This window comes from Phragmites australis, chromosome 1 (genome assembly GCF_958298935.1).
Source record: "Phragmites australis chromosome 1, lpPhrAust1.1, whole genome shotgun sequence".
Taxonomy (NCBI): Eukaryota; Viridiplantae; Streptophyta; class Magnoliopsida; order Poales; family Poaceae; genus Phragmites; species Phragmites australis.
The window spans coordinates 32,721,043-32,793,131 of NC_084921.1; the positions used below are offsets into that span (position 1 = coordinate 32,721,043).

The 72,089-nt window shown below is 42.2% G+C and overlaps 3 protein-coding genes across 4 annotated transcripts; 2 read left to right on the plus strand and 1 right to left on the minus strand.

The window, feature by feature from the left end:
- The first annotated feature begins 30,415 nt into the window (after positions 1 to 30,415).
- On the plus strand, positions 30,416 to 33,495 carry LOC133888755 (uncharacterized). The gene is made up of 9 exons (XM_062329107.1): positions 30,416 to 30,550; positions 30,685 to 30,787; positions 31,659 to 31,695; positions 31,929 to 31,998; positions 32,175 to 32,279; positions 32,563 to 32,713; positions 32,810 to 32,892; positions 32,992 to 33,085; positions 33,179 to 33,495. Exons 1-9 carry the CDS (start codon positions 30,526 to 30,528, stop codon positions 33,264 to 33,266), a joined length of 756 nt encoding a protein of 251 aa, XP_062185091.1. The 5' UTR covers positions 30,416 to 30,525; the 3' UTR covers positions 33,267 to 33,495.
- Positions 33,496 to 38,774: 5,279 nt separating this feature from the next.
- LOC133915699 (uncharacterized) lies at positions 38,775 to 41,147 on the minus strand. The gene is made up of 2 exons (XM_062358965.1): positions 40,995 to 41,147; positions 38,775 to 40,298 (listed from the first exon to the last, which is right to left on the minus strand). The coding sequence occupies exon 2, from the start codon at positions 40,178 to 40,180 to the stop codon at positions 39,185 to 39,187; it is 996 nt and encodes a 331-aa protein (XP_062214949.1). The 5' UTR covers positions 40,181 to 40,298; positions 40,995 to 41,147; the 3' UTR covers positions 38,775 to 39,184.
- A 25,207-nt stretch (positions 41,148 to 66,354) lies between these two features.
- On the plus strand, positions 66,355 to 68,356 carry LOC133915708 (protein disulfide-isomerase LQY1, chloroplastic). 2 transcript variants are annotated; one of them, XM_062358984.1, is made up of 4 exons: positions 66,355 to 66,595; positions 66,694 to 66,842; positions 66,928 to 66,981; positions 68,142 to 68,356. In XM_062358984.1, the coding sequence occupies exons 1-3, from the start codon at positions 66,434 to 66,436 to the stop codon at positions 66,968 to 66,970; spliced, it is 354 nt and encodes a 117-aa protein (XP_062214968.1). In that variant the 5' UTR covers positions 66,355 to 66,433; the 3' UTR covers positions 66,971 to 66,981; positions 68,142 to 68,356. The 2 variants fall into 2 exon arrangements, with proteins under 2 accessions (XP_062214968.1, XP_062214959.1); XM_062358975.1 differs by lacking the exon at positions 68,142 to 68,356 and having other exon boundaries at positions 66,356 to 66,595; positions 66,928 to 67,324.
- The last annotated feature ends 3,733 nt before the right edge of the window (positions 68,357 to 72,089 follow it).

Below are 72,089 nucleotides of genomic sequence, written 5' to 3' on the forward strand. Positions count from 1 at the left end.
AAACAAAACTTGTAACGGCGTGTTTCTGCGGCTTAAACTCATGGAATGCTGAGCATTAAAAAAACTCACAGAATGGTGACAAAATTTGGCAGCAAAGGAGCACATAAAATTTGGCAGCCAAGGTTGGAATAAAATCCGATATTTTAAACTTTATAATATGTGTGTTCATGTGAAAAGCTGGTTTTTGAAGCTAACAATATTTTATTTTTAGCTTTCGATGAGGTATTGTTTTCCCCTTCACATACAAGAACATTTATCAGACAGCTCAGAGGAAGCCAGCTAAACCGAAACTTTTGTTCTGGATTATTCAAAGCTGAACAGAGTATAACACTTTAATTTCCTTTTCCTTCGTAAAACACTTTGAAATGCCTCAAAATGCAAACACTGAATAAAAAGGACGAAATCAAATACATGAAAAGAGACAACAAAATTTAGAAGAGAAGGAAAGCACGGAAGCTGGTTTTACTCGAGAATTTTCAGGTGAGATATTGTAATTACAACCTGCAGGAAAATTTGGAGTCCTCCAGATGGCATTATTCTTTCTTGAGACAATGGTGGCCTCAAATACCTCTCTTTATTTTTGCATCATTCTTTGTTGCAATTTGGTCGTTGACCTGTGTTGATTAGGCCTTGATGTGGACTCAATTCATACAGTAGCTCATCTTTCCGTTTTTTATTCGGTGGGAGATGATGAACAAGGGTACCGTACCTAACGGTGTGTGCAATCAGAAGCATCCTTGAACCATACTACAATCAACAGTATCCTCTGTCGTCTGTGAGAAAGGAAGGAGTTATTATATGACAGTGAATAATAGATATGTATTATATTTGAGTATTTTAGTTTTTTTTTAATTTTTGGGATATATCTTTATTCTTATGAAGGGGATTCTAAAAGAAAGAAAATCATCCGTAAATACCTAAGGCATTACATAATCAGAAAAATTTATCTTAAAATAGTAAAGAGTACAGAGGACGTATAACAACTCATATATATATATATATATATATATATATATATATATATATATATATATATATAGGACACCTATTCTATACTCCTAGGAGTATGTACTCCCACATGCAATATACCACCTAAACAAACACTTTATACTCTTTTATCATTTTTAGTATACTCTAATACTAATTCTAAGATACTCCAATATGAGTTGTATGAAAAAAAATTCAATGTTAGCCTTTCATTTTTGCTATATACTCTTTTTTATACATAAAAGAAGTATATACGCAAATTAAGATAAAAATCATGGAATTTCATAAAAATTTTCGTGGGATTTGTATTGTAGTATCTTATAATTACTAATGAAGTATATTTAAAGTGATAAAGAAGTATAACTCATGTGTAAAAGTGGTATATGAGAGGTGGGAGTACATACACCCAGGAGTACATACTAGTTTTCCTATATATATATATATATATATATATATATATATATATATATATATATATATATATATATATATAGGGCGCTGCTATTCTTAGCGCTGCGCTAAGAATAGTTATTTAGCGCCCCGGCCTACCCGCGTCCCGATCGTAGTAGGGCTCCCGAGATCACTCTGACACCATACAAATATTGTCCGCAACCGTAAAATTGATGCCAGCAACCGTAAAAATAAGGTGTTAGTCTAGATTCAACACCTCCAACCGTAAAACACAAAAGCCCGCAACCGTAAAAACCCAGTGTTGTCCAGATTCATAACCGTTAAATTAACAACCTTTTTTCTGCTTAACAAATCTGGGTTGTACATGGATTTTGTTGTTGGCTCAGGCACACCTGTAACCATAAAAACGTATCCATGTGACCATAAAATAATTAGAGTAAAAAATTCAGTGTTGGTCCAGATTTATAACAAATAAAACACATCCATGTAACCATAAAATAATTATGGTAAAAATACATAGTTGTAATCATAAAAATGCATCCATACAACCATGAAATAATTATGGTAAAAACCAGTGTTGGTCCAGATTCATAACCATAAAAACGCATCCATGCGACCATGAAATAATTATGATAAAAACCAAGTGTTGGTCCAGAATCATAACAATAAAAACGCACCCATGTAACTATAAAATAATTGTGGTAAAAATACATTGTTGTAACCATAAAAACGCATCCATGCAACCATGCGTTTTCTGTTTATGACTGAGGCACAGCTATAACCATAAAAATACATCCATGTAACCATAAAAGAATTAGTGTCTTCTCGATTTTATGGTGGTGAGTCATTGGCCGTTAAAAATAATCAATTAAAATCGTAAAAGTGTAAGAATAATATGGTATGGTGGTTACAATAACTAGATGCATTACGGTTGCAATAACTAATGCATTACGGTTGCGGACCGGGCTGGTGAGCAACGTGTCTGATGGAGGGGAGGTTACATATGTACAGTCGTAATGAATAAGAATTTACTTATAGGAGATGATGCGATTAATGGTAACATCCGATCGTAAAATAAGAAACAGATATATAGTTAAAATAACAATTGAATTACGGTTGCGAGTTGGGTTCCTGGTTGGTAGGCAGGGTGGTTCGGGCCTGGTCAGGGTCGGAGGGGTGGTGTGACCGGGGTGTTGAATAACTATTTTTAGCGCAGGGAGTAGAATAGAGAATATATATATATATATACACACACACACACACGAGCCAAAGGGGCATGCAGAGGTGGAACCAAAAAAACAAGTCATTACGAAGTATCACAAGTGATTAGTCAACAGAAACCAAGGAAGCAGTCGTTGACTAGGTTTGGATCCATCTAAGCTAGCTACATCCCTTGTAACAAGTTCAGATCAATACAATATAAACATGACGTATGGCTATTATCCTCAGTATAAGGCCCGAGCCTGTCTAAAAACTCATGTGTGTTCCTCTTATGATTCGTCTACTTAAAGCATTCTCCAATTCTTCAACAAGTTCGTTAGATCAGTGATTCACCAATCATTGATAGATGGTGCTGTCCCTAGGGATTATGAAAAAAAGGTGTTGAAGAGTTTACACACAACATGCCATTGATATCGCCCAAAACTACCCTAAAAACCAATTTTTCAGATGAGGGGTTCTACAACATCTTTACCTCTATTCCCAACTGTCGGTGACATAGGAACCAGGGGTCCCCGAGTCCCGAGGCCAGATCAGCAGAGTGCCACGTGGCGCCCTCCCTCAGGGATTGCCTCCCCGAGGTTCGAGAAGACCAAGTGCCGGGAAGAGAATGCTCGGGGCTGCCAACAGTGGCCCCCGAGCACTCAAGTCTCCCGACGACTAGAAAAGCCAAGTACCGGGAAGGGGGTGCTCGGGGTTGCGAACAGTGGCCCCCGAGCACCCGAGTCCCCCGAGGATCCAAGGGAAGTCAGTTCCAGGAGAGAGTGCTCGGGGTCGCGAGCAGTGGCCCCCAAGCACTCGGTTCCCCGAGGACCCGAATAGCCAGTTCCGGGAGAGAGTGCTCGGGATCATGAACAGTGGCCCCCGAGCACTCGGTTCTCCGAGGACCAAGAGAGGGCATATCCGGGAGAGAGTGCTCGGGGTTATGAACAGTGGCCCTCGAGCACTCGGTTCCCCGAGGGCTTGAGAAGTCCCTTGCCGGTGGCCCCCGCAGGGGCCCAGCGGTGAGGTGTCAGCTGGTGGAAGGCCCGATGCTGCATTTAAGAGGGCGCGTGGCCTGTCGCCTCCAATTGCTCCCCCCACGATTCCTGTCAGTCCCTGCCACGTTCTGGCAGGGGGGCGTGGGGGCATTGAATGCATAGGTGCCATCACGGGACATCCGGTGCGCTTCAGGATAATATCACGAAGCCCAAGGCACCTCGCATGCCGCCCTGCTGTGTCAGGCGTACAAGACTGGGTGGGCACGTCGGGCTGCTCGGTCGCTGCCCAGTGGGCCCTCCCTGCGGCACCCGTTGAAGAATGGCATGATAACTTACAAGACCAGACCGGGCATGTTTTCAACCCTCCCTGTCACCTCGCGCAGCAGCCCATGATGGTTGCTTTCCATTTATGGTGCCTTGGAACTCGTGCCATCCCTTTCTGGGCATGCTACCGCCCCGGCGGGTATTTAAGCTGGGCGAGCACCCCGGAGGAGGGAGGACGGTAGCCGAGAAGTCAGCAGCCAAGACAACCAGAAGCACATAGGCTCAGATCACCAAAGAACAAGGAGCACGAAGCTCTAGACTAGACAAATATTCTTGTAACCCAGCAAACACTCCGAGAGTCATTCTCAGAGAATTTATAGCATACACATAGGAGTAGGGTGTTACGCTCAGTGCGGCCCGAACCTGTCTAAAAATCCCTCGAGTATTTACTACTTTATACATCCGATCATTCCATCCCACCTACCATCGCATTTACGCCTATTTATTTCACTCGCAAAACAGATTCAGAATCAGCCCCCTGGCCGAATCTCAAAGGGGGTCCCTCCGGATCCCTGCTTGAGGAGTTCACCCTCCGACACCAACGAATCGGTGTTCAATCGGGTGGATTTCGACGGTGAACTTTTTAGCGATGATTCAAATGATGAGGTAAGTCGATTCATTGATCAACAAGCCAATGATTGTGGCATCGGGTTCAAACTACTTAGCTACCAAGATAACTATGAATGTCCAATTCACAACAATTTGAGATCAATCCTCATAGTTTCTGACAACATGGATTGTCAACATGCCAACCTGGAGCAATCTGATGAAGCATTCATGATGAATCTAGACACCTCCTCTAGTGGAGATTACCCCTGAGAAGTTTTCACTATTAGAGACAGGGGTGATAATTTGGGTTATCATGAGGACTACCCTGCAAACACTCAGGGTCCTCTGGCTCCAGCGGCAGGTAATGGTCAGCCGTAGGCAGGCACACCACCTCCGGTCCTTATTAGGGCCCTAGTCATTAAGTCTCCCAATATCAACAAGGGTTGACCGCTTTAAATCCGTCGAAGCCAAAATCCAGCGCCACCATGACCTTATTCTAGTGCCTCTTCTAGACATAGAAGTACCGAAAGAGGTCGAGGGATGGATGGAAGCTAAGAAAATCCTCGCACAGATGCAGGAAGATGCTCAACATGATGATGGAATTGTGATTCAGATGGATGAGCTCTAGGCCATAGAAAGCCAGCACCTCGAGGAAGAAGCTGGCTGGAGGGAAGCCAAAATTGCAACGGAAGAAGTCAAGGAAGACCACCGAGCTGCGGGTGTCTGCGCTCGGGATCATCAGCCCTGCCACTGGCATGCAGGGGATCAGAATCCGGTGAGGAATCACCTCCTCACTCTCGACTTTCTCCAAAGCCTCCTCCATGATCTCTGACTCATGCCATTTCGGGATTGCGTTTGCCATCTCATCAGCGAAGAGCTCTCTTTCTCAATCCTCTTCTTGCCCATGGCGGTGAAGAGATTGAGGGAAGATGATTCTTTGGGGGGTTTTTGGAGCATGGGTGTAAGGAGAACGATGAGCATGATGGAAGAGTTGGCGGTGAAGCAGGTCTCCCTTTACCTTTATGTAGAGCGGAGGCTCCCAGAAATGCCAATTCGGCTAACGACATGACACAAATCGATGCCATGATCTCCCTTTTTCTCGTCATGTCGCATTTAATACCCAGCGCATGCGGGATAGTGGCGCCATACCTCAAGGAGTTCATCTCCTCACGCTGCCGCCGTAATCATGATGCTATGGTAGGAAAATATTCTCACCACTATCCAAAATCTTTGTTGCGACATTTCAATTTTAAAAATTCACTAGTAACAAGTATTTTTCCTTTCAAAAGGCTAGGCTTACAAAGAACCTACCAGGATGGAACACCTTCTCGAGAACTTGCTTGGGGACTTGAGTAAAGAATCAGAAAATCGGGTTAGATGCTTCACCCTAATCGGGGACCTGAGTCCTACTCGATGACATGGTCGGGTAAAAAGCTTATCTTTGCTGGGCATATACTTGACCCGTCGAAGCCTAATTTCACGTACTGATGAGGGGGTTTGACGATAAATAATGGATAGTTACCATATCTAGGTACCCAGAGGTTTCTGTAATTCTTGGGGCATATCTTTATCCCTGAGAAGGGGATCCCTGGAAGAAAGAAAACCGCTTGTAGATACCCAAGGCATCCTGTAACGGGAAGGTTTATCTCCGAGAATAGGAAGGAGAGTCCAAAGGACATACGGCACCTCCATATATATATGGAGCTGAGGGGCTTTGCGGAGGGAGGAGCCAAAAAAACAAGTCATTACGAAGGACCACAAGTGAGACAAGTCAACATAAGCCAATGAAGAAGTTACCGATTAGGTTTAGATCTATATAGGCTAGCTACACCCCTTTTGTAATAGATTCAAATCAATACAAGATAAACATGACGTAGGGCTATTATCCTCAGGGACACCCGAACCTGTCTAAAAACCCAAGTGTGTTCCCCTTATGATTCGTCTACTCGAAGTATCCCAAAATTCTTCAACAAGTTCGTTAGATCGGTGGTTCACTAATCGTCGATATTATATGAAAACGCATTCAAGTGCGATCATATATTATGTAATGTCGTTCTTCAAGGCCCACATAGATAATTCAAAGATTAACCTTGACACTTTACATATAAAAATTTCTTTAAAGTAGCGTGTTTCAAAGTTTTAATAGATCTTTACAGGGTCCAAATGTAGTTTTCTTATGTATCATATATTGCATTCAAATTCTAATTTACACATACATGATTGCTAAAATGGTATTTCCTTTACTGCCTATTTGAGCACAAGCTCTAGCTTTGCTGAGCTTTCTTTCGACCTGCAAGATCTCAATCTTCACTACGTGAAAAATAGACAAAGGAGACACAATTTAGTGATGGGTCCTTCTACGACCCATTACTTATGTAGCCTCAGGTCATGATTGGACCTTGACCTGTCACTGATAACAGATCATCAGTGATAAGTAATAATGTTACCCATCACTTATCACATTGGTGATGGGTCATAACTACACCTGTTATAAGTGACCGGGTCATAAGTGACGGGACTCTCTGCACCAGTTATAAGTGACAGGTCATATTACAAGTCGTCACTTATTACCTAATCATAAGTGACGGGTCTCCCTGCAGCAGTCAGAAGTGATGGGTCATATTACGACCCATCACTTATGACCTAGCATAGGTGATGGGTCTCCCTGAGACAGTCATAAGTGATAGGTTATATTGCAACCCATCACTGATGACTTAGCTCTATTATAAGAGCTGGCCAGCTATTGTGCACGCCTAATAGTTACATGACTCAATAGTACTACGTGCACAGTAGATCTGACGATTTTCTTTGGTTCCACTAGTGACTCTCTAATATCTTGTTGATTTGAAGTTTAAATTATTGCTGGGTATTTGAAGGTTTGAAACTCCCCCTTTCCTCCTCCTCTAACCTCTATTTGGTAGATTTTTTGTGCTTTGAGTTGTACAAGTGAGTTGTATTTATGTTAGATTTGATACTAGGTTTGCCTATATACCGCGAGATGCCACAAATCTAGTGTAATTGTATGGAATTTTTAATTGCATGCTTAATCATGCAATTAAAGTAATTGTTAATGAAGAATGAATGTTTTTACATTGTAAATGGCAGACAAAAGTTGAATGTACATTGAGACCTAAACTTGTCCGGAGTACCTGAGTGGGGTGAAGTATTTCATAAGTGTTACTTTGGCGGATATGAAAGATCATGGTAAAATGACAATGTATTGTCCATACCACGATTGCAAGAATGATAAGAAGTTTCTGAAACCCGACAATGTCTATGCACACTTGGTCATGCGTGGATTTAAAGAGAATTGTACATGTTGGAACAAACATGGTGAGGAAGACCTTAACGAAGGAGAGATGGATCGGAGCCTTCATGCCAACAGTGTAGATCAAAGATTTATACCCAATGATATGGATCATGATCTCAGGGACATGGACATATTATGTTTCAATGATAATGATCTCAAGAATTTTGTGGAGAATGTGGACCAGATGGTGCGGGATATCGAGCGGCATGACGAGTATAATAGTGGTGAGTTTGCTAAATTCCAAGAATTTATGCGAGATTCCAAAGTACCATTTTATCCTAACTGTAAGGAGAAGTACATGCGGCTATTTGGGACCTAAAGCTTCTACAGCTAAAGGCAACCTATGGTTAGACTGACAAGAGTTTTGAAGCATTACTAGATATGCTAAGGGACATGCTACCAGAGGGGAACTTGGTGCCCGAGGGCATCTACGATGCAAAGAAGATAATTTGTCCTTTAGGACTGGAAATAGAAAAAATACATGCAAGTAAGCATGATTGTATTTTGTTTTGTGGAGAGTATGCAGAGTTAGATCAATGTCCCGTTTGTGGAACACATCGATATAAGCATAGAAATGATGATGGTGATGGAGATGGAGGCAAGAAAAGTAAAGAGTCTCCTAGGAAGATTGTGTGGTAGTTTCCTGTAATTCTCTATCTGAAGCATTTATTTGCTAACAAAAAGTATGCACAATTGGTGTGTTGGCATTAGGAGGGTCGTAAGAGCAACATAATGATACGACACCTAGCGGATTCTACTCAGTGACGAACCATTGATTCAACATTTGGTTGTTTCGCTGAAGAATTGAGAAATATTAGATTTTCCATGAGCACAAATGACATGAATTCATTCGGTAACATGAGTACCTCACATAGCACCTGGCCTGTTGTATTGTCGATCTAGAACCTTCCACCCTGGCTTTGTAATAAGCGAAAATACATTATGTTGTCGATCTTAATATTAGGACCGAAATAATATGGCAATGATATCGATGTGTACCTTAGACCTTTAGTCAATAATCTTAAGAAACTCTGGTCCAAAGGCGAGGTTTGGGATCAGTACAAGTAAGAGTACTTTACCTTGAACGCCATGTTGTTCATCGCCATCAATGATCTACTAGCACTTCATAACTTGTCAGGTCAGAGTAAAAGAAAAGCTGAAGCTTACCCCCATTGCTTAGATGATACATGCAGTTTGAGGTTGAACAAGTCAAAGAAAATAGTGTACATGCAACATTGATGTTTCCTTCCCAGGAAGCAGCTGTACCAAACACATGGACAAGCAGTTTGATGACATAAGGGAGAAACATTACGTCCAAGGCATTTCAGTAGGAAACATGTCCACAATCAGGTTAAGAATATCAATATTGTTCTTGGCAAGAAAAAACGATTCTCCAAGGATGATGAACAAAAAATAATGTGGAACAAGAAATCAATATTATTCGAGCTAGAGTATTGGAAAAAATTATTTGTTCACCACTCTATCGACAACATGCATCTAAAGAAGAATATCTGCAAGAGTTTGATCAGCACATTGCTCCAAATGAAAGGAAAAGGAAAGGATCATGAGAACGCACGAGCTGACTTTGAAGACATGGGCTTAAGGGCGAAGCTCTATGCACACAATATGGACAAAGGAAAATACCTACCCCAGCAAAAATCACTCTCTCCAAGAAAGAGAAAAAAAGAATTCCGCGAGTTCTTGCACAATGTGAAAGTTTCCTCCAATTACTAGTCTAACATCACAAGACTTGTTTCGGTGAAAGAGATGAAAATGAATTTCGCCATGATGAAGTCCCATGATTGCCATGTGATGATGATGTCACTGCTTGCGGTAGCTATTAGGAATATCCTCCCAATTAAGGTTCGTGAGGCTATCTTGAGCATGTGCTTCTTCTTCAATGAAATTGAACAAAAGATGCTCGATCCAGACTCGCTGGTGGAGGTAAAAAAGACACTTTGAGACTTTATGTATTCTTTAGGTATATTTCCCATCATCCTTGTGAATGAGATACACTATCTTGACCCTGTGTTCCTGCATCACATGTTTCCATATGAGAGATATATGGGTATTCTTAAGTCATACACAAGGAATAGAGGCTTTCCTAAGGGATACATTGTGCAGGGTTACGTGACAGAGTAGGCATTAGAGTGGTTTGTTGATTACATTGACCTAAATAACCCAATTGGCGTGCCTAAGTCTCGCCATGAGGAGATGCTTGCAAGTGTAAGGGTTCTGGGGAAGATGACAATAACTCTTGATCTGAAGGCATACGATCAAGCTCATTTCCTCGTGCTAAACAACAAATGAGAGAAGTGTGCCCATATGTCGATGAGCACAAGCAGATGCTACTTGAAGAGAATCCAGGGCAGACCATAGCTTGAGTTGTGAGGTAACATATGCAATGGTTCACGACTTGGTTCCAAGATCGAATCAGACAATCGAGTACTCCTACAAGTGCTATGATAAAAAAACTAGCTTCAGACCCTATATACACAATTATGATATATCAAGGATATGATATAAACGGATACACATTTTACATGATTGCCCAAGATGAGAAGAGCATATACCAGAACAATGGTGTTCGTATAGATGCTTATGATAACAACATGCTAAGAGGCACATACTATAGTCAAATAGAGGAAATTTGGGAGCTAAACTACTTGGGATTCAAGGTAGCCCTATTTTGGTACCGTTGGGTACATGGGGGCAAAGGGCATCACTAATGACAAGTATGGATTAACTAGCGTTGATCTCAAATATGCTGGATACAAGTATGAACCCTTCATACTCACTAAAGATGTTCGCCATGTGGTTCTCACTAGGAAAAGACGCATCGTCGGAGTTGCAAATGTCGTTGATAAGGAGGAGTTCAATCAATTCTATGAAATCCCCCTTTTGCTACTACAATCGTGCCACACCTGTCACCGACTGAGAAAACTCTATGCCTGTGCTTCGACAATAACGAAGGGATCCATGTCAAGAAAGCACGAAAATGATGAATTTGAATTTTAGTGTCAAATTTGTATATTAATGTCAAATTTGAATTTATATATATTAAATTTGTAATATTAATGTCAAATTTGAATTTTAAGTTTCAAGTTAATTGAATTTGTAATATTAATGTCAGATTTGTAATATTAAGTGTTTGCTTATATATAACAAGTTATATGGTTTTGAATTTGAATTAAGTGTAAAATTCCACAAAACAATTTATGAATTTGAATCTGGAAGATTTCTGCCAAAGTGATAGGTGACATGTCATAAGTAAATGATGATGGGTGATACTCTTCACCCGTCACCTATTATAAATAAAAGGTGACAAGTGATACTATTCACATGTCACCTTTTATAAGTCATAGATGATGGGTTAAAAGTGAAGGGTGATACTTTTATCATAAGTGAAGGGTGATACTTTTAACCCATCACCTATTACTTATATGTATATATAGGCTCAGTCCCACCCTCCTTTGTGTCATTTTGCCTAAGTTCCAGCCCGCTCGCCTACAGCACCCGCTCGCGCTAGGGTTCACCACCGTGCCTCCTCGACACACTGCCATGCTTCCTCATTGTCCTCGATGTGCCGCCTGGCCTCTTTGTCCTGATGCACCACCCAGCCTTCTCCTTCCCCACCAGCTGCGCGCCCTAGTCTCCTTCAGCCTGGATCCGAGCTCCCCAACGTGCAGTGTGCTTTCTCCTTGTCCCCAACACGCTGTCTGGCCTCCTTGTCCCCGATGTGCCGCCCCGACCTCCTCTTTCCCCACCATCTGCTCACCTTCGTCTCCTCCTCCCCGGATCTGAGCTCCCTGATGCGCAGCCGTGTTTCCTCCTCATCCCCGACGTGCCACCCTATCCTCCTCCTTCCACATGAGGTGCATAGAGTTTCTGAGATAGCAGTAGAGTTGTTGTGCCTAGTATCGATCATCAACTCCTTTTAGCAGGTGACTATGTGAGTACTTTCCTCCTCTGTTATGAGCAGTAAGGTTGTATGTGATGTGATACTCGTTGATGAATAATGATATGAGATTGGGCACATTTTTCTAAGTACAATGGTTTAGGCCTATACTCTGTTATGTCTATGCAGCACTACCCATGATGATTTAAATCTAGAGATTTATTTACATGTTCTAAAACTAGATGAGAACTTAGAAATATGCACAGTCGATGATGTGTTCCATGGAAAAGTTAGGGAGAAGGACGTCTATTATCCCGGGGTCAACTGTTGAAAAGTATATGGGAGCAATTCTTTTCATAATTACAACCTGTTGCTCAATTACTGCTTTAAACATGATGTATGATATTTTTGCTTATGAAATGATGACACTTTCATACCAGATCATGTTTTCTCTATTCTGGATAGCACCAATGCATATTCATATTTGCTTGATGATGAGTTGATACACTGAGATTAGGCATGTTTATGAGTACAATAGTCTAAACATGTGATCTCTCTAGTTGTTTGATAAATCTGGTAGCCCCTGGAGATTTTTAGTTGGTGGTATTCTCTAGTCTGTCCTTGTATGCTGAGATTCATTTTATGTATTGTTAATACATAATTTGAATCATGTTGTTCTCTATGTATCTCTGTCTCGGCGGTAAACTAATAGTTCTGTTTAGAGTTTATGCTCTCTGAACTGGCACATCATTACTGTCCATGATATTGTTTGTTCTTGAGTGCCTTGTCCAGGTTCTAGTAGCTAGTTGAGAACTTTAAAAACTATCCAGTCAATGATGTACTCAATAGAACAATTAGGGGGCATGACCTTGATTGTCCTGGGGTCAATTGTTATTCATTTTCTGAGAGAAATTCTTTTTTACATCTACATGCTATTCAGTACTTTATTCTTACATGATGGATGATGGCTCTTTCTTTTGAACTGTTAGCATATTCTTGCAAGATCATGTTCAACCATTATATGTTGTTCTGCTCTTAAACTAGTAATATTTCATATAGAGGGTAAGGTTAGTTTGGTAATGAAATATGTCTTTAATATAGCATGTCTTTGATATACCATTGTCTGTCTTTGATAAACGTACCATGCACCATAATCTACATGATAGTTCAACTGGTAGATTTAATCACCACGATTATATTACACTTGATCAAAAGAAAATTCTTTGAATCTACACTGTTCTTAACCTTGATTCATTTTCTTTCCTCTAAGAAACCATAGGGCATATGATGACTGTCACCCCTAATAAACCATAAGCACAGAGGATGCTCACACTAGAGTTCTTATATAAATGTGTTTATCGATATAGATTTGGATACATTGCTGTTGTTTGTAGAGAGAAGACGACTGCCAAATCCTAGCTATGCTCCAGGATGCAATCAAGAAATAGGACAATCCTACAGGGTAACCTACACATAAGTGATCTGTAATCTCTTTACCCGTCACTTATGTTAAGTAATAAGTGACGAGAACTTATGTTTTCACATAAGTGACGGGTAAAGAAGTTACTCGTCACTTATATCTTAATATAAATGATGGGTAACCTATTAACCCATCACATATGTTAAGACATAAGTAATGTGTAACTAGGTTACCCGTCACTTATATCTTTCATCCCCAGCACATAGGAGACACACATTAGTGACTTGTCATGGTTACGACCCGTCAACTATGACCTCATTGGTAATAGGTGTAGCAGCATCTAGGCCCCTTGGTAACTGGTAAGTGTTTTAGTGATTAATGACAATCGTATCATTATAACTAACAATTTATTTTGAAAGGAATCAAAAGTTTAATATACAATGATATTTGAGTACTCTTGGTCTCTAAAGTTATAATCTAGTCGATCAAAGGTCATGTGCATCAAGATTAAAGATCTTCTAATTCTAAGTGTCACAAAGGAGATGAAGGACACTTAGAGTAGTATAGGTCTCCTTTCTTAATCTTTTGACCGTACTATAAAGAGAGGCTAAGAGTAGTAGCTTGACCTAGTTGAGTCTAGACGTGGTTTGATGCACACTTGTGAAATTCTAGCACTAGGTAGCTCATAAAAGTCCGTGGTTGAGACGTTGAGAAGATAGAGCTCAAGCAAAGGTTAAATTGGATGAGCTCAAAAAACTTGCCTCACCGGATGATCCAGTGGTTGTGTTTTTGGCCTCATCGTAGCATTATTTGCAGAAGTCAGAAAATCACTTTTATGTTCACCGGATGCTCCGATGATCAAGGCCAGGGTATCACTGGATAATTTTTTAGTTGACACATGTACAAATTTTTAGAAGTGTTACATCGGATGGTCCGGTGCCAGTGTGTTTAATGCATCGGACTAACTTTAGCAGAACAGAAGTTTTCGGGGAAAAATGAACTTGAACTCACTGGATTATCCGGTGATGGGAAGGTGTACTCACCAGACTAATTCTTGCAAAGAAGCTTTTCTGGTGACCAAAGAGATTTGTACTCACTGGATTATACAACGATTAAATGTTGATATCACCAGACTAATTTCTCCAGAGAGGGTTTCTTCTGGAAGAATGAAGTGGACTACTCATCGGATTGTCCAGTGATGGATTTGTATGAGCACCGAAGCTTTTTCAACAGAGAGGCTTGCAAAGTGAATTTTGGCTTTGGTTTAACTGACCGGATGGTCCAGTGTCAGTGTATTGAACACCGTATCTTATCACCGGACTAATTCTCAGCAGTAACGGCTAGTGACAGTTGGCACTTGGGTATAAAAAATTGTACTCGCCGGATTGTCCGGTGTGAGTAAGGATATACTCATCGGACCATCCGGTGATAACAAAAAACGTGGGTGGTTAGGCAATGACTATAATTTGGATCTTTAGCCTATAAATACCTCTCCACTTGATTTCATTTGACACACAAGCAACCCAGAGGAGTTCATACACTGTGTGTGTCATCAAGTAGCAAGAGAGAGCACTTAAGTTGATTTTCAAGTCCCTAATTGAAGATTAAGGATATCATTAGTGCTTGGAGAGTGGCAAGTGTGCATCTAGTTGTAGTCTAGACTTGATCCTGGTCAAGTGAAGCTATTGGCTTGTTACTCTTGGTGGTTGGCAACACCTAGTCGGTCTTTAGTGATTGGAGGTGTTTCGGTGAGCTCTTGGAGTTCTTGTGGGAGCCCCAAGAAGAGATATGTACTTGGTTTGATGCCTGTCAATCTGGAGATGGAGAAGTGGCAATCATGAGAGAGCACTTGAGTCTTGGTGACTCAAGGGGGAGCAATATCCTTGGTGAATGCTCCAACAAGGACTAGGGGGAGTGCCAACTCCTCAATTCCTCGGGAAAAGATCCGGTGTTCTCTTGTCCATCTCTTTACTATTTCACAATTTATTTTGAGTATTTATATTCTTGCTAGCTTTTTTCTTTGTATTTTCTTAGTGTCTTTGCTTGCTTATTTTGTTGTCTTCTCCTAGCATGTTCGTGTAGTCACATTTCTTTTCATCTAGGCTAAGGTTGCTATTTGTTCTAGATTTCGATAGAAGTTTTTAATTGCCCAATTCACCCCTCTCTTAGGCCATTCGATCATTTCAATAGATCCTTATCTATCACTTATGACTAGTCATCAATGGCGTGTTCGAGCCGTTACCCATGACGGTTATTATTCATGGTCTTTTTTCACGTATTGCTTGTCAAAACATGTGATATAGTATTCCAAGGCTAAATTATTTTCTGCAGATCAATTGAGGAATAAGAAAAAATATATATAGGGAGCACTGGGGACCCCAACTCAGGGCATTGTTTGTAGATTACAAAATGAAAAGAATCAACTGTAGGCACAAATCATGTCATAACAATACCGTATCTACATCATTTCAGCAAAAGAAACTCACTTCTAAGGTGTAGATACTTGTCGTTTTCTTCTCTCTGCAACATTTGCTATCAATTGAAAAGAAAAAGAAATACTTGCAGGGATGTTTGAGGTTATCAATGTAATTTTTTAAAAAGATAAGGAAGTTACCAATGTTATTAACAGATTCTGAATCAACTAGTGGATGCATAAAACTCAGGTATTAAACCAGAGAAAACGAGCAGAAGAAAAGAGAAAATTAATAAGGTTTCTGCAAATTATATTTACGGTTCACAGTAGCCTACAAACTGTAAGCTTTTAACTCGTGCAGCCTTTTCAGAACACATATATTTTTTTTTAACAAATACTTTGTGGATGCTTCACATTTCATAGGAGTATCTGCAATTAGAAGAAACCTATGCTAAATAAGGAAAATAAATAAGTATGCATCCTCTCCAAGCCCTATGGCAGAACACAATCATGGCCTATAACTTCTATCAAGGAGCAAAGGTTAGGTAGTTAATATCCTTGTCTTTATGAGAAACTTCACCTAGTGAAATAGGGACAAAAACCAGGCATAACTCACATAATCTAGCTTAGGCTTCCCCCACACTTCCAATCTCAGTGAATAGAAAATTGCAGAGTTGTAGTGTACATGATTCTTCCTGCTTCATGTAGTGGACCAGTCACATTTTAAGATGAAAAAACTAAGTGCAATTCCTTTGCATTATTCCTCGCTATCATATATACGCTTATGGACCCATTTCCCAATAGTACTAGCGCACACGTCGCTCCTGAGGGCGGCTTGGGTAGCCTCCAACCCTAGCGCCACTGTCACTCCCCCACTGCTCCTCCCGCCTCACCGCCGCCCGAGCATGCCCCCAGAAGCCCGCACAACCACAAGGATGGCGGTAGAGGGGCTTTCCTATCTAGGCCGTCGGGCGTCAACGTGGGTGGTGGTAGTGGCGAGACCGTCGGGCGCCGGCGTGGGGTCGATGGGGCGAGTCTGGACCCGGGTGGTTGTCTCAACCGATGCCCTCCATGTGGGTGGCGTTGGAGGCTAGTGCGGTGGCCGTTCACGGTGGTGTTTAGGTCCGCGTACAAAGGGGTGGGTGGTGATGATGATTTGGCGTGGTGGCTAGTGGAGATGGCGTCGTGGGTGGCCTCTGTTGCACCAGGGGAGCTTGGGAGGAGCGGATCCGGATCAGATCAGATCCAACGGGTTCGGGTGTCAGCGGTGTGGATCCGTGGCCGGGGTGTGGTGGCTCCGTTGGTGGCTACTCGGTGCCTGCCCGTGGCTACCTGGGGCACAGCCTCAGTGGCTACTCGGTGTCTTGCCTGGAGTGCCATGGTGGCCTTGATGTGGGGCCATGGCCACGCAAGGGTGATGCTGCGGAAGTAGTCATGTGCGAGCAGTGGCCTTTGCGCAGCAACTGTGAACATCATGAGGATGGTGGCACTCCTGGAGGCCACAGACAGCAGTTGGCGTTTAGTCCCGCACTGCGGCGTCTAACTCAGTGGCAACGGTCGTGGTCATCCAGGTTGGCGTGGGCACCATGGCTGGCAAGCAAGATGGCACGCAGCGTCCTACGTGGTTTGCCCTGCAAGGTAGCAACGTGTTTGGTGCAGGACGATGCAAGGTGATGGCAGCGTGGTGGCGGTGGCGACGGTGGAGTTCGTGGTTGGAGTCTGCCAGGGAGTTGGGTTGCCGTTGCTTGTGATATCCAGGCGGCTGCGCGCGTGGTGTGGCCATGAGTTTTTGGGGGTGGCACAGCGGAAGGCGGATGTGCATGGGTGCAGGGCGGTGCCATGCATCCCCGATGGCGAAGTAAACCGGATCCAAGGTATGGTGTTCGGCGTCGGGTGTGGGGTGGCACCTGGGCGCTGTGTTTGAGGTGATGAGCGTTTTAGACGGTCTTGGAGGTGACCGGATGTGGTGCAGTGCTTTGGTCGGTGGATCTATGCAGTATCGTGGTCCTATGTCCAACCGACCGAGTAGATATGTGCTACAGTTGCTTGTTGCTTGATTGTTGCGTTTGTTGTTTTTCTTTTTCTGATTATAGTTTTTAGGCTATACTCTTGTATTTTTTCCTGTTTTATCAATAAAAATAGGTACTGTCCGGTACCATTCATTTCAATATATATACACACACACGCTTACAGGGCACTAGTAGTTTAGATTTGACTTAGGCCGTTGTTTAATCCGTTTTAAATTTGCATCGTCGAGAAGGGATCGGAGCCTACCTCTGCTGCTCTGCAGCATTTGCAAAAGGCGCACCGCTTTTCTTTCAGGCAAGAACCTCGGAATAGCAGAAGTTTGATGCATGTCGCTGATCGGGAATATTTTGACGATGTAAATGTGACGAGATTTATAACAGAGATGTAAGTAGTACGAAAGAAGAACAAGAAGTTGCTGTCAGTGCGCAATTTTGCGGTTAAGTGTTACTGTCAGTTTATCACTTCCCTGTGCTTGCTTCATGTTGAGCAGTCCAGTTTGCTGTCCTGCAGTATGCATATATTCATAAACAGTGCCACCATGCCTATGATTAGGATATATTCGAAAAATAATACTATATTATTAAAATATAATGTTTGAAGTTAAATACCAATTTTACCAAATAAAACTCCAGTTCTTTTCAGTGCCACTGGACCTGCAATTGTACCAAGTTGGCCTAGATATCTACTTGTTGTCAATGTCGACGATACCTTCAAGATATTTCAGGAATCTTCCTAGCTGAACATTCGCAAAAAAGAAAACGAATCTTCCTATCTTCCTAGTTGCAGGATTTCATTCATAAGTTCAGCGTCCATTTGCGCCTTATGCTCGACTTAATACACCAATCTTTTTATCCATTGGAGGTTTTGATCACAGTATGGCAGGAGGATGAAAAACAAGCCTCCTGCAGGAACATCCCACGGGAAGGGGGGGGGGGGGGGAGGGGGGAGTGCCAAATATCCTGCCTTTTCCTGTCGACAAGAACCTTTCCTCAGCACTGAGACAGTGAGACATTCACCACCTTTATTTTATTTTTTTCACATTGAATAGGAAAATGATCAATACACTATGCTTATTCCGTGTCGTTTCAATTAAGGTTATATACACTATAAAAACTATTTTTTAAGATGGATCATAACCTATTTACACAAGTGTTTAGCCAACCTATGTATGATCGAAGGCATGTGGAAATGGACAATTTTCACAGACGGTTCACTTAAAGAACCGTCTGTGTAAATCAATTATCATAGGCGGTCTCTTTTGCAACCGCATGTAGAAAGGTAGATTTTCACAGGCGGGCGACATAAGAACCCGCCTGTGGTATTTATTTCATTCAAAAAATAATAAAGATCATATATTAAATTTTCTCCAGATTTCAACACATTTTCAAAATAAATTTCAACAACATTTAAATCAACATAAGTCTAATATTTAACACTTATTCACAAGTATAATATTTTTACATCACAAGTCAATTTACATCAAGCCAAATATTCAACACAATTATTCTTTCATCTCCCACTCACAAAGCCTCGGATGGCTAGCCAATTCGCCTCCGAGATCGAAGAATCTGCCACTCTTGTAGATGACTTCGTGCATGATGAACCGGCACATGTCACGTTGGACGTTTTAGATATCTTCGTCTTTGAGAGAGGTGTGGGTAGGTTCGATCATCCGTACCTGAAATGAAAACATAACTTAAAGAGCTAAAACACTACTGATAACGAAAACAGAATCAAATAAGAATGTGCAAGTACAATGATAACTTATGTCCTCAAGGTTCGTTATGTACCTCCCATTTACCCAAAGAATCTAGCAAACATAATATCTACAAAGAACGGTGTTGAAACCTTGCTTGTGGCACTTCATATAAAAACGTAACGTATTCGTTAGTTCAATAAAACTCTTTGTCATAAATAGTGAGATACAAACATTAGATTTGTGTAATTACCGGAAAATATGTACGAACCGCCATCGCATCTGGCTTGGCCGCATTGTGTATCTCACCTTTTGTTACGTATCACTTGTAGGCCTTATTCGAATGCCAATAAGTAATTATCAATTCATAAATGATTTATACGAATTTTATGTATGAGGGTTTTCTTTACCTCTATATAACGTCGATGAGATCTTGGTACGATTTTTAGGGGAGATCGGTTGAGTCAAGGACCACGAATCTACTCAACTTCGGCATCAGCATTATACAAATAAAGTGATCGCTACATGAATCTTTATGTTAGGTTCTTGATCGACCAATTAAATTGAATACTTATGTTAGATTCTGGATGTATCACACTTACTTAAAGTTGTAGGAAACCATGATGTAGTCCTTGTCTGGCATTTCTAGCATAGCCCTTCCTACATAGGTTGACATGTCAAGCCTGCGTGATTTGATCATTTCTCTTATGACCCTTGCTTTCTCCTTGTTACTCTTCCCTTAATCCAGAGATCATCTGTCCTCAACTTCATGACCAAGTTGGGTTGGAAAATTTGTTGCGGATCAATGAATCCGACCGGTACATTCAACTTTTCCGCATCGTTAAATTACGTTCTACAGAACGAGTCACTAGTCATTAGCTTCCATAGCATTTATTGGTACATATATGAACATAGGGGTAGATTGTATGTACTTATAGGCACCACACGCTTATGAGATTGATGTCTAGTTTCTCACGGTGGAACAAAGCTGCATGTCCTTAAAATCCACCGTGAGATAGGAGTCTCCGCTTAGAAAAAATGTTAGTGGGGACTGAAGCAGTGATTATGGAGAACCCCGCACGACATGCCCTCATGTACCATTCGTGGAATCTCCTCATCTCCCATGGATCTTCTTGGAGTTGAAACAATGGCATAAATGGCTTGTCATTCTCATATTTCTCAGGAACATCCAGTATAGGCAAGAAATCCAACTGACGGGTACTTAATGTTTTGCCGATCTCTTTCGTGAGATTGCCCTTCACTGGAGATTCCGGAGCGGATGATGCCTTTGCTTTGGAGGACAGAAGACACCTCTTCACCGGAGATGTTAGAGTCTTTTCGTATGGGGTAATCATGATAGGGACTCTCCGATGCTCAGGTGAAGGACCCGGAGGTGCAGACGCTGGAGTCAGAGATACCAGAGTCACATACGTGGAGGCGGAGGTACCAGAATCACAGACGGTGAAGCACAATGCGAAGATCCCTGAGGCGGAGATAATGGGCGTGAGGGCGAAGGTGCCTGAGGCAGAGATAATGGGTGCGAGGGCGAAGGTGCCTAAGGCGGAGAGGCTTGGCTCTGAGGAGGAGGTGCCTGAGGTGGAGAGGCTTGGCTCTGGGGCGGAGGTGCCTGAGGCAGAGGTGTTGGGTGCGGGGGTGGCCGTGACGCTAGCGATTGTGACTTCTGATGACTGAAGATGATGTCCCGTCTGGGCCATAGAGTGAAGTTGCCAACAGCCTCATTGAGAATCTCGATACACTCAGGTGTGCTGATGTCTAGCTTGTACTTTATGAAAAATGGTTGTACCGAGTCAACTTGTACCTTGGCGTAACCGGCTGGAATGTCTTGATTGCGAAACATATGACATGGAATGGCCTGGCCCGTGGTAGCCTCGATAGTGAAGTCTCCCTTGCTGACCGGAACATGTAGCATGTAAGGGGTAGCCTCTGTGATGTCATCCACATGATATCTCTAGTTATCGACCTGCGTGGATCTGACGCTGCTCCAAAAGCCTGGGCTGGTTGGTTGCTCTATCATTACTAATGCCGTCCTTTCCTTCTCCTTTTCATTCCATATTTTCATGAACTGGACCTTAACCTATTCTTGTATCTCTTTCTTTAGGGTCTTCTTATATCTATTACGGGTCTTATACTGGCCCACGATGTCTGAGAACCCATGCTTCCAGCCCACTTTTGATCTAATGCCTCAAGTGCGACCCGAGTGTTCCTTGTTCCTCAGGGCCTTAGTAAGCAGATCATTCTCCCTGTCGGGCTCTAGAGACCCTTCGTTAGCAACCCCTTGAATGGTCTGGGTCACTTCCATGGTCTCGGAGCTTTTGAAGGCTAAGTCCCCAAACTCGGTTCATTTTGACCGAGTGTAGACCCAGTTCCTGCTTCGCTCGTCACAATTTTCCAAAGGGCTGGGTTTCCCAGCCCAGGCAGCCTCTTCTTTTTATCTCCTCCATTCGGAAATTTTGGGAGCATACCTAGACGAGCCCAGGTGATGGTGGTACTTGTTCTTCTTCGCAAGGTGATTGAACGATTCACCCAGTTTGATGGCCTCAGGTGTGGTCTTCTGCCTAACAAACTCCATCCATTGGTCTGGCGTAATCTTTTCGTATTTATTAAAGGGTACCAAGTTCTTCTTCACGAAGTCCTTATTTAGCTCACTCCTCCAACTCCGGAAGCTCTTTCCCATAGTTTTCAATGCATTTTGTTTGGCGGCTTCCCCTGTTCCCGAAGGGAATCGGCTGGTTCTCTGCAATGTTGTCTACAGGAACTCCTTCGTCTCATCCGGCAGCAACCGCCAATCAGTTATAGTGATTGGAACGTACTCCTTCACAAGAAATCTGCAACTGTTGCGGAATTTGGCGCATGTCTCACGAGGCGCCATAGGCTCCTCTTCAACACCAACTTGCGTTATTGTATAAGTGCCGGACGACAACTTGTTTTTGCTTCGCTCGCCCCATCTTCGTTTCAGCGTACCCCCAGAGGGACCTTAAGTTTCGAGCACAGAGGGAGCAGAAGGTTGTGGCATGGAAGGTTGTGGCGCAGATGATCGACGTGAAGATCTTTGCACACTCGCCATCTAGAGAGCAAAAAGGAGAGTTGACATAAACAAAAATATTCGTCCATTTAATTAAGAAGTATAAAATGCATTGACTTAGCTAAATACCTCTTCGGCGGGATCGTAGTCGTTGTCACTTTCACGACGTCAGCTCTCCCACTCGCTCGGAACAGGGCTCGAGCTGTGATACGAGTCCGAGCTTTCGCTGCTATCGAAGGAGGACGGCTGGTGTGGGCTTGAGCTCCTATCCAACCTCCTACTTGCATCCGCCCCATCTTGTGCCAGGGCGCCCTCTATTGGGAACAGCTTCTGTGCCGAGGAGGCCTCTATTGCAAGCGTCCTCTGTACCGGGGCACCCTCTCTACTGCAAGCGGCTTCTGTACCGAGGAGGCCTCTATTGCGAGCGTCCTCTGTACCGGGCGCCCTCTATTGCGAGCAGGCTTAGGCTCCTATCCGACCTCCTGCTTCCTTCTGGTTTTTTAGGGGTAACTGTCATCTTCTTCCCCATGGTACTTACTCGACCATTAAATTATTGTTACCTAAAAAACTGACAAGTATGCATCACAAGAAGGAATTGAGTTAATACGAAATATGCAGTGTGATCTATAGGAGAAGGATAAAAAAAACGCATGGAGTACTTGGATATATATAGTAGTCAGCTTTTTTCTTTTTGACCGGCAGAACTCCAATAATGATGCTGAACAGGTTATGCAATCAGTGCATTATGCACACTTGCAGGCCACCCACAATAACCACACTGGCATAGAGAGCTATATACTGGGGAATACCCAATGAACTCCAATAATGATGCTACACATATGAAATAAACTTAACCGACGAATTGATGTCTTAATCCTGAAGCACTCAAAAGGAAATGTCATGAAAAGAAGTTTTGTAATGATACATAAACATCACAGTAAAGATAAACTCATGTAATTTTGAAAGGTGATCCACTTGATTGCTTGGATACCATTGATTCTAAGTGTGGTTCTAAAGTATTTTGGAGATTCTCATTGGTATCAGATAATTTATGTTGTAGAATTTTGCTACTCCTGAGGCAAGTGTTGGATTGCACACATATTGTAGCTTTTTCTACATCCATTCTCGACTCCCTGGATATTTAGGTAAGTATCGAATTCACAAGTCCATAGAACATATGTGCATGAGATTACTTGTGGGCATACCGTAATGAAAAAACTGACAACTACAAATCAAATATAGAGCAGGGCAATATGTTGCTATGATGCATCACATGATACGGTATTAGTTATGGTCTGCTCACTGTATTCTTTCTGAACTCTTAGGGGAATACCTGGCTTTAACTGGTGCTAGATTGAATGCAAAGGAAATGATTGTTCTCCACTTGGTATTCAGAACTTAGCATTTCTATTTTTCTCCACTTGGTTGCATGCACAAATAGTTATTATTGTTCTGCCTATAGCTTGAGAATGCTTGTTGATAGTGGTTGCCTGTATCTTGACTAATCAAAGTACTTGTGACGTGTATGGCAGAAATTGGAAGAACTCGAAAAACGTTTACTGAATATGAACACAGGTGATGAGTCTGCAGTCCGAGCTTTCATTGAGGAGTTCTCTAAGGAGGCTCAACTTGATGAAGACAGTATTTTAAACAAGTACAGATGATTATTTTAAGATGGAATTTGTTACATATATATGCCACTTATTCTAGCTGAAAATAAACTGAAAATATCATATCTTCATCTTGATGTCAGCTGTACACTTTTAAACAACAACGAGCTAACTGTTCTAGCGCCCAAAATATATTCATGTCAGTTGTTCAGTTACAGTTTTCAGTGGTTGTGCTACTAATATCAAAACATATGTAGGCCGCTGTTTTTTTTAACAAGGCAATAAACTATTTTGCCACATATCATAAAGCACTGTTTTGTTAATTGCAGGAATCAGAAGCGAGCACTGAAGGAAACAATGAATAGCTCCGGTCCTAAAGGGCATGAGAAGATCATCTCCTACTGCACTTAAGATCACGCTGAGATCGGTACAAACTCTCATAATGGCACGATGGCCGGCATCACACAGAGAAGAAGGAAGGGGCATCACACGGCTCGGCCAAAGCACCGGCTGTGACGGCTTGGCCGGGAGGGGGATGGTGCTACTCACCACGGCTTTGACGGTCGTCGCCGGGGCGGAGGCGGCCGGAGTCAGGGCTTCAGCAGCCGGGGAGGGGGGAGGCGGCCGGAGTCATGGAGAAGGAGGCCAGAGTCGTGGAGGAGCACGGCCGGGGATGAACGCGGGCCAGAGAGGAGGTGGCTGAAGTTGGGAGGAGCGCGGGCCGGGAGGAGGCGGCCGGAGTCGAGGGAGGAGGTGACCAACGTCGGGGAGGAGCGCGGCCAGAGTCAGGGCTTTAGCGGCCTGGGAGGAGCGTGGCTGGAGTCGGGCCTTCGGCGGCCGGGGAGGAGCACGGGCCAGGAAGGAGCACGACCGGAGTCGGGGCTTGGGCTGCCGGAGTCGGGGGCTTCGGCGGCGCGGAGGAGAGGCAGTTAGTGGAGTCTAGGGTTCTGGGGGGGGGGGGGGGCTCGCGCGTGCTATATATAAAAGTTCATTTCCACAGGCAGTTGACGTAACAAACCGCCTGTGAAATGCATTTTTACAGGCGGTTCACTTAACAAACCGCCTGTGAAAATGGATTTCCACAGGCGGTTGACATAACAAACCGCCTATGAAAATGCATTTACTTTGTATTTTTATTTGTATTATTTCCCTGGAAAAATTCTTCTACACAAATTCTATATGCATATATTTAAAACAATATATCATATTATTGTATTACATATTTTTGTTACATGGCAATGCATGTACAATCGTTTTAAATATGTTTTTGACAAGTCTATTAGGCATTATCATTTTTTGTCACTTTTGGGAATCAATAAGCGCATTGGAAATTAAGTTACATAATATGAAATGTCACATTGAAAATTAATTTACATAACATGAATGTCACATTGAAAACTAAGTTACATAACATGACACTATTTACCTTAACAGTTTTTCTTACACCATCAAGACGCATGTAGGGCATCACAAATCTATCGAGGGTTGCTTCTACAAGTTTGATCTTTTCTGGATCTCCGAAAGGTGGCACATCATCGAACGGATTGTATTCTTCCTCATCCTCCACATTCTCAACTCCGAAAATTCTTTGTTTTCCGGCAACTACTACGTGCTTCTTTGTGGCCTACAATACTGAGGTCGATAGTTGTGAACCCGTAGTTGTCCACCACCACACCATTTGAGTGTTTAACCCATTTGCACCGAAAGATAGGGATCTACAGATTCACTCCATAGTTGGCAAGTACTAAAAGAAAGGAGTGCTTTCCTCTATTTGGGAATAGAGTTCCCAGATTTCATCTATGAATCCATAGTAGGTGATCTTTTCCTCCCCTGCTGTGTCATAGGCTTGTATCTGAATGCCGTTGCTTTGAGACATGCTCTTCTTGTCCTTTGCTTTGGTATAAAATATGTATCCATTAATGTCATACGCTTGCCATGACGTAACTAAACTTGATGGATCACAAGCCAATATTTTTACATTTTTTTATCTATGGATTCATCATCTGCAAGGATTTGGTTCTTGAACCATGTGGTGAAGCGACGCTTTTGCTCTTTCAAAATCCAATCATGTGAGCAGTCTTGATTTCCTGTGTGAAGCTCATCCAGGTGTTGCTCAATGTACGACACCACTATCTGGAGCTGCTGCATGATGGTGAAATGTGCTTCTTCCACTGCTTTGTAATCATGATCGATGAATCTTTTCTTTCCTTTGGTCCCTCTCCCAGACAACCTCCCCTTATGTCGAGATACAGGTACACTAATCGGTTTAGCATCTTTTATGTAATGGATGCAACACTCAACGAACGACTTCCTCAGTACTGTAGCCCTCGATCATGGAACCCTCTGGGTGAGTACGATTCCGTACATAGCCCTTGAGAATGCCCATGTACCGCTCAAACGAATACATCTGATGTAAGAATACAAGATCTAGTGCAATTATCTCATTCACACCGAGAGGTGTACCATGATATCGAAAAAGGATGGATGGAGGCACATATCAAGTTGGCACAAAGTCTCTACCAAGTAACTATGTAGAGCACCCAGTTTTTCAACATCGATCACCTTCTGAGCAATTGCATTGAAGAAGTGACACAACCGTGTGATGATCACCTTTATGTATCCTGGCTTGATACCCCTGATTGCAATAGAGAGCATCTGTGTCATCATCACATGACAATCATGAGACCTCATGCCGATTAGCTTCAAATCTTTCATCAAGACTAGTTTCTTGATGTTGGATGAGTAACCAGTCGTGACTCTCACCCCACGTAAGCACTTGCACAGTGCTTTTTTCTCCTCAGGTGTCAGAGAGTAGCTAGCCGGGGGAAGATAATGTTTCCCATTTGGTCTATCTTCAGGGTGTAGCTCTGGCCTAATTCCAAAATACACCAAGTACTTATGTGACTTGATTCCATCCTTTGTCTTGCCTGGTATGTCCAATAAGAGGCCAAGGATGCTATCACACACATTCTTCTCAATGTGCATGACATCGATGTTGTGGTGAACGTCCAAGTTCTTCCAGTAGGGCAAATATTTAAACAAAATCGGCATCTTCTTCCACAACATGCCGGTTGGCATTTCACTTTTCTGCCTTTTTTTACCCTTCGGTGGCTTCCCAAAAACAACCTTGATGCTCCTGACCATTTCAAACACTAGTGTCCCACTGCGAGGTTTTGGGCCAATATCTTGCTCAATCGTATTGTCAAAATGTTTCTTCATCTTGCGATATTTGTGAGTTTTCAGTGAGTACTGTTGGTGTCACGTGTACACTACCTTTTGTGAGTACGAAAGGTACACAGACACGGTTTCATCTAAGCATACTACACATCCTTGCTTCTCTTTAACCTGTCTCGATAGGGAAAATAGGGCGGGATAATTACTGATGGTAATGAAAATCATGGCTTTCAGCGTGAAGTACTGTCATCGGAACTCATCACACACCCGGGCCCCATCGTTCCACAGTTTCACCATATCTTCCATCAATAGTTCCAGAAACACATCTATATCGTTGCTAGGTTGTTTCGGTCCTTGGATAAGAATGAACATTATAAGGTACTTACGCTTTATGCATACCCATGGAGGAAGGTTGTAGATGGCCAGGACCACTGGTCAAGTGCTATGTGAGGTGCTCATGTCACCGAAAGGATTCATTCTATTGGTACTCAATGCGAATGTTACATTCCTTGGTTCTTCAACAAAATCTGGATACATAGCATCGAACTTTCTCCATTGGCTAGCATTAGCGGGGTGTCGAAGCTTAGTTCCATCCTTCTTGCGCTTATTGAAATGCCAACGCATCAGTTCAGAGTCCCTAGGGTTTGAGTACAAACACTACATGCGGGAGATCACTGGTAAGTACCACATCACCATGGCAAGACTTTTTCTCTTCTTCTCCACGTCGAAAGAAGTGTCTTCTTCGTCATGACCAATAGTACTCTTCTTCTTCTTCTTTGCGTTGGCCAAAGCATCTACATCTTCACAATCATCATTCCTCTTATACTGACTCGCGTTGCACACTAGGTATCTATCCAAGGCTTCGTACTCTTTATGGTACATGATACAGTGATTTGGACACGTGTGTATTTTTTGCACATCCAATGACAACAGACATATAAGCTTCTTCGCTTGATAAGTGGTGATGGAAAACAAGTTAGGCTTTGGAAGCATGTTTTCTAGGAGACTCAACAAATCCGAGAAACTCTTGTCGGACCATCCATTGCAAGCCTTCAACCTTAGAAGTTCAAGCATCGAATGCAACACCGTAAACTCCTTATCACAACCCTTCGATTCCTCATACAAAAGTTCCTTTGATGCCTTCTGTAACGCCTTGAAATTATCTAAACCTCTCGTGTCCCTTAAAACATGCAGTTCTGCATGGCGCAACATTTCCTCCAGATTGAAATCAACATCATCGTCCACCATAAAATTAGTGTCACCTTCGACTCCATCATCATTACCATCCACTTGATCAGCAGTGATGTCGTCATTTGGTTCGCTTGTACGTTGTTCGCCGTGATTGTACCAATATGTGTAATCTTTGACAAAATCTTGTGATTTGATTATGCTTGATTTTACCAATAATTTCTGGTTTTTGCAGTCAGAACTTGGACAATATATTTTTTTTGTCTTCTTAGTCAAAGCGTCCTTCTCGGTGGCTTCAATAAAAGCAAAAAATCCTTTGATGTATATTTCTCCATGTCTTGACGCATCGTACATCCATGCTCTATCCTTCTTTAACTTCAACCATAGAATTAGATACATAAATAAATAATAAAATCAATTTTAAAAAAGAATTTTTAAAAAAATATAGAAAAAATTTGGTATCTTATGATTATAATATGTATATGCAATTGAATCAACATTGGCGCAAATTTATGGCTCAAAACAATGTGGATTCACCACTCTCTCTCCCTCTATATCTAGTAGATCTAGATAAAAAAATCCCCATTCATGATAAAGCCTCTTAGAGACTTAAAAAACATCAAATTGAAGCTATATTTTTTTAAATATAATTCTAAAATCATGTGAATCTACACAATTGAATCAACATTTCCACAAATTTTAGCTAATTTAAGGATCTAAATGGCTAGAACCATAAGCACTCTAGAACATTTTCAAACCCTAAATAAGCTATAAATCTAAATCTATACTTCAAAAAGATGTTACCTAGGGATGAGATACTCTTACCTTAGATGTCTCCTCCAAGGAATTCAAAGATAAAACATTCCCCCTTTGTTTTCAAATTTTGCGTCCACCACTTGAGCTTGCGTCCGCCACTTGAGCTGTATTGTTTGAAGAACAGTGAGCTCGGTCTGAATCGAGCTCCCCTCGGCAGGTGCTATTAATGAAAAATATTATTACAAACGGTTAACATAAGAAACCTCCAGTGGAAATGGACTCCATTTTCACAAGCGGTTTACATAATGGACCGCCTGTGAAAACTAAGCATTCCACATGCGGTTCCTTATGTGAACCGCCTGTGATAATGGAGTTCATTTCCATAAGCGGTTTCTTATGTTAACCGTCTGTAGAAACGAGGTATTCTACATGCGGTTTCTTATGTGAACCGTCTGTGATAATAGAGCTATTTACATAGGTGGTTCACATAAGAAATCGCATGTGAAAATTAGTTTTCACAAGCAGTCCACAACCGCACGGGGCCCTAGCTTACTACTTAGGCGGTTTGTCATATGAACCGTCTGTAAAAATGAACAGCATGTCTCGAAAAATAACTTTTGTAGTAGTGATAGTATTATTTAGGATGTGCCGGATTAGTGGGCATTAGTTCCTTATCAAGATCAGAGGGAGGAAGAAGAAATTGGGTGGTTAGCTAGGAACCGCTGAAAGGGGTTCCTAAAAAAAAGTGATATTTATATATTTTCTTTCAAAAAGAAAGTAATATTTCTATATTTTTGGTTCTCTCTCCACTGCCAAAGGGAAGGGTGCATCTATTCTCCTCTCCTGTGCCCCCTGCCCAATCCAAATGCATGCATGCCTCCTCCTCCTCCTTAATCCTGTATGAACGAAATGGCTTAGCAAGCTAGCTAGGTATATTATCCCTAGCTAGTTACATGGATAGGCCCTGCTGTGAGCCTGTGATGCTGTTAACTGTGCCCACCCTGCTCCCTACCTTACCATTAGCTTTGCTGCAGAAATATTATCCCTCTCTCCCACACTGTCACACACACAATGACACAAGCAATGATTCTTGTCTCCTCCCCTCTCGAGGAAAAGGGCCCAATCTTTTTATCATCCTCTATCTCCTCTCCCAATTGCCTTAGCTCGGCTTAGGTTGCCTTAGCTGTAGCTATGTGCAGCTAGCAATCTTGAATTTCCCTTACCACGCTACTACCCGGATTCTCTTCTCACGACGGCCTGCGGCGACGCATGGCGGCCAGCTGTTACCGGGTGCGGATTCAGCAGCCTGAGGCTGGCTGGCTGTTCATATTATTCCCTTACCCCCTAGGCCGAGCTCACACTATAAGTAGAGGTCAATTGGACGGTACCTGTGCACTTCGTACTTGCAACAGCAACGAGCAACGAGCAACAAGCCAAGCTTTCACTTGAGCGTGAAGATATATACGATCGATCACCGGTTCTTGCTTGCACAAGCAACAGCAGCGGTTTTTGCAGACACCATGAGCTACGGGAGCGGCTCTTCTGGTGCGCATGTCATTCCTTCCTTCCTTCCTCCTCTTTCTTTTACATCCATGGCTGATAGATAGATAGACGCATGGAGGTGGCGCCGTTCGCTGAGATCTATCAGTGCTTGATTGGCTGGCCATGGCAAAATGCAGGCGGGCGCCGAGTTGAGTACGGCAGGACCTACGTGGTGAGGCCCAAGGGGAGGCACCAGGCCACCATTGTGTGGCTCCATGGCCTTGGCGACAATGGTGCAAGGTACTCAGTCATGCATGCTGCTCACTGCTATCCATCTTACTACCAGTAGTAGTGGTATTTTCATAGGTGCACAAACTCTCCGTGCTAGTCTGAATGCACTAGGATAGGCAGTCCACATGTTGATGGATGCGCTTTATTCCCCTGCTAGAAATGGTTGATAGGGCCTCACGATTTATGTCCATGCATGCATATATTCCTAGGATTGCTTTGCTTTGCTCCAAAGTTGATGATCTCCTTGTCCGTCCCTGCCTCTTGCTCGCTACCTAACAAACAACCATGGAAGCTTTCCTGTACCGCACTTTTCGAAAAAGAAAATTGTTCATATCCTAGAGGAGCCTCGAAGTTTTCCCTTACCACTTAATGTTCATGATCGATCGAGTAATCGATTTAGGGTTTGTGTGTTTTTTTCTCGGAAGAGCGTGTAAACTCATGCGCTCAATGATTGTAAAATTGCTTTTTTCTTTTCTTTTTGGAGGGCTGATACACAGATTAAATATTGCAGAGCTGTGGTTTAGCTCATGCAAGGTTCTGTCTGCCAACAAGAATTCATGGCGCGCCTCAGTTTTGCGATATAAATTACAGAAAATTTTCTGGTATTGTCCTACTCTCTGAGTTTTGGGAGCAAAGCAAAGAATATGCCTGGCATGAATTTGCTTTATTTCCCTCAATATGCATGTGTGAAAACTGTCAAAGTGTCAGCTTCAAATGTTCTTTCCCCACTTGTGTGCCTTTCCAATCAGCATGTGATGTTCAAAGTTGTCGTTGCAGAGAAGCTCTAACTGAAACATCTTCACCACTTACTTGCTGCAGTTCTTGAAACACTGACCTAATTTATTTTTCTGTTCCTTTTCATTTTTGTTTCCTTCTGCAGCTGGTCCCAGCTCCTGGATTCTCTTCCACTGCCTAATGTAAGAAACCATGCTACACTTTCACTTTTGCAGTTGAAATATTCATAGTTTCATGCAGCCATCTACCCTATTCCCGTATGTACTATATAGCTTCTTTTTATCTGCACTATGTACATATATAGCTGATTGTTATCTTCAGATTTATAAAACTTATCTGACTTTAAGGTTAGCCATAGCATTGCCCCAGCATTTCTAAGTTCACTGACTCTGAAACTCATCTCATCCTTGTGCAGATAAAATGGATCTGCCCTACTGCACCAACACGGCCTGTCGCGGCTTTCGGTGGATTCCCTTGCACTGCATGTGGGTTTCTGAACTATGTAAATGACTTGGCTGCAAAGCCTGTACGTTTTTTTGCTAAGCTTCTAGGCTGTTTCTATGCTGCAACTTGGCTACAGATTCTGAGATAAACGATGTTGTCATCCTCTTTTTATTTCAGCAAGAACTGATTCTCTATATCTTTTATGAAACTAAAACAGGGTTTGATGTGGAGGAAACTTCGTTGGATGGCCGTGATGATATTGAAGGGCTCGATGCTTCAGCTACCCATGTCGCAAACCTACTGTCCTCCGAGCCATCTGATGGTACTAATTTCAGAATTAAAAAATAGCAGCAAAACAAAAGGACATAATGTAAATAGTAAAGGACATCGTGTAAATAGTAAAGCACCGATAGTGACTAATTTGGACAGCGTAGGTCAGCTCCTTGACTTCTATTTTTTTCTTTATATTCTGTGCAATTTATTCTTAGTTGAGCATATACAGCTTTTGCCGAATATAGAATTAACATTTTCTGATCAAGATGTCATAATAATATAACAATGCTCCCTATTTCATCTCTCTAATGTTGATAAACTTGCAATGTCAGTGAGGCTTGGGATCGGAGGTTTTAGCATGGGCGCTGCCACTGCCCTCCACTCAGCCGCATGCTATGCACATGGGAGATTCTCAAATGGCATTGCTTATCCGATCACCCTCAGCACTGTCATCGGTTTAAGTGGATGGCTCCCTTGCTCAAGGTCTGACTTTGATCTTCTATTTTTTTATAAAAAATATTGTTTAAATACTTATTCTTTGATGTCCTGAATTATGATGTTTTTTATCTTCTTTTTCAGGACACTGAGGAGCAAGATTGAGAGCTCACAGACTGCTCTGAGAAAAGCTTCTGCCTTGCCAATCCTGCTCAGCCATGGAAGAGGTTAACATTGCTATCGTTTCACAGTAGATGTGTTACATTTTTTAATCTACTGCAAATTGTGAAGTGCTAACAATGGTTTATTTCTTTGTGTTCTTGCAGCTGACGAGGTTGTCACCTACAGAAACGGTGAGAGGTCAGCTGAGATTCTGCGATTCTCAGGGTTCCACTCCCTGAACTTCAAACCCTACAATGGGTATATATAGATATTCTTCAATTTCTTCATTGAACAATTAATTTATCATTCATTTTCTGAGATTAAGAACTCATAAAGATGTTATTTGTGCAGACTGGGTCACTATACTATCCCTGAAGAGATGGACGACGTCAGCAAGTGGCTCAGCTCAAGGCTGGGGCTTGACCGATCCCACGGCTAATCCGAAAATATGCGTGCAAGAAGAGGTATTGACAGTATACAGGAGAAGGTTGATAGGCTATGTGAACTGTGGCCGTCATGGCTTGGTAGCTTGTAACCCATGTGCTTTCCTCACATCTGCATATCATGTTAGTTTTCTGGTAATGTACCTTGTTAACACTAAAGAGGATCCCTGTAATGTAGTATTGTATTGCTTGTTTGATTACATTAGTAATAATTCTGCTGAGTCTCATCAATCTTGCAGTAATGCTCCAGATCAGTTTACTGTACTTTATTCAGTTACACGTGAGTTTGCAACGTAACAGATTTCCATAATCATCAAAAGGCAAGATCAGAGATTCAGAAATAATCCATATAACACAATCATACCTCCAAGGTTCAAGTATTACACTGAGAAAAGATCATAACTAGGCAAGGTTTATCGCTATGTGCTAACCTAAATCACTAAATTGAGCAAAACTCAAATCTGCAACTGGTACAGGGGGGGATATCTAGTGCCAGCTGCAAGCATACCTATGTTCTGAAGTTGATCAGCTTCATCGATCCCATCTTCCACCGAAACCGTTCTGACTGTAATTGTTGATGTTACAAATGTCAGGGTTCGAGGGACCCTGCGGCACGGAGTTTGCGTCATCATGTGGCACAGACTGCTCAGATCCCTGATGTTTTGGGGGGTGAACATTTCTGTGCAAGTAACGTTCTTCTAAAAGATACTTTCTCTGGTTATAAATGTAGGTCGTTTTAGCCTTCTCAACTATTCTCTAAATATAAGTTATTTCTCGAACTTTTATGCATTTGTTTCTCTTTTGTTCCTGTCTTACCCTTTGTTTAATAAATGCTACCACTCTCACAAATGAATGAGTTATCTTTTCTAATGCAGAATAAATAAAAGACAACAAGGTCATTTGATCTATTTTCTTAATCCTTGTGTACAAATCTAAAACGACCTACATTTACAATCGGAAGGAGTAGTTGAGGAACATGCCATCAAGGCCACCAGCACTGCACAAGAGGAACACAACATCAAAATACTGGCATAACCTAATAGACAGTTTATCATTTGTTTATTCGACAATAGCCTTTCATGCTATTAAATGAAATAAGTGATTGCAAGAACAGACAGATCACCAGGAGGATTAGTCCATCAAACTGGTGTTGTTCTACTTACCAAAATCAAATTGGTTCAAAGTTCACCTTTTTTTTTGTATTGGGAACAGCACGGACTGAACGTTAGATCATAAGCTTACCTCAATTCATGGATATGTGGGCCAGAATTCCGAGGGTCGGCAAATGCTATTTTCGGTCACACCTGCTCCTGTTGGACATGGCAACTCCTCGTCTGTAACTACTGCTGTTTCATTAGACGTTCCATTACAACTGCCAGGTGATCCATCAAGACCGTCAGATGTTCCATTGGAACTAGCCGAATCGCCATTCTCCTGAAGCCGTTTCGCACCTGCTCTAGTTATCGACATCCAAGAACAAATTAAAGCAGCAGCAGAAACCTCAAAAACAAGAAAGGAAAACAAAAACGCAGGACATGTCTGACGCACTCACCGTCCCTAGTTCCATGGCTATTGTCACACGGTTGGCACTGGCATCTCGCGGTGCACGCAACTTTGTTCTTCAAAAATCACAATTCCAAGCAACAGGAATACAGGATCGAGTGGAAATTCACACAATCATCATCATCAGGAGCAAGCAAGCAAGCATCAGATAGCAATGATCTCCATACCTTGAAGCACCCGCAGTACTTCTTTGTGAACTGAGACTTGGTGCAGGTGCACCCCGTCGCATGCCTCTGCTCTTCCCCCTGCCGTCAGCACAAAGCCAATCCTTGATCTGAACTAAGGAAAAAAAAACCACTGCGCACGAACACGATAATTCTTACCGAACTGGAGGGGCCTGCATCTTGCTCGATCTTAGATTGGAACGCGCCCAGCTTCTTCTTGAGTGCCATCTCGGCGCTCTCCTCCACATAGGATTCCGGCAGCCCGTGCAGGCACAGGTCTCAGAGCAGAACTACCTGTAGCCGAAGCACTGGCAGTACCTGCGATGCCATTGGAAGGAAGGAGGAGGTTCTGATCGTGAGCCAGGCAGTGAAGACGAAGACTGTGACACCCGTTCAAAAATTCGCGCAGCCCAGCCCAGTTCGTCGGTTTCGGCCCAGCCAGCGTAGTGCAGCCCAGCCCAAACCTCCGCGCTCTCTTGCTGACACCCAGGGCCCGCCTGTCAACGCGTTCATCTCCACGTTGTGCATGCGCCCGCGCGCCGGCTCCCGCAACCGCCGCGCACGCCGTCCGCTTTCCCCGGCATGCCCCGCCCCTCGCGCCCACGTATCCGCAACGACAGTGCACCCCCCCCCCTTGCCTATAAAACGGTCCTACAGCGCGCCACCACCCTATCTGCCTCAATTCGTCAAAATCCACCGAGCTCCATTGCCACCGCCGAGCTCGCTGAGCAAATCCACCCCCAGCCCCTCTCTCCACGTCTGTGCTGTCACCAGCATCGCCATAGCCTGTGGAGCCAATTTCACCACTTGCCGAAGCCTCCCCGCCGCCGGAACTGAGTTTTCGCCGAACACCAGTAAGCACCACCGTCACCTCGCCGTCGTTAGCGTTATTCGTAGCTCTCTGCAGTCGATTGACACCCTCTCCGGCACCGCATGCTTCCCAGGGAACTCCTCCGACCGTCAATTTCGACTCTCCGTCGCCGCAGTCGCGAATTCACCGAACTCCAATCTCCGCCGTCGCCAACCATCGTCAGGACCTCCCCGACCGTCGATAAGCTCTCAGTGAGACTCCTTGTGGGCTCCTCTTCGATTTCCGCCACTCGTCGTAGGTTCTAGTGGCCCGTAGCGCGATTTAGCACATCTCCGGTGAAGTTCCGGCGAAGCACGAGGCGGCGTCGCCGACCTTCAGTCACCGTCGGTCGCCGATCCTCCCCAACCGTTCTCGGCCGTCCGATCGTCAGTGAATGGCCCAGATTAGAATGCTCCGTACCCTTTCGCAAACCAATAGGAAGCCGCCACATGTCCTTTTTAACCCAGTCAGCATATGAGAGCCACGTCAGCCCCACGTGCTGCCCGCGTGTCAACCACATCGGCCCTCCGAGCCCAGTCAGCCTGCTAACGCATTAAATGGATTTTTCAGTAAAAAATAATTCCTTAATTCCCAGAAAATAGGTAATCTTACATTTAGGCCCCCAGACTTTTCTGTTTTCACAAAAATATCCCTGGTTAGTTCTGTTTTATGCTTTTAGGCCCCTGAACTTTTGGATAATTGCAAATAGTTCCCTAAACTTTGTTATAAGTCCCTAGAGCCTTCTATTTTTACAAATTAGTCCCTGTAATCTTTCAGAAAAGCCCCTTGTAGAGTAAAACTAGCATAACTTTTTCATACGAGCTCCGATTTAGGTGATTTTTGCACTCCCAAGATCGTAGCAATGTGTACTGTCCTTTAGTAGCCTTTTTAGAGTTATTTGCCCCTATTTTGTGTGCTGTACTTAGTTGTTATGTTTATTTGCTTTCCGGTGTGCGCAATGGCTTTAGGAGACGAGCAGTGTGTCAGCCTGCAAGACCAAGCATTCGAAGACTTCGAGCAACCTGCATTTGAAGGCGAGTGTTCTTGACCACTTTGATACCATTGTAGGACATTGTAGGTTTTACTTTCCTTAGATGCATGCTTGTTTAATATGGAATCCCATGAGTAGGATTTTACTAGAATTTGTATGATAATTTCTTGTAGCCTTTGTGGGTCATGAGAAATGAAATGGGTAGCTATGCTAGTGCAGTCAGGTTTGGAGTAAATATTAATCTTGACTAATGCCTATGTAACAAGGAATTGGGGTATGGTAATCTTGTAGTAATTTGGAATAGGGATCCCAACTGGATGGCTAGTATGAGGTGGAGCTGCACAGCAGAGATTGTGTATGTTCCTGTGTAGGATCCTAAGGACTGGTTTGTGAAGCCTGTTACCCGGTATAACAGCACAACCATGAGGCCTATATGGGTACGGCCTGGCCAAGTAATTAGTGCCTTTCATATTTTGTACGCACCAATGGTCGGTTAAGTGGCACAAGAGAGGGCCTCTGCAGTGGATGAAATCCCTGTTAGCGGTGAAACCTTAGTGGGTGCTTATAGATTTGGAGACGCTTTGTAACAGCTTTGTAGTGAGACCCCGGCTCTACACCCCGGAAGTGTAAAGCAAAACGGGAATCACGACTCATGGGTAAAGTGTGCACACTCTGTAGAGTGATAAAAACTGATGGATCAGCCGTGCTCGCGGTTACGAGCGGGCTTGGACTTCTTCATAATTAGTGGGGTCTCTGAAGGGTTGGTTCGGGTAGTCAGGTGGTGGAACTCCCGATGAGTCGGTAGCCAGATATGGGATATCTGGTGAGTCTGGTAGTCGGGTGGAATTCGATGAGCTGTGTTCTTTATTTGTTAGAGCTATAATCTATTGAATAGGTTGCTAAGTCATTTGAGTCTTGTTTAGTTGGGCTTAGTCGCAGTTATCTCGAGTCAAGCTTTTTCTTATTATAAGTCTGCATGTCATACTTTTTCCCTCACTTGCTGAGTACTCTGTGTACTCACACTTGCCTTCTCCCAACTACCAGATGCGGCTCAGAAGGTGAAGCTTTCGAAGACTTTTCGGACGATGGTGCTGAATTCTAGAAGGAGGAAGGCGTCGCTCTAAAGACTATATCATAGGCTGGTATTCCCCCGGACAACGCCTGTGGATGGATGAGAGTCCTGTTGCCGCTTGAAGATCTTTTAGTGTTTTTGTTTTAGACCTGCGGGTCCTTTTTGTAAGGAATATTTTCGTTATTAATGATACAGTTTATGTTATCATTGATGATATCACTATATATATATATAATTTAATCCTAGTATACAAGTAAAATACATCTTGTTTATTTCCTTACCGGGTGTGACAAAGACGAGGGGCTAGTTTAAAATATGAAACAAAATTCACCGATTCTTACCGCTGGACGCAGTTGGATTTCTTACAGCTGCACGCTGGCCGCGTCTCTTCATCGTCATCCATGGCGACTGATGGAACAGGACCTTTGATTTGCTGGTGTTGCAGCCGGATCGTGTATAAATATATAGTTCATCCTGACAAAAGTCCATGCAGTTTTTTTTTCCTAGGCTAACAAGTGATGGTATAGTTTACGGCAAGGAGTCTTCATTTAGAAGAGGCCTGGTCTCTTACAACTAGATGCACACTTTATCCGATCAACGATAGCTTAGCTCATCCTGACTGTTGCGAGTCGAATTGTAAAGACAATAGAGTCGATAGATTGAGAATGAAAACGATAATTGATTCATTGATTTGATGTTCTTTTATACGGGACGAATGTACGCCCATCCTTCCGTTGGGAGACATCCTTTCTCCACGGGTATAACCGCCTATGGTGGTTGTTTGATCATCTGGTTCGTAACACACCAATCCGGAGTAGTACGAGCAGTTAACTCTTCGACGCAGAGAAGAAGCAGAACGCCATAGAAAAAAAAAATGAAAAACGATCAAATTCTTCAATGCAGAACGAATGTATTCGTATAAGAGAATTACAACGCAGCGAATCGAACCCACTCCGACAAAGATAGATATACAACCACCAAATTGTTCTCTCTTTTTTCTTGTTTGCTGCAGCCCCATCAAATACGTTAGAAACGACACCAGAGACCCAACTCCACCACAGTTTTTGAGCACTGTCCCTCCCTGCGTTGCCAATTTCCTCTCGATTCTTCTTCCGCGTAGGCAGAACGTCCTGACTACGCCTTGGAGACGCAAACATCAATGGCTATACACCAGAAAAGCGGCACAGGTTGTTCGGCGAAACCGATACATATCATGCCGGTCGGGATCTTCAGGCCAAGAGGATGCCATGGCACCGCCTACCAGCTGCCATCCGTCATTGCGCGGGGTCGCCGTTGGCTTCTTCTTCATCGGCACCATGCTGCGAACCAGCGGACGCCTCGGTCGATGGCGCAGGGTCATCGCCTGCCTCGCTGTCTGGTGCGGTGGCATCGGCATCGCCACCGCTGCCGCTTGCTCCTGCTGGGGAGGGTTCACCGAGAGCCTGGCTTAACAGAATGATCGTCCTTCTGCGGCCTGATAAGTACTGCTGGATCGAGCCGCTTGGCCGCATAATGAGGACCATGATGGACGGGCGCGCTGCCCTCTCGGTGACGCCCTCTTCCCCTACTTGGATGGCCCTGAGTCCACCATCCTCCATGCCGCTGCTGAGCCCAGAGTACAGCATGCTGATCAAGTCCCCAAGATCACGCTGCTGCTCCATCCTGCGCCAGTCCTGCTGCCGCTCTGGATCCACCTCCATCGGCCTCGCCGACGGATGTTCCACCCTGGCGTGCTTCCTCAGCTCGTGGTAGGCACCCTTGAACTCGCACGACTCCGTGGTGCACGACCGGACCTTGGAATTCATGTACCTCCGCGCGTCGTAGTCCTTGATGCAATCTCTGACCGGCCCACGGCACAGCGGGCACAACAGATTCAGCTGCTGCTGGCACTCGCTGCACTCTGCTGCAGCTGCAGCTGCAGCTGCCGCTGCAGCCGCCCCCTCTGGATCTTTAGAGATCTCCTTGGAGGCCTCGCGGTACTGGTCGTAGCAATTGGAGTGCCGGGAGCTCGTGTCGCACATGAAGGGGCGGCAGCCCTTCTCGTGCGACGAGCAGACCAGCAGAACCGCGTTGTGCGGGTGATCCATGCACACGGGGCAGCGGACCTCCTCCCACTCTGCAGCCTGCTTTGCCGCGGCCACCGCCGCAGCCGCGGAAGACTCCTCTGACCGGCGAGAACCGCTGCTCCGTCCATGCGAAGAGAAGTACGGCGAACCACGAGACCGGCGGCTCTCGTAGGAAGCGACACGGGAGCTCCTGTCCTTTGGCATAGTTACCTCAAGTCAGTGAAATGCAATGGCTTGGTTGATTTTTTTTTCTGCAATCTAAAGCAAAGCGGCACAGAGAACAGAGATGCAAGGTTGATTTCTCTATTTCCAACTCCAAACTCTGAAAAAACAATCACAATAAGAAGCAAAAGGCTTTAATCAGATTGCAAGCAACAGCCTCCGGTAGCCTTCAGATACATATATATGAACAAGGATTAGACAGTTTTGAACAAGAACAAATTTTTATCTTTACAAGCAAAAAAAGGAAATTCGCTCCTAATTCGTTACGAAAACTAACTCTGATTTAAACATGATGAATGTTTACAATCTGGAGATGAACTCCTCGCCCTTCAAAGGCAGATATCGATCCCTAAAACATCAAAAAATTTAGCAGTGGGCACAGCACGAGTTCATAGCTACTTCAGATTCCGGCAAGAATCAGAAGTTCAGAACTAGGAGAGCCTGTGCCCAGTAAGGTAGAGTTCGAGGACTTCACATCTGGAGTCACGAAATTTTTTTTTCTAGTTCTACTACGATTCCCTTCTCAGGAAGGGCGCTCACGAACAAAAGAATCTTTGCGAGTTCGAAAGGGGGGAAAAAAGCATCCTGCAGAAGTCCATATCCTCAAATGATCCGCTCGATATGCGACTACATCGGCAAAAAAATCACGAAACGCGCACGGCGGCGTAGGTCGCGCAGCCCGCCACGAGGCCGGGCCGAATCGGTTGGGGTCAACGTCGGCGAATCCCAGATCGGCGCCGGCGGCGGGCCCCGGGCCCCCACGGCAGCGGCGTGGAGGACGATGAGGAGGATTTACCGTGTCCAAAGAGAGTCGGGGCGGGGACCGGCGGTGGCGGCGGCCGCCGGCGAGGCGACCTAGTATTCGGTCGGTCTGAGTCGCGGCGAGGAGACGGCAAACCGAAGGCGAAGGGAAAGCAGGAGGAGACGAGAAGCGTCAGGTTGGGTGTGGCTCGCTTCACTTTATAGGTGGGCGTGACGTGGACGGTGACGTGGTTGGCTAGGGCTCCCTCTCCCCCGCGACTCCGCTGTCTCCATCCCATCCCTCTGTCGGCGACCGCGCCGCCTCGCGTGAACCGACCTCACGGTGCACCGGCGAGCGGGCCCCGCCTGTCGGCGCTGGCTGGTGGGCCCGGAGGGGGGCGCGGCGGTTCATGCGGCGTGATGAGTGAGCGCGTGAGGAGGCAAGGTACGGGAGGCGCCACGTCAGCGCCTGGGTGTGAGTGCGACCTTCCTACGCCTGCTCCCCCTGCCCTGCTGTGATGCGAACGGTAAAGCTGCGCGCCCGCGACGCGTCCCCAACGCAGGGACGGTAAAAGTCGCGCAACCTGTATGGCATGCGGGTCCCAGCGCGCAGTGGGGTGATTCGAGCGGGTGTGCGCGTGGGGAAGGGAGTGGGCGGGGAACAACTCTGGTGGACCCCGTGGGAACGGGGTACGTGCGTTCGAGGGCTCCACGAGCATTTAGGCCCTGTTTGGGAGAGCTGGAGCTTATGATTTTTTTCTGAAAAGCTGTTTTTCTGAAAAGCTGCTTATGACTTCTGAGATAAGCGGTTTGATTTATGGGTTTAATTTTTAGCTTTTCAGCATACCAGCTTTTCAGAAAAGCCACCCTCAGCCAGCTTTTCAGCTTTTAGTTCATTTCACCAGAAACCAGCTTTTGCTTCTCTGAAAAGCTCCTCAGCAAACAGCCTGTTTGGGGGAGCTTCTCAGCTTCTCAGCTTTTCTGAGAAGCAGAAGCTGGCAGAAACTCCCCCAAACAGGGCCTTAAACTAGTCCTACAACTCCAGTGGCCTTTGATGCTTTTATTTGAACTTTTCTCCCTCGTTCGACACGGTGGCTGGCATGGTGCTGCGCCTGCGAGACGGCCACTTGGGACTCCGGACTTTGAGGCTTTGAGCTTCCACGATTCAAAAGCCTCAACTTCCGAAAGCCACAACTGGAGGAGTGTAATGAGCGTTTAAGTTTGGGAAATATTCAAATTACTACTCTAAACTATTCCTAATGATTTGTTTTTTCTGTCTAAGAGAAGAGAAAGTAATAAATTAATGTTAAGGAACAAGTTTTTAATGAATATATGTATCTTGCTAGTTTATTAAGGCCTTCTAAAATAATTTATTGTCTCACAATCAACTAAAATTGCTCAAAAATCTAGTTTCTTCTGTAAAAAAACAACCTTATTCTCTTTTATTTTTAAATTATTTGTCACGTCATCTTTTTTTAGTGGACACATAATTAATGCCTAAGAAAGGTCACTCTTAATACTTTATTTCTTAGATGATATCTTAGAGAATGGAGAGTAAGAAATTAGGGTTAAAAAAATAAGCTTTTAATACATACATATGTGTTGCTTATTTTTTGAGGTCTCTCAAAACAATTTATTATCTTATAGTTATCTATGATTGCTAATAAAGCTAGTTTCTTTTATAAAAAAATAAGCTTTATCTTTCTCTTTTTAAATAGCTTGTCATGTTAACTTTTTACTCATGTGAACACCTAATTAATGTCTAAAAATCAATAATATTAGAGTATTAAAAGAGGCCGAGAACTTTGGAGTCAGAGTCAGTATACTACTTCACACCCGAACTTCAAAACGTTCTAAATCTATTGTCTTTGAAATACTGTCTAAATAATCCTCTTGCTCTTTTATTTCGGGAGTTGTTTTGCAACAATACGATGGATGATGTTGCAAATGAGACAGCAATGGCTTAGTAAAAGGCAATGAAAATAGTTTTTTCGTCCAATAGGTCTCACGTGTCAGTGTAAACTAGTTTTCTTTTCTCTCCTCGCCGCTCTATTGTCCACTAGTTCTAGCCACTGTATCACACACTCCTTTGCCTTAGGTGTCAGGCTAACCCAAAACTCCTCGTGGCTGCACAGTATTCATCGCCGGCGACCGTTTCCCAGTGTGCTTTGGCATGCACCCTTATTTGCCCTATCTTTCTCAACTCACCTGACTCAATACACAAAAGCTCTCATGATTCGGGTGCATCTCACTTGCTCGTGGATTGGAATTTGGTATGCATCGGGACTCACCATGTGAAGATGTCGGTTAGGGCCTTTGAGTTTAATCTAGAAGTTCTAGATTGACTCGGAAATTCCAAGTGCCAGAAGCTCTAGATTGTTTCCGGGTAGAGGTTCTCGGTTGCTAAGTCTATAGCTAACCCAAAAGTTTCGGATTAAACCCGAAAGTTTCGGGTAAGTTCAGAAAGTACTGTAACGGCTAGTTTTTTAGAGTTAGGTATAAATACCCCCTCAGCCCCACCTTGCATTGGCTGATGAGACAAAGCATTCAAAGCCCCTTTAGAAGCTCTCCCTACTCCTCTTGGCTTTAATTCTTGTAAGGATTTGAGAGTTGGGTTGAGATTTTGAGAAAGAGTGCTAGTAAGCATCATTCCCATCTTTGAGCACTCGAGTTCATCGTCACGACGTTCGACATCATGTTTGTTGATCTTAGAGGTTCATCCTCCTAGACAGCTAGGCGTCGCCCGACAAGCACCCAAGCTTGTGGTATGCCTCAGGACATTTCTGAAGGTTTATTCTCGCCTCCGTAAGGGAAGAGAATATTTGAGTAAGCCCAAACTCGATCTAGGTGATCGCTTGGTGAGGATTAGGGTTGAAAGAGACTCAGCTCTTTGAAGCTCCTCAACGGAGATGTAGGAATCTCAAGTGGAGGTGTCTAAACTTCGGGAAACAAATCTTCGTCTCCTTACTTTCTTGAGTTCATATTTATTCTAGTTGACTTTTGGGCGATTTGCCCGATCTACTTGATTGTGAGCTTGTGACTGCAGGAGAACTGTGAAAAAGTCTTTAGATATCATTTGGAACATGTGGTAACCATTAGAATCAATTAGACTTACTTAGGGGCACTTTAATTTTGAATTCGTGTTCTGTACCCGGATACTCCTAGTTGAGCTTGAAACTTTCAGAACCCGGAAGTTCCGGATTGAACTTGGAAGTTCCGGATTGAACTTGTAAGTTCCGAATTCTATTAATCCGCTGCAAAGTTTTATTTTGTAGGAACGCCTATTTACTCCCCCTCTAGGTGACATCTCGACCTTTCAATTGGTATCAGAGCCTAATCTCCTGTAAAGCTTCACCGCTTGGAAAATTAGAAGATGTCGAATTTCGGGGAGAAGAGTTCAAAAAGCCTGAAATGATGATACATCGAACGACGGCAAGAACAAGGGAGTTGAGATCAGTTTCAATTATGATAAATTAAATGCATCTCATTCTTATTTTTTTTGCCATCCGGGTGTGCGTCATATTTTGATGGCACACATTATACTGCTTGGAGGCACAAAATAGAATTGCATATAATATCGCTTTGTCCAAGTATTTGAAAGATTGTGTGTACAGGTTTTGAATTACCGGATGAAGATATAGAGCTCACTCTCGAACTAGAGCAAAACCTCCACTACAATGCACAAGCCGCAAGTGTGTTGCTTGGTGCCTTGAGCCCCGAGGAATTCAACAAGGTGGATAGGCTTAAGGAGGCTAAAGTGATATATGACACACTCCAAGTCACACATGAATGCACTATAAGTGTGAGAGAATCAAAGATAGAGTTGCTTGAAGGAAAATTGGGAAGATTCATGATGGAAGATGATGAAACCCTCAAGCGATGTATGACCGTATGATGGTAATAGTGAATAAGATTAGAGAGCTTGGAAGTAAAGAGCTAGATGACAACAAAGTAGTAAGAAGATTATTGAGTGGTTTCGCACAAAGGAATCCGACCTTGGTAACACTCATCCACGAAAAAAGGGATTACAAGAGACTCACAACAAGTGATATGCTTAGTAGAATTCTTGCTCATGAGCTCATAGAGGAGGAAGCCAATAAAGTCAAGAACCTTGTCAAGCAAAGCTCAACCTTGAAGACCAAAGATATTGCATTGAATGCAAGCAAGATCAAATAAAGTGAAGAATCAAGCTCAAGTGAAGAATAGAGCTCTAATGATGAAGAAATTGCCTTCTTTGTAAGGAAGTTCAAGAAATTGATGAAGAAGGACGGCTATAGCAAGTACAAGAAAGACAGGTTCAAAAGAAGACTATCCAAGAGGACTTGATATGAGTGTAACGAGGTTGGTCACCTCATCGCCGAGTCTCCTAACAAAAGGAAGAACAAGGACAAGGAAAAGAAGAAAGGCAAGCCTTACAAGAAAGACAAGCACAAGACCTACAAGAAGATCTATTCGGGTCAAGCTCACATCAGTGAGGAGTGGGACTCCAACTCCGACTCTGACTCCGACAATGAAGGGGTCGCCACCATCACCATCCGCTCCTCTCCACCGAAAAGGTCACTCTTTTGCGACATGAGCGACAATGACGGCGACACTCCCAAGTGTCACATGGCAAAAGGGTGCAAGGTAAAATCACTACCCAAGCTCGTAGATAGCGATAGTGGTTATGAATCATTGCTAAAAGGTTTAAGTAAAAATGTCATGTTTAAAATGAAAGAACTAATAGAAACAATAGAGAGTCAAGAAGAGATTCTCGAGAAATAAGAGGACTTGCCCATTCTTGAAAAGGAGAGAAGCCTTAAACTCGAAAAGATTCTTGCTAAAGAGAAGGGGAAGGTTGAGGAGTTGACTAAGTAATTAAGTTTGGCCAATGAATCTATTGCTAGTCTAGGGGGTAGCAATATCACACTTTAAGAGAATTTTAATTGTTTAGATTAAACTCATAAAGCTCTTGAAGTGCAATTTGATACCCTTAGAAATAGCATCTCTTCCTCTAATGATGCAAAATTGCTCTCTAATGCGTCGATTAGTCAATGTTGCTCTCGTTGCTATAATATTAATATAAATGTTTGTACTACTAATGCTCAATTTTTCCAAGAATAACATAAGGAAAATGAGAAATTAAATATCTTGGTTAAGTATGGGTGTATCAAGACATACAAATTCAAGAATGCCCTATACAAAACCATGGAGGTCAAGGACAACAAGCAAAAGAGATGGCTTGTGTTTAATATGCATGTGAGCAAGCCGAGTGAGCGTGTTGTGGTAAATGGCAAGAAATGCCTAAAGTTTGTCAAGAAAAATAGGAAACCACATGCTCACACAACACAAGTCAAGCAACCCAAAGGACATGCACCTCAAGCTACCTTTAATGCTTCTTATGTTTTGAAGAGGAAGCACCGTGGTAAAGTGGTTACTCTATATATTGGTGCCCACATAAACGATCATATTATGAAAAGGAATGTGTGAGTACCAAAAGTTATTGTGATTAACGTGAGAGGACCCAAGCAAATTTAGGTACCTAAACCAAAACCTAATTTATTTTATATGCATACTTCTTCGGTGGATCAAGTTGAGTGCTTGATAGTGGATGCACCAATCATATGATCGGAGAGAAGAGTATGTTCTAATCATTTGAAGAAAATGGAGGAACACATGAAAATATTGTATTTGGTGATGATGGGAAAGGAGAGGTAATTGGTCTAGGTAAAATTACTATCTCAAATAATCATTTTATCTCTAATATTTTGTTAGTAAAATCTCTTAGCTACAACTTGTTGTTCTTATCATAACTTTGTGAGATGAGCTACAATTTTCTTTTTACTAATGAGGGTGTGACCGTCTCTAGAAGGAAAGACTCCTCAATAGCTTTCACCGGTCATTTGAAAGGCAAGCTTTATCTTGTTGATTTTTCAACAGATGAAGTGAGGCCTAAAACTTGTTTGATTGCTAAGTCTAGTATGGGTTGGCTATGGCACCACCGACTAGCCCATGTTGGTATATGAAATGTCCAAACTTCTAAAAGGGAGCACATCCTAGGACTAACAAATGTTTCTTTTAAGAAAGATAGAATTTGTAATGCATGTCAAGTGGAAAAGCAGGTTGAAGCTTCTCACCCCGCCAAGAACGTGATAACGATCACAAGACCATTGGAACTTCTCCACATGGATTTATTTGGACCAATTGCCTATATAAATATTGGCAGTAACAAATATGACATAGTTATTATTGATGATTTTTCTCGTTTCACTTGGGTATTCTTTTTGCATGATAAAAGTGAAACACAAGTCATATTAAAGAAATTTGTGAAAAGGGCTCAAAATGAGTTTGATGTGAAGATCAATAAATTGAGAAGCGACAACAGAAGTGAATTCAAAAACACTGAAATTGAAGACTTTCTTGATGAAAAAGGCATCAAACATGAATTCTCGAGACCCTACTCCCCTCAACAAAATAAGATTGTCGAGAGGAGGAATAAGACTCTCATTGAGTCGTCAAGGACCATGTTTCATAAGTACAAGATATCATATCAATTTTGGACGGAGGCCGTCAACACCGCATGCTATGCCATTCACTGGTAACAAGCCCAATGTATCTTACTTTAGAGTTTTTGGAAGTGAATGTTTTATGCTTGATTATGGATCAAATACCTATGCCTACCGTATTTTTAATAAGACCATCGGTTGTGTTGAAATCGTGCGTGACATAACATTTGATAAATCTAACGGCTCTCAACTAGAGCAAATTGATCTAAATGTTTTAGGAGATGAAAAAATTCTAAACGAGGCGATCAAGAAGATGACAATTGGTGAAATTAAGCCTCAAGAATCCCAAGAGTTGCAAATGACAAAAAGTAATCAAAGTCAACCCTCTTTATCAACTCAAGTGGAGCCACCTACATCAACTCAAGATCAAGACCAAAGTCAAAATCAAGCTCATGGTGACTCCAACGAATTCCTTGATGATGATGATGAAGTGGAAAATATATATTCAACCTTAATCCCAAGTGCCACATCTAAGAGTTCATTAAAGTATCCAAAGAGATCACCCAGTTAATAACATTCTTGATGATATACAAAATAGGGTAACCACTCGTTCAATAATTGCAAATTTATATGAATATTATTCTTTTGTTTCCTCTTTGGAACCTTTGAATGTAAATAATGCACTTAGAGATCCGGATTGAGTGATGGCCATATAAGAAGATCTTAATAACTTCAAGAAGAATGAAGTATGATCCTTGGTGGAAAGACTCGATCAAAATATAATTAGCACTAAATGGGTCTTCCGCAACAAGCAAGATGAAAACGGAATCATGACAAGAAACAAGGCATGATTGGTTGCTCAAGGCTTCACACAAATAGAAAGTTTGGATTTTGGTGAGACTTATGCTCCCGTAGTTAGGCTTAAGTCAATACGCATATTACTTGTCTATGCTACTCACCATGATTTCACGCTATACCAAATAAACATGAAGAGTGTTTTTTCTCAATGGACCAATCTCCAAATTAGTGTATGTGGAGCAACCACCCGAATTTAAAGATCTCAAGTTCTCTAACCACGTGTATAAACTCCATAAAGCTTTCTATGGGCTTAAGCGAGCACCTAGAGTATGGTATGAATGCCTTAAGGACTTTCTCATTAAAAAGGGTATTGAAATAGGCAAAATCGATTCTACTTTCTTCACTAAAAATATTGATAATGATTATTTGTTTGCGAAATATATGTCGATGATATTATATTTGATTCTACTAATAAAAAGTTTTGTGAAGAGTTTAGTAGGATTATGACGAAGAGGTTTGAGATGCTAATGATGGAGGAGTTGAAGTTCTTCCTAGGATTTCAAATCAAACAACTCAAGGAATGGACATTCATATGTCAAACCAAGTACATCAATGATATGTTCAAGAAATTTGATATGGAGAATTTCAAGCCCATCAAGATTCCCATGCAAGCAAATGGACATCTCAATCTCAATGAAGATGGCAAGGCCGTTGATCAAAAGGTATATCGCTTCATGATTAGATCTTTACTTTACCTTTGTGCATCTATGCCCGATATAATGCTTAGTGTGTTCACATGTGTAAGATTTCAAATCGCTCCAAAAGAGTGTCATCTAATGGCCATTAAGAGAAATCTTAGATATTTGGTTCATACCCCTTACCTTGGCTTATTATATCCTAAAGGTTCAACCTTTGACCTAATCAGCCATTCGGATTCCGATTATGCCAGTTGTAAAGTGGATAGGAAGAGTATCTCAGGGACTTACTAATTCTTAGGTAGGTCCTTGGTCTCGTGGTCCTCAAAGAAACAAAATTTTATAGCCCTATCCACCGTCGAAGCCGAGTATGTTGCCACGTGTTCTTGTTGCGCTCAACTACTTTGGATGAGTTAAATATTGAGAGACTATAGCTATAATATGACCAAAATTCAACTTTCATATGACAATGAGAGTGCTATAAAAATAGCTAACAATCACTTGCAACACTTAAGAACCAAACATATTGAGACCCGACACCACTTCTTGAGAGACCACTCAACCAAAGGGGATATCGATATTCGCCATGTGAGAACCAAGAAATAACTAGCCGATATCCTCACCAAGCTACTAGACAAGCAAAAGTTTTGCGAGTTCAGAAGTGAGCTAGATATCGTAGATTCTCACAACGTGGGTTGATATGTTGCATACAATTGATTGTTTTAGTTTAGTAGCTTTGATAGCTAGAAATTTACGAAAATCTCCTTCTCAGTGCTATTTTCAAAAGATTTGATTCTTTGATCTTATGATCATATTTTGCTACTTGTGATTATTCTTATGTATTGTTATTTGTTGGTTGATCACATGTAGTAAAAATTCCTTATATGCCCAACCTTCAAATCCCTCAAAAATCTGGATCGAATTTCATCTTGAAATTCAGTTCTGTCATCTTCCAGAACCCGAAAATTCTAGACTCAACTCGGAAGTTCCAGACTCTAGAAATCCCTAGCTCTCCGGCTGTCTCTGTCGAGTTTATAGAACCCGGAAGTTCCGGGTTCACCCAGAAGTTCCAAATTTTGTCAATTCACCCGGAAGCTCTGAGTTCTCCTCCCAGTGACCCCTCTCGATTTCTATCACTACCTCAACCCAGAGGTTCCGGGTTCCACCCGAAGGTTCTGGGTTATGGGGCCTTTAACCCTTACTCGAGAGATAACCCTTGCCTCCACCCCTCATTTGTTTCTTTTCTCTCCACCGACTCTCCTCTTTCTACCAAGGGCGCCCCCACCGAAGATCCCTGTGTTTCTCTATCGAAATCTCAAGATGTTTGCCCAATGTATCCCTCCCTAGGTCGGATACTCCAAGCAATCCTCTGAATCGACTCTGGTTCAACAGTTGTTCCTCAAGGTACATCGCAAAACTAATTTTCTCGATCTCTCAATGCCAAGCTTTAGAGTTGATTCCCTTTGGTATTTTGGTTCCTTATCTATTCTAGAATCATGTTCTTTAAGGGTTTTAAATTCCGTTGGTTAAATTTCTCAAAACCCTAAATCCTGCCCATGCTCGGGCAACCCGGAGGTTCTTGTAGGCCATTAACTGCCATCAGGATCATGTTTCTCAACTCCAATTCTTGCTCGATCTTTTCCATATCTCAAGCATGTCATTCATGTGTTTCTCAGGATTGTGAGAGATGGGATGTGAGAAGTTTGATGCTCAAAATTATCAAAGGAGAATAAAGGCTCGACATGATCCCATAGTTGAAGCACCTAATGATTCTAATGGAGGTGACATCAGCAATGAGCATGTGCAGCTTGGACATCACAGAGTTGCTAGGAAGGTTCGGGCTTCACAATCAAGTGGTATCCGCATTGAAGAGATGTCTCAAACCGTCAATGTGGGCCATGGTGGTGATTTACCGCCTAGGAGAGGGAAGGATGCAACAGAAAGAAGCAAAGGTAAGGCTATAGCCTCTAGTTATCGAGCAAAAGATGAAGAGATGGATGTGGATATGGGTAGACAAGAGGAAAGGTCTACCTTATCACATTTGAAGCTTCATAAACCTCATAACACATATATGAATATAGGTGGGATGGGCAGAAAAGTGGTAAATTACATGGTCAAGGACAGCAAATGTAAGAAGGCAAGATATGAAGATCTTTTTGTGTATGAGAAGAATGTAACATATCCTCATTTTTGGAATGATTTTCAATCGGATTTCTATGAAACAATGATCCTTCCAAGAAGAAGCCTATGACTCCCATGCAATAGATTGATTGGGATTATATGGTCAAGAATGATCCAAGTTTTAATGAGGTGATATCCGCTTGTGAGCATAAGAAATTAAAGCAAATCATGGGATTCTAGTATAATTGGAGTGTTGAGGTGATTGCACAGTTTTATGCTACTCTCCATTATGATCATGAAGAAAATCAAACCATAAATTAGATGATTGAAGGTGAAAGGTACAAGATCAAATACAATACATTTGGCCGTTTGTTTGGGTTTGATGTTCATGACACTAGCAAGTTAAAAAATCACATTGAGCAACAACTCACCACTGATGAAATGGATTTCATGTATGATCATAATCTTGATAAAGTGAAATAAGGAAAAACTAAGGGCATGAGACCATTTTACAGATATCTAAATCTCTTGTTCCGTGCCACTCACTCTCCCAAAAGTGGTGATTCTACTAGTGTGCAATCGATTACAAGAAATTTGCTTGCTAGGATGTCAAATGAAGGTGATCACTTTAGTGTGGTTGATTTCCTTTGAGAGGAGATTCTTACCACATCCCACACTCCAAGCAAGAGTTGTGCATATGCTCCTTACATTATGTTTATGATAGAAAAGGTGATAAAGAAGGAGTTTTGCAAGGAAGTCAAGCATGAGCCTTTGAGAATAAGGTTGATGAGCACCAAATCAACTTATATGTCATCCTCTCAACCGTCTTCTCAAGCATCTCCTAGGAGGGGTCCTTCTCCTCTTTCACGTTGGTCTTCATCATCGTCATCGGCAATTCGTGTTATGTTAAAGGAAATTTTCAATGTGTACACTCACAATAACGTGAAGATCAAAGAGCACAAAGATCGCACCAACATGAGGTTGAGAAAGCTAGAAGAAAGGTAAAAAGCAATTCAAGCACATTTGAGGATTGAGCCTCCTTACTCTCCGGTGATTTTCGAGGAAGAAGTTAGTGAGCCTGAGGTTTTTTAGGACCTATGGACTTAGTATGATGCTGCTCAAACTGCTGCCGGTGTCGGATCATCTCATGCTCAAGCAAATGTTGAGGAAGAATCAGAAGAAGTTGTTGGAGGTGTCGAGGATAGCTCCATTGCCGAGGACAATGATGAAGATGGAGATGGAGATGATGACTATGAGGAGGACAACGACTGAGCTTTCTTTTTCAGTTTCTCTTTCCATTTTTTGGTGACTTGATGCCAAATGGTGAGAGAACATATCTTTCTGATGTCTGTTTTGTGGTAGCTCCTGTTTTAGCTAAAATCTTTATCTTTTCCGATGTTAGACATGTAAGATTACTTATTGTAACGGTGTGATGAACTACGTGGTGTGCTAGATGTTGAACTTTAAATTTGTAAGAACTTATTTATGTTAGTGTGAGATTTATGTGATGATAAGCCATGTGCTGTTTTGGTGAAATATTATTTCTATCTTCTTTGTACGATATATCTTGACATATACATCACAATTATATGTTCACTCACACTTGTTGCACCTCATGAATGCTAAGATATAGGGAGAGCTCTAGCAAAATCTTTTAAAATATGTGCATTTGATGTCAAAATCAAATTTTAATCAATGCACATATTTAGGGGAGCTCACCATATGCCTAAGGATTCAAATTCTATTTCAATTATCTTTTGTAAACTTTAATCGTGTTGTTATCAATCATCAAAAAGGGAAAGATTGAAAGTACATCTAGTTCCCCTATATGGGTTTTGGATAATTAATAATAAATGATTAAGGAACTAACAAATTTTATGAGTTTATTAACATGTATTAGTCCCATGAAGAATTTATATGACTCTAGGAACCGTCAAAAAGGGAAAAGAGAAGTAACATGTGAATACTCTATAGATTTAAATTTGTTTACTTTTGAATTTGAGATTACAAATACCGTACTATCAAGAGGGATACGTGTAGATCTATTTGAAGATGTTTCAGTGCTCAAATTACCCTTTTAGACAAAAAAAAAATGATAGACACAAAACACCCAACGAACACCGGAAAGTTCTTTGTTGCTCTGTGTACTCGGAAGTTCTGGGTACAATTTGGAAGTTCTGAGTTGCCAGAACCTCCAGATGGAGCTCCAAGCAGGGGTGCTCAGTTTGGTGTTTTAAATCCAACCCGGAAGTTCTGGGTTTCGGGTAGCCAGAACCTCCGGTTTGAGTTCGGGCAAGGGTGCTCGGTTAGGGCCTCTGAATTTAATTCGGAAGTTTTGGGTTGACCCAAAAGTTTTGGGTGCCAGAACCTCCGAATTGTTTCCGAGCAGAGGTCCTCAGTTGCTAAGTCTATAGCCTGAAACTTCCGGGTAAGTCCAGAAAGTACTGTAATGGCTAGTTTTTTAGGGTTGAATATAAATATCCCCTCACCCCGACCTTGTATTGGCTGCTGAAGTAGCTTGAGACAAAACATTCAAAGCCCTTTTAGAAGCTCTCCCCACTCCTCTTGGTTTCAATTCTTGCAAGGATTTGAGAGTTAGGTTGAGATTTTGATAAAGAGTGCTAGTGAGCGTCATTCCTATCTTTGAGCACTCGAGTTCATCGTCAAGCCATTTGACATCACATTTGTTGCTCTTGGAGGTTCATCCTCCTAGACGGCTAGGCATCGTCCGACGAGCACTCAAGCTTGTGGTGTGCCTCAGGATGTTTGTGAAGGTTCATCATCGCTTTCGTATGGGAAAATGACATTTGAGTAAGCCTAAGCTCGATCTAGGTGGTCGCTTGGTGAGGCTTATGGTTGAAAAGATTCGGCTCTTTGGAGCTCCTCAATGGAGACGTATGAACCTCAAGTGGAGGTGTCCGAACTTCGAAAAATAAATCTTTGTCTCCTTACTTACTTGAGTTCATATTTATTCTAGTTGACTTTTGGACGATTTGCCCAATTTACTTGATTGTGAGCTTGTGACTGCATGAAAATCATAGAAAAGTCTTTAGATATCTTGGAACATGTTGTAACTATTAGAATCAATTATACTTGCTTAGGGGCACTTTAATTTTGAATTCGTGTTCTGTACCCGGATACTTCGAGTTGAGCTCGGAACTTTCGGAACTTGAAAGTTTCATATTGAACCTCAAAGTTTCAATTTCTGTTAATTTGCTGCGAAATTTTATTTTATAGAAACACCTATTCACCTCATCTAAAGGACATCTCGACCTTTCATCATGCCAACAAGATAAAGCAGTCGTGTCATGCCTGGGTGGAGCAACTATGTCATGTTATGGTTGCTGATGTCTTGCCTGAGTCGTTGCTGCCTGAGGTGTCAAAGCTGCCATAGGATCTAACATGATGTGGTAGTCCACGATGGTACGAGCCAAATCTGATATGGTTCATAGAGAGAGGTGGGAAATATGAGTTGGAAAGGAGAGAGTAGGGTGAGATTTTTGTAAAAAAAAACATGTTTGCTGACTCATAACTATTCTATTAGCCATGTCAACCTAGGCGGGGTAAAACTTCTTCCAAAATCACTTTAAACAAAGGGTTATTTAAACGGCTTTAAATTGTTCAAGATGCTGTTTAGGCGGTCTAATAGTGCAAGAATATAACTAGACTAGCCCCAAAAATCCAAGGAGTTATTTAGACATTTTCTTTCAATTTGCTAGCATTGAAAACATAGCCGGTCATGCACACAAACCAAAGAGGCACAAACTAATTGTTGAAAGACTAGATTTCACAAAAAATATAATAAGATTGACAAAACTATTAACAAATTAACAACTATAGATATAAAGAATTTGTTGATAATTATAAAGTTGGCAAGAAGTTTATCATAGAGCTACGGTCTATGTATTTAAGGACCCTTCTTTCATAGAACCATTTCTAACGGTCAAGTTCCACTTACCGTGGGAAAGCTCACAAATGGTACTGCTCCTTGTTTTACGACACAGACAGATCACTAGGGACACGCCACATCAGTAGACAAGTTGTGTCAGTAGTCATTGCCTCGCAAGCGGTACATTTCGCAAATATAGGATCCTAAGTTTTGAAGATTTCTTGCTAAATTGTAGTTCTCTGACAAGGTCCTTTAAGTATGTAGTTTTGCCATAAATTTCTTGCTAAAATGTAGTTAAGGATAAAAGTCTTTTAGACATGTAATTTTGTGATAGTTTGATTAATCCACCTTTTGTTCTACAAAATTTACTCCATTTGAAATATAAAATGGAACACCCACTGTACGTTTACCCTTTCTATGTGAGATGCTAATGCAACAATTTTGAAAGACTCCTATGCAAAAAAAAAGACCTAATGCAAATTTAGCGAGACCTATGCAACTATTTTTAAAACAGGTTGAACCAATTTTGAAACACCTAAAACAAATCTTGGTAGAGGCCTATATTTAATGTCCATTTTTCACCCTCCAACAATAGCAAAAGTTTGATTTGCCCCCCTCCAACTCAAATACTAGACAGGGGTTTCACCCATCAATTGTTGAAATCGGACACAATACCCTCCTGAGGCCAATCCACCCTGGTTTTCATCTGACATGGCATCTACATGGACTTGTTTTTGAAAAATTATTATCGGAATCTTTATTTAGATATTTTGCTTCCTAAACTGTATGGAAAATGAATTGCTAATTTTCTATAGTTTTTAATTTCGAATTTAGCTATTTATTAATCGTATTTGATATAAACTTTTTGGTTTTCAAATTTAACTATTTATTAATCGTATTTGATATAGACTCTTTGATTTAATCTATACCGTTAGATATTCATAACAATGAGTGATCTAGATTTTTTTTTCGATTAACGTGATAATTTTATAATCATGAGAGCGAACATAGTGACTTGTATTAATACTTAAATAATAATATAATAGATGGGATTTAATGATTGGCTAATTATTGATACAATAATACATGTACATCGGTGGCAACAGGTAGGGTGGCAGTGGGTGCGAGCGAGGAAGGCACCTCTATTTCGAGATAATGAATGAGAGTGGAGCATAGAGTGGGTTTTATGAGTAGAACATGTTAGGGTTTGAAGGTGTTTGGAAAGTATCAAAGAGGTATTTATAAAGTATCAAAATTATTTTATTTATTTAAAAATCATAAAAATATTTGATACTTATCCAACACGTATCGATGGAGTATTGATACCCGATATATATCGGAGGAGTATCAGTATTCAATACATAAATATTTCTAAATATCTATGTATACTAGACACATGCTTTCGAATGATGCTACAAATGCTTCTAAGTATTTATGTATGAGGGGGGACGAGAGCTTCTAAGACTATCTCCAACCATATTTCTTTCATTTTGTTCTCTTCCTGATTTACTTCTCCGTTTCTATTTTCTTTATTTTCTCTCATCTTTAATAGCTTTTATTCGATGAGAATCGTGAAGGGAAAGAAGAGAAAATTCCATTCTAAAGAGAATAATCTTAGAAATCCTTTTGTAATGAAAACCGTAAAGTGAAATCGATGAAATGTTAAAAAAAACGATAATTCTTTCATGACGAAAATCTAATCCGAAGAAAAGCTCTTGGTCATGATCTAAGGAGCTAGGTTGGCAGAGTAGAAGGCTCGGGAGGAGACCGGACGGGCGAGCAGGACAAGTGGCGGCCAAACCAGCGGCCATTGTGCTGCTAGTGAATAGAAGTACTAGTGACGAAGTCGTTGCTGCTGCACACGTGGAGCGTGCAAGGGAGTTGATGCGTGCCCTTCACGCCGCATGTTGTTCGTGACTTCGTGAGATGTACAAGAGCAGGATCTGTCTTCCAGCTGTAGCAATCTCTTTACCATGCAGCGTTGAATAAACATGAGATTATGTGTGTTACTTGTACATGGTTTGATGGGTACATTACAAGGGGAAAATGTTTCGGTGGCAAAATTTTCGTCGCAAGTCATTTTTTTTTGTCACCAAGCACATATTTGATTGTGAAATTTAGTCAAAATATATACCACGGGCTTTCCAGATGTTACACGTATATACTTTTATACTTTCAGTGGCGATTCTGTAATGACTACTAAATTACTAGTTGTATCAGCCGTATATGTATACGATAGGTTATTATGCGCAGAATAGACCTACGCTTCCCACTGCGTCCGACCGAACCAGTTTCTTCCCACATGCAGCCAAGCTGAGCCTTCAGTGAGTCAACCAAACAAAAGAGTCAATCCACTGATGCCACATACACATCCAACTCATTCACCATAGCATGTATGCGGAGATTTTTTTTTATTCGAATCGTTAAAATGCAATATCTCTAGAACTACATATCCGATTTTCGATCCATTTGAAGCATATTGTTGGAAAAATATGCTTAACAAAATGAGATCCATAAATGCTATATTTTGATGAAGTTTTAGGATCATTATACAGTTACAATATGGTAGACATCCAGTTGCACTTTGTGCTATACTATAGTTACAATTTGGATTGTAGTTATGATTTCGAAACAATCGAGTTATAACATGCTAAACATTATAGTTATAACATAGTAGACACTCTAGTTACGACAATATAGTTACAATATATTAGACACTATAGTTATGACAATTTATTGTCAAGTGAGTACTAGTTACAACATGATAGACACTCTAATTACAATATAGTAAATACTCTAGTTGTAACATGATAGTCGAGTATGGACTAGTTATAATATGGTAGATATTCTAATTACAACATGCTGAACAATATAGTTACAACATTACTGATTGCAACATGGTCACAATTAGTTATGATTAGTCAGCCTGGACAGACAATCTCACAATATATATAGTTGTAATCGCTCTATGCCTATAGTTCTAACATATAGTTGCAATCACTATGTGCTTATAGTTGTAAACCCATAGTTGCAACCAGTTGCGATCGCTACTCATGAGGTGGGAACACATTTGGTCATCCAGTGGGCCTATAGGGTAGGTGGGTGGGAGCACGTTGGGTCAGTGGGACTGGCGCGCGCGTCAAAGCTTGGTTTGGTCAGACGCGTGCGACTCGTATGCATGCTGTAGGTACATTGCGCATAGACACAATATAAACATTCTCTCTCTCTTTCTATATATATATTTATATAATATATATATATATATATATATATATATATATTAACAGTTTTGCAAAAGCAAATCATGTTTGTTTCTTATATGTTGGATACACTTGATAAATCATTCCTGGTGCATTTTTAACCGCTATAGGAATTCATGCGGTAGGCCACTTTTCTAAGCTTTGAGTATTAATATTCTCTAAAATAATCCATCATACGGAAAAGGTATTAGTAGACTTGTTACTGAAAGTTATTAATTTGTACCTTTAGTTTTCTACAATAATTTATGTTTACACATAATATAAAAAGTGAATGGTTCAAAGTTACTATTGAACAATTATATCGATATCCAAAATGACAAGCAAATATGGAGCAAATATTTCTTTTTTATAAAATAACACTCATTTTTGTTTGTGTAATAACATTGTTCATTTTTACCTCAACTACGAAAAGCTTAGGACAATAGTATTTCCTTTTGTAGCTACATTCAAAACTAAGCTTATTTGCTTCATATCGGTCGTGCAGGGCAGCGGAGATGCATCGTATCGTCATTCTTCAACAGAAAGGAATCTTCCTCCGATCTTCTCACTTCACTTGACGTTGGTCCAAAGCTTGTTGTGTCACTACCCAACTGAATACTACTATATAGCGCCAAGCAGTGCACACCAGGTAGGTTGTGAGTTTCCACTTTCCAGTGAGCTAAAGGTGAAGGTTATTACCTCCGTCTTTGTGCGCATTGGCATATACGGATGTGGGCGTTATAACCGTATAAGAACGACAGGAGGTCGGTGCGGTAGGAAGCACTTGCTCAGATCAGAAAACAATCCTCTTCTAACTTCGAAGGTGAGTCGCAGGGGATCAAGGTCAGCAGGACTCGATGGCCAGTGAACAACCCAAGGGTACGAGCACACGCGCGCCTCTCCCTAAGACTCAAGAATGTTTTGTTCACTCGTATTGATTTACCTGTTTGCTGCAGGCAAGAACGTAGAGGCTGTGGTGGCCAACAGGGAGTTGAGCACCGGCGGGGCGGGGCCTCGCCACAGCGCGTGCTGCAGCTCGTCACGCTCAAGCCCCAGATGCCTGAGTGCAAGGACATGCATGGACCTCACCTCACCGAGTGCGCCGGGGACACCATGAACCTGTGCATCACCGAGGCGGCGGTCAGGCTCGGCTACGAGGTCGGGAACGAGAGCCACGGGATAAGCCGAAGGTGATCACGCCATCACGGTGGTGGACATGATGCGTGTGATCGAGGGGCTCACTGAGAAGGACATAGGCCTCGGGATGGTACTGCTGGAGAGATGACTGTGCGCGTGAAGCCGGAGAAGAGAGCCGGCCGTGGTGTGACGCCAATAGGAGCGGGTCGAAGGCCCGGGAGGAGGGCTTGTGTGATGTAGAAGAACTAGATTCATCTTCTCATGTCACAAACCCTTTATTGTCAGATACACTTTCGTCGGTTGCACATCGGAGCATTTTTGTTGTTACATGTTGAATAACTTTTATCAGTTGCATGCCGGATATACTTTTGTCGTTACATGTTAGATACACTTTCATCAGTTGTATGCCGGATACACTTTTATTATTTGCGTGTCGGAGCACTCGTAATGGATAAATCATTCCCACTCATTTATAACCATTACGGAAAGTCATGCTTCACTATCTTTTGTCGTTGCTACGTTAACAACGCCGCATGCAAGCCGTGAGGAGGCGGCGCTGGAGGACGAGGAAGAGGAGCAACCGATTAACCCGGCCGGCGCCGCGGCCCACAGGCATGCGTCGCGCGCATGATGCCACTTCTCCAGCCAACAGAAAGTACACTAGCGACAAGCATGCACTGCATCCCAGATAAGGTGAGAGCTGATAAAAAGGTGAGAGCAAAGGAAAAACTGATATTATTTGACTTGATGATCTTTGGTTTTGGATGAGTTTTGATGTGATTTGAATTGATTTGATATTTTATTTGAGTATATTAATTATGGACTAATTGAATTGGAGTTGGAGATATGCCTTTTGTCTTATGGTATGTAAGTGATGGTTGCAACTTGGCGGTCGACGGCAGGATGATCGGGGCCAAGTAAAGTGCTTGGTACCAGACAATCAAGGAGGTCGGATGGAGTTAAGGGTGATTCTAGCTGAACACGTGAAGGTTAAGCAAATCATGAAAGATGAATGGAGACAGCGTGTTGACAAAGTTAAGCGAATGAGATATCGATACAAGTGACAATACAGCCCGAGGGATCGAGAGCGAGAGAGACTTACCGGTCAGGATCGCATGACGGAGTACACGTGTCGACATCGAAGCGTTTCATTAAGGTGTAAGCAAGGCGGTGAGTCACGCTTTGAGAAGTGTGAAGGCGGTTTTGCGGTTTGGCCTCAAAACCGTATGAGAACCGGAGGAGTACGTGGCACCATCGCGAAGCTAGCGTCAAGGTGAAGCTAAGTTGTAAAGGCGCCGTAGCCGTCCGGTAAATGAAAGAGAAAATAAATCAAAATACTCTCGGTGGTAGGTACGAGTGTACTACAAGAGAGGGATATTTTGGAAAAAAAACTAGGAAATTTAGGGATCAAGTTTTCTTGGTCGATAAATAGAGGGGTAAGACTATGAGAGAGTTTGAACCAGCTACTTGAGCCCCCGTGTGCCACCTATTTGAGAGCTTAGAGAGAATGTTTTAGAGTAGAGAAGGATGAGTGTTTATCCTATGTAATAGGTGAGAGATTTGAGAGATAAATCTTTATAATCCGCATAAAATAGGGCTAACCTCTTTGAGTAATGAAGTTTATGTTTTTGCATATGCTTGAATTCCCCTCCTTCTAGTTTCTCTCTATTGGTTCCCTTGTAAGTTTGCAAGTTTTTGGTTTCTGATTTTGATTTTTGTTTTGGATTTTTGGGCTGAAATTTCAGCACTTTGTGAGGTCATTCTTCTTATGGCTAGAGGTATAAAATTCGTATACACACGCTTATGTGATGGGGTCTGGAATTCCCTTGCCTCCAGATAATCAACTTGGACAGTTTGGTTGCTCAATGTTCATCTTTTCTTGTTTCTTTGCAAATTATGATCTTTTGAGTGCTAAGATACATGAATTGATCTTAAATGAAACCTATGGTTCATATACCATCCATGTAGTCGTGTTACCTCAATTTTTTCTTGTTAAAACTTCTCTTTATTTTTGCTACCGCTTGAGTTTTGAGTGAGTTGGGTGATCCAAATAGGAGGAGATCCTCGATTTTGCAAGAAATTTGTTGATGCGCCTATTCATCCCCTCTAGTTGCTAATCCCGTTCCTACAATTGGTATCAGAGCTGGTTTGATCACTTGTTGACCTTAACCAGCTTTGTGATCCGTAGGCGACATGGAGAGAAATGGGAAGATTTCGCTGTTTGATGACCGTGATTTTTCGTATTAAAAGGTATGCATTGAGGCTTATCTCTTAAGCCAAGGAAGTGCAATTTGGGAGGTAGTTGATTACAACTACGAGATCACTGTTGCTCGCACGACTCAGGCGCAAATCGAACAGTATGAGGTAAACAACAAGGCCAAAAATATTTTGTTCACAAGCTTGAGTCGGAATGAATTTAACAGTGTTCAACACATCCGTACTTCTCGGGAGATCTGGACTACTCTGAGTGCCTTTCATGAAGGCACTAATCAGATTAAAGCCAAATGCCAAAGCACATACAACTAAGAATATTAAATATTTGTGCAAGGCCCTGGGGAGTCTTTGGATGCCATGTTTGCTCACTTTGATAGAATTGTTAACAATATTCGATCAACTGGTGTTTTACCCTATTCTGACCACGAGAGAGTGATCAAGCTTCTTTATGCTCTGGATCGTAGCATATGAGAAGTAAATATCTCGAGCATTGAAGAGTCATCAAATTATGACATGTTAACTTGTGATGAACTCTTCAGTAAGCTCAAGTCCACCGAGATAGCTAAGGCGGCTCGAATTAGTCTTAGAAACCACTTATCTCAGAACATGGCTTTGGTTTCCGGACCTAGCGGTGGCATCCAATCTGGAGTGGTGTTCTTGTGCTAACACTTTACCTGGTGAATTTGCTTTGTCTTCTTTGGTCTCTATCACAGAGGAGCAGGTGGATATGCTTGATGATGAGGATCTTGCATTGATCGTGAAGAAATTCATCCGTTTCTACAACAACCGCCGAGACCAGAGGAGGGACAGTTCCCGTGCCTGGTTTGAGTGTGGTGACACCACCCACTTTAAGGCGGAGTGCCCCAAGCTCAAGAAGAAGGAAGATCGTGACCGTGGCCACGACTACGACAAGCACAATAAAAAGAATAAGAAACCCTTCTTCAAGAAGAACCATAACAAGATGGCTAAGAAGGCGGTCAAGACTGCTTCTAGGGCATTTGTGGTAGCTCTGAGCGACATCGACACCTCTTCAAGCAAAGAGGAGAGCTCAAAGAAGGATGAACCACAAGTGAAGGGTAAGAAGAAGGCCAAGGACCTCACCAGCCTCTGCTTCATGGTGGAAGACAACAACGACAACGACTCCGACCTTGATCTCTCCAAGGTCTAGGCGTGATGAAAAGGAGTGTGAGAGTTGTTTGGTGGTTATGACAGAATTTGCTGAGCTTCAGGCTTTGTATGCTCAAGTTACCAGTTGACTTGAGACTGCTGAGAAGAAGCTCTCTAAGGAGGAGTCTAGATCCACTCCCTTAGACGTCTGCATGAATTGCCCTTTGCTTGCAAAGGATGTTGAACTGAAAACAGTGTGCATCCAGGAGTTGGAATCTAGATTGGAGAGTGCTTGGAGTTTGAAGGATGTGCAGCCAAACTGTCCCACCTGCATCATCTTTCAAGAAAAACTCAGCTGGTTTAGATGGCAAGTTGAGAAGGTTTTAGCCGAGAATGAGTATCTCCTTTCTCTAATGGAGAAATACTAAGAAGGTAAGGGCAAAATGAATTTGATCTTGATCAAGACCAGTATGTGTGCCGATAGACGGGTTTGCCTCTTGAGTTGGGTTTTGAGAGGGTGGCTTACAATAGGAAGAGTAAGACTGTTTTTATCACATCTACTACCTTAGAAGCTGAGAAATCTAAAATCAATACCACACCATAATTCAACAAGAAAAAATCCACTCCACAGCCACCAAGAAGAAGCTTGCACCACAACCCAAGAGAGCTTCACAGCCTCAGATGAGAGCCCCTGTGAGAGAGCATAGAGTGACCGGCAGTCGAGTTCTCAAAAGACACTACCACTGCACCTACTGCCAGAGAGAGGGTCACTTAGTTTGGTTTTGCTTTCGCCATAGGAGGGATGAGTGGCATGAGTGGGAGTGGAGTACCCGGGACATATACCGCTTCTCTATTGGTGTACATGAGGCTTTTCTTTGCTCATACCCACGAGTCTCTAGCGTTTTTCAATCTCTTCCTAAATATGGTACCCGACGTGGATTTTACCTTGACTCATATGATTTTGATCCACGTGTAAGAGGCTTTGAGTTCCAGCGCTTTGGCACACCACATTTTTCTCTTCGTGGTTCTCGCCCCTAGCGTACTAGTGTTGATTTGCATACACCTGCTTTTACTACTTCAGGGCAGATGACCCAGTACTGGATTCTCAAGAAGTTATGACTAACCCCAGTACTGACACATTCACCTACTACTCTTCTCACATGTAGGTGGTAGACAGAGGCCTGGAGAACAAGTGGCTCATTGATTCCGGTTGTTCGTGTCATATGACCGAAGATACATCATTGTTCTCCAGCCTCACCTCGACGAAGCAGCACGAGTACATCACTTTCAATGATGATCGGAAAGGAAGGGTGAAAGCCAAATGTATGGTAATGGTGAATAAAAGTTTTACTTTCAAAGATGTGGCTTTGGTGGAGCATTTGGGATATAATTTGCTTTCTGTATCTCAGTTGCTGGATGAGGACTTGGAAATGCGTTTCAAACGTGATACTTCTAGAGTTCTTGATTCTTTAGGAACTTTGATTTGCCGTATTTTTAGAGTTGGAAGAATTTTTGGTGCTAATTTTTTTGAGACCCTTTGTTCTTCTTATTGTTTGATTGCTTAACCTTCTTTTGAGTTTTGGATGTGGCATAGGAGACTAGGGCATATAAGCTTTGACTTGCTTACTCGTTTGGGTGCCTTAGGCTTGATTCGAGGATTGCCCAAGCTCAAATTTGAGAAGAACCTAGTTTGTGCTCCTTGTCAGCATAGGAAGATGGTTGACGCCTCTCACCCACCAGTCAATTTGGTGATGACTGGACGACTAGGAGAACTTCTCCATATGGACACCATTGATCCTTTCCGGGTTCATTCGGTGGGTGAGAAGTGGTATGTACTTGTTATTGTTGATAATTTCTCTCGCTACTCTTGGATTTTCTTTCTTGTGAGTAAGGATGAAGTGTTTTCACACTTTTGAAGCTTGGCTTTGAGATTGTTCGAAGAAATCCCTGGTGTATTGAAAGTAATTTGTAGTGATAATGATACCAAGTTTAAGAACTATCTCTTTAATACTTTCTACCTTGAGCATGGCATTGAGCATCAATTTTCTGCCCCGCGCGTTCCTCAGCAGAATGGCGTGGTTGAGAGGAAAAATCGCACTTTGATAGAGATGGCTAGGACGATGCTCGATGAGCATAGGACTCCTAGGAAGTTTTGGGCTGAGCCCATTAGCACAGTGTGGTACATCTCCAATCGAATTTTCTTGTGCTTGATCTTGAATTTGGTTTCTTATAGGTTGCGTTTTGGGAGAAAACCAAAGATTTCACATTTGAAAGTTTTTAGGTCTCGGTGCTTCATCCTAAAGCATGATAATCTTGAAAATTTTGAGTCACGTTCCTTCGATAACAATCCTAAAGCTAATCACCGGATAATCCGGTGGGTTGTTCTTCCGTCTTCAACAGCTACAGTCTTCTCCGTAGGAAATGCTCCAGTGAGTGCAACACGCTAAGCACCGGATTATCCGGTGAGATAAATATTCCTGAGATTTCTCCAATTTAATCAAATTTTATCTCGACTGCAGTGGCTTCTTGATGTATTTCATCCATAAAATCTACTGATATATATTCTTGATAAATATGTTAGTTTCAATGACTATATTATCATTAATCATAAAAATCACAATCATAATCTGATAAAACTATTTTTGCTACACGTGTCGAAGATGAACTTTGCCTAAAATCTCACCTGATTTAAGGTATCTGAAGAATAGAAAACGTGTTAAAAGTAAGGGTGATTGTACTGTGGTTTCAGATGGTCCTTTCGCTGCGCCCACTATGTGTGTTGGCGACGAGCATGGTTCTGCTTGATTTCAGAATAGCGGTATGGCACGCCACTTCCAAATGCAGGGAATCTGTATGGCAGCGGACTTTTAGCAGGCGATTCTGGCGAGCGGTTGAATCTTTGCTGAAGGCAGACACCGTGCAAGGCGATGGCTGCTCGGACTCGGACCTCAACTCCAGCTCCGGACCTGACATCGGACCAAGACGAAGAAGCAGAATGATTGAAGATCATGATCAGCCCCTTTATCGGTTATGGTGCTGTGATGCGTTGATGGTCTTGTTTTCCTGTATGTGGTCTATCATAGCTTGAGATATGATGTAACGAACCTCCTTTAGTCCTTTTGGAGATATCGTGTATGTACTTGAATAAGGTAGTAGACAGGAGATATGCTGAATTCAGCATCTGGACTCTAATTCTTTCTCCATTTCCTTTTCCTGTAATCGAACTCTCTGCATCTGTTTAGTTGTTTGAATCTATTTGTTGTAGCTTGATGAATACGTATAATTTTTGGAAGAAGTGTATTTAGTTAACGGTATCTATTGTTTTAGTATAACTCGACAAATGCAAATATATGACTTCATAATGGATTGCGAGTAAATCTTAATTCAAGTTTTACTCCACAGCTTGATCCAGCGGACCTACTTATCAGTGTCATAAAATTATTTTCATACGAATAACCAATAATCTTAACTCTTGCCTTAACTTATATGGCTTCAAATTCAATTAACCAAATAAAAATTAACTTAACATGTTCAGACAGATATAACTAACTAAACACTTTTCTTTTCAATAAATATAATTTTACTTAGACTACTCCTCTTTAATCAAGATTCAAACACATGATAATGAGAACGGGGTTCGGAAAAAAGAGAATCCAGATAACGAAGGATTTGGGGGCTTTCAACATGGACTGAATTTATTGACAGGCCTAATGGACCACGAAGCCCAACTGTGAGCAGCTAAGGGAGGCCAGCTCGAGGACGGAAGGCTGGGAGGACACGCGGCCCTACCACCACTGCAGTCGCCGCGCATGGAGCTGGGAGGCGGAGGGCGAGGCGCCGGCGACCGCGTCCGGCGGCAGCTGCAAGCGGTGGGGCGGGTAGCCGCGTACCTCGGCGGAGGCTTCATCCTGCTCTCCGCTGCCTCCTCCGTCGCCGTCCGCTCCCTCCGCGCCCTTTCCGATGCCAACCAGGTGCGCGGATTCCTCCATCCGAAGCGCATACCATTGGCTCTGCTGCCGACCTGCCCTAACTCTAGTAGCTTGCCTCCACCTTGCGTTGCTCTTGTCAGAGGAAGTTTGCGATGCCGTGCGGCGCCTGCGAGGGGAAGGGGAGCTACGCGTGCAGGCTCTGCAAGGGCAGCGCCACGATTGAATGGTCTCCGATGTACGACCCGGTGTTCGTCAACCCGTGCCTCTGCCCTACCTGCGACGGGACGAGGTTGGACACCTTCTGTGGAGCTTTCCTGTTCTTGGTCGTTGCTGTTGATTCCTATGATTTTGCTAATTTGTTTCTGTTTTTTCAGGGTACAGCGCTGCTTGAATTGCCTGGGCAAAGGTTATGCCTGAAGAAGCAATTTGTATGTGTTGATCAGTGACCTTTCCGCACGATCAGTTTTTGTGGTTGATGATAGATAGTTGAGGGTGTGGTTATTAACAGGGGCGGATCCAGGGTGGTTCCATGGTGTCAGAGGACACCAATGGAATTTGGTAATCTCCATAGAAAACACATGTTTATTGGTGTTCATTAGATAAGATCACATCATATGCAGTGGTGGTGACACCAACAATTCTTTTGTCTGGATCGGCCTCTGGTTATTAAGAGGGAGCGTTGAGTGTTAGCTGTTAACTCAAGGAAAGCTGATCCTTTTGCTGCTGGAGTGTAGTTGATGGATGATTAAATTGAATGATTTCTGTTGGGAATTTCTGGAGTGGGAAAAGAGATTGCTATTCCAACTCAAAACGAGAGATCAATGGGTGAAATGGAAGTGGCTTACTTTCATGTACCTTTTGCGTATGTGAGAGCAGATGAACTTTCTTTATGTGCCAAAAGTACAAATTTCAGTTGTTTGAGGGAGAGATGTTTCTTTGGTTGTCATTAAGACCCCTATGGTCCCATGGGTGCAAGTAGACATGATGGTAGCAACAGCTGTTGATCATATGTTATCTGTTAGTTTTTGCATTCAGTTAGGTGCATTTTTTTAGGGTTTATCTTCTTCATCTTGTTTACCCCAAGCACATAAAGATGGTTAGTTTTGCTTGAATGAAAACTGTGCTACAAGGTTGATCAACTTCTTTTTCTTTTCTTTTCTTTTTTCGTTTTTCATGCTCTTAGAATAGTCAGAATGTGTCTGTGTCGGAGTGATTTGGCCAATTAATTCTGAGTCTGACATGTGAATTTTTAAGGACGCTGTCCCTGAGATATGCTTCTTCTTTTTTTCCTTTTGAGACATCTGGGATATACTCGTAGAAGGTAAAGGAAAGATGCTGTGGCTGCTCAACTAATACCGATGGTTACCTTATGAATTGTTTTCAGAGTTATTCTTGAAGCTATACACACTATTGTACTGTGGTATTGGTCATGCCAAATGGTTTGAACAATGTTGTTAGTATCCACAAAGTAGTAATGCCACCATTCTGTATGCAAGATGAAAAACTTTGTATGGATGCCTCAAGTATATCATAAACCTTAAACATAGTTGCAAGTATGCAAATCTCTTATTCTTTTTCCATATGACAGCCATCTGGGGTTACTCGCCAGAAGAGCCATATCAACCATGAATCTACAATTTGGTGTAATTTGCAGACTATGAGATGACCATACAGCTATGATATTCTGATTTAGTAACAATATAGCTCAAGAACTTTGGGCATGTTATCGTCATCTTTCCTCTCCAAATTTTGTCGTGCAGTTGCATTCTCCACTTGCAGTGAAGGCATATGTTAACACCTCTATTCTTTGTGCTGACATCAGTTTCATTGTTTTGATCTGCCCTTTTCTGGAGGTTGAAATGGCGCATTGCATAAAGTATTCCTTTTTGTGCACTCCAATCTAGTTCTGCTCATGCTTGTATTCTTAATTCCTAAAGAGTTTTGGGAGTTGCGTAACAGGGGTTTTTATAGTGCAAGTGACAGCAAAAATTATTGCACAGATTGTTCATGGTAACCGCCTTTTCCTTTTGCTACCTTTGTATGACATTACTTCAACTTTGCTTATTTTGCAAGAAACTGTAATGATAATTGAATATCATCATGCAAATTTTGTCAGTCAACAATTCTTGGTGTCTGTCAAGTGCCAAGTGTGTATAGCTTAATATCTTCCCCTGAAGTGTCATGTGTTCCCCATGTATTCAGAGTTGCAACCAGAAAGACAACGTTTAAATATGTGTATCTTATCTGGACCAAAAAGATTGTCATGTGGTTTGCAGTTGCAGAAGGCTCCTCTTTTCTTCTTTATGGTCTACTTGCCCTGTGAACCCCATAACCTAAAGCCCTTTTTTAAAGTGGCTAGCAGCCCAAAAAACACAGCATTTTTCTGGAAAATATGGCAGGATTATTGTCAGGTCATCTTAGCCCTTGGAAAAACTAAGGGATAGGAGACAAGCAGAAAGGTGGAAAAATTTAAATATGCACCGAGGTTCGTATACATCCATATGTTGGTTCATATGCTTATAAATTCAAAATGACTAAAAAGACCTATATGCAGAACATTTGCATATCCAAAAAATTACATAAAAAATTACAAACTCAAGTACGCGTATACACACAGGCGCAAAAAAAAAAAAAAAAAATCTGCTTCAATACGGACTCCCAGAATCTGGAGGGCGCCAAGTTTTTGTCACCGGAAGGAAGAAAGAGACGGCTCCTCGTGTCCAAGTCAAGAAAAGCCCCCAATGATTGTAACTGAGAGAGAACCACAACAGGCTCTGTGATTGCTCAAGTCGTATCTTGATTTCGCTGCCGTTTTCATGTCGTCATGCCGCTCTTGCAATTTACTATGGGCATTGTCTTATCGTGTTTTCTACTTTCGTAGAGGAGAATCTGCATGTTGCTAGCCCGGAGAGCCATAGAGGGCTCTGTGAAATGGAGCAAAACGTCGAGGTTCACTCGACATAAATCACAGGGTTCATAGATGGGCCCGGCTTGTCAGGCCCAGTTGCATAGAACAGGACTGAATACACCAATGGGAGATGGACACTTTGCAAATGTTTAGTGCATCGTTGAATTGAATGAGAAGCGTTCTTACTTATTTCTTTCTTCTTTACTAAAAGCCCATGTACATGGCTGGTACGTATTAGACGTGTTAAATGAACATGCTACCAAAGAAGGTCTAAAAATGATCCAAAGTTGCAAATAAATAAATAGATAATAACTTCAAAAACAAATTCTATTGCTACATTTCCATCTATTTTTCGCAAAGATCTTCATTGTTGTAGTCTTCAACTAACGGCATACAACTTGCATATTGTCCCTTTTCTCCATCTTTTGCAATAGAGTCTAAAAGCGAAGCCAGCATGTTTCACTGAAGATAACTTTTATAGTAGAGTCAATTTACTTTGTTAAAAATAATGTTATTCTGATGACGTAAAATTACCCAACATAGAGCACTAGCACTAACATCAATCCCATTTAACTATGGACCAAAAATATTGATGACACTGTTTGGGGGTCTTAAACCAAAAGTTATGTGGATAGTTTTTGAAGAAAAGGTGTTGAATTGTCTTCTGTGAAGTGTGTCTTGTGCATCATCTTTTTAGTTATTTGAATCTTTGTTACTTTGTTAGTTTCAGAGTCTTAAATCTGAATGTCTGATACTCTGTCAACTCTGATGTAGCATTGGTGATTGGTCTAAACTCTAAATGTCTGATGTAGCTGAGAAATAAAATAAGGTGCCAATACATGAATGATTGATTGGTCATATTTATTAAGAGATTTCTTTTTCTAAGTTGATGATGATGTCATTATTGTTACAGTACGTTTCAAAAGATGAAGAATCATAAAATTGTATTGTAATTTTAATTTTTTATGGTTCCTTTATATCACCTTAGATGTTGTCTATGAACAATTTTATTTTAGATCTTGTCATTGTTTAATATTTATATGTATCGAAAAAATAGCTGTATATATAATTGAGTATGTACCAACAAAGTTCAAAATTGGCCCGCCACTGTATAGAGTGAGCAGCTATGTGCGGTGTGGATTAGCACAACGGCATATCTCACCCACTCTTCTGTTGGTTAACAATGCGCTACGGAGAGAGGAGGGCTCGCCTTCATTCATCACGCGCACGCCTTTGCCATGGGTGATGGGAGGCATCACTTTTTCTGCTGCAGTGTTCCTCTCCCAAACCAATCCTACCCATTTTATCGTCGCTCCTCCACGTGAGAGAATATGGATCCCTGACGTCGACGTCACGATGACTTCATCACTAACGTATAGATCTGACCCATACACCAGCAATAACACACGACATCAAAAGATCGTCGTCCCACACGAGAGACCTACGCACGCGTTGCACGATGCTTACGGGACGGTGCCCGCGTCAACGACGAACGGGAATGGAGTCCTATCGCGCCGATCGGAATCTTCTTACGGGTATGGCCGGTCGGTCGCCGAGATTTGGACCTTCCCACGCCCGACTCCTTTGCCCGCAGAAAAGAAATCATGCACGTCCGATCGCTAAGATTTGCCATGCCTATCGTGCTCGCACCTGTGATCCGACGGCGACTGTGGTCCACGGCCACAGCCACGGAGTCCATTCGCCGGGTCGCGCGGTTGGTCTATCACGCTAGCACAGTGCCGTGTCCTCATGCTGTCCCTAGCATTAGGAGGTTCGGGTTCCAAGCGGTCCCATGCTACGCTAGCACAGATTCTCGTCTTTGCGCCACGGATCTGCTCTGCTCCCGGCGACGTTGCCGTCGAAAAGACCGAGTGCTGTAATACCATATTATACACCATCTAATCTAAATACATGTTGTTTTAAAAAATTCAATTAAATTTTGAAAACTTTGAATAACAATATATTTTAAAATATTTAATTTGAAAATCTTAAAATCATATATGTGTACCTTAAAAAATAAATTTTATAATATCACAAATGTAATGAATTTTATAAATATATTTTAATAAAAAATAGTGATAAAAATTATATAGTAGAACCATATTTTATTCAAATCAGCATGTATTTATGATTTGATGGAGTGTGCAGCTTGATAGCTAGCCACCGAGCCATTATCGGTGGTGGACGTCCAAGCTAGCTCTACCTGCCACAAGTCGGGCCATGTTTGTTATCCTATGTTTAAAAAAATACCTTTTACTCTCTCCGTTCTTATATATATATATATATATATATATATATATATATATATATATATATATATATATATATATATAATTTTATCAATTTGAAAATAATATCTTTTATACTATGCACGTTTATAGGATTTGAAGAACAGACATAGCAATGTGCCTCTGCAGATTTCCTCATCTATATCTGGCCTTCCTTCCGTTTCTCTTCCGAGGGGCTATCAAGCTCTGTATTAGTTTAGCACATGCATCGCGGCGAAAGTCGCAGCGTGATCCCATCGCTTACGTAGTTGATTCACCAGGACGTGATGCTTTTCTTCGGCGACCGTTGCGACTTTTTCACTTAGGAATTTAGACTACATAGTAAACACGCTACTATAAA

Coding starts and splice junctions, on each gene's coding strand:
- LOC133888755 (XM_062329107.1), top strand. CDS start 30,526: ATGAGCTACGGGAGCGGCTCTTCTG. Junction 30,551..30,684: donor CTACGGGAGCGGCTCTTCTG/GTGCGCATGTCA, acceptor GGCAAAATGCAG/GCGGGCGCCGAGTTGAGTAC. Junction 31,696..31,928: donor ATTCTCTTCCACTGCCTAAT/GTAAGAAACCAT, acceptor ATCCTTGTGCAG/ATAAAATGGATCTGCCCTAC.
- LOC133915699 (XM_062358965.1), bottom strand. CDS start 40,180: ATGCCAAAGGACAGGAGCTCCCGTGTCGCTTCCTACGAGAGCCGCCGG.
- LOC133915708 (XM_062358984.1), top strand. CDS start 66,434: ATGGAGCTGGGAGGCGGAGGGCGAGGCGCCGGCGACCGCGTCCGGCGG. Junction 66,596..66,693: donor CCCTTTCCGATGCCAACCAG/GTGCGCGGATTC, acceptor TGCTCTTGTCAG/AGGAAGTTTGCGATGCCGTG. Junction 66,843..66,927: donor CCTACCTGCGACGGGACGAG/GTTGGACACCTT, acceptor CTGTTTTTTCAG/GGTACAGCGCTGCTTGAATT.